The 72,089-nt window shown below is 40.4% G+C and overlaps 3 protein-coding genes across 4 annotated transcripts; 2 read left to right on the top strand and 1 right to left on the bottom strand.

The window, feature by feature from the left end:
* The first annotated feature begins 656 nt into the window (after positions 1-656).
* On the top strand, positions 657-5,039 carry pou3f1 (POU class 3 homeobox 1). The gene has a single exon (XM_085177541.1). It carries the CDS (start codon positions 872-874, stop codon positions 1,994-1,996), a length of 1,125 nt encoding a protein of 374 aa, XP_085033667.1. The 5' UTR covers positions 657-871; the 3' UTR covers positions 1,997-5,039.
* Positions 5,040-28,142: 23,103 nt separating this feature from the next.
* On the bottom strand, positions 28,143-31,404 carry utp11 (UTP11 small subunit processome component). Its single transcript, XM_085177542.1, has 8 exons — positions 31,184-31,404; positions 30,967-31,028; positions 30,772-30,874; positions 30,563-30,682; positions 28,997-29,090; positions 28,727-28,857; positions 28,482-28,592; positions 28,143-28,389 (listed from the first exon to the last, which is right to left on the bottom strand). The coding sequence occupies exons 1-8, from the start codon at positions 31,241-31,243 to the stop codon at positions 28,306-28,308; spliced, it is 765 nt and encodes a 254-aa protein (XP_085033668.1). The 5' UTR covers positions 31,244-31,404; the 3' UTR covers positions 28,143-28,305.
* A 6,408-nt stretch (positions 31,405-37,812) lies between these two features.
* On the top strand, positions 37,813-65,871 carry fhl3a (four and a half LIM domains 3a). Of its 2 annotated transcripts, none has more exons than XM_085176534.1 (6): positions 37,813-38,041; positions 58,834-58,998; positions 59,969-60,143; positions 63,258-63,427; positions 63,585-63,771; positions 64,380-65,871. In XM_085176534.1, the coding sequence occupies exons 2-6, from the start codon at positions 58,843-58,845 to the stop codon at positions 64,529-64,531; spliced, it is 840 nt and encodes a 279-aa protein (XP_085032660.1). In that variant the 5' UTR covers positions 37,813-38,041; positions 58,834-58,842; the 3' UTR covers positions 64,532-65,871. The 2 variants fall into 2 exon arrangements, with proteins under 2 accessions (XP_085032660.1, XP_085032661.1); XM_085176535.1 differs by lacking the exon at positions 37,813-38,041 and adding an exon at positions 41,132-44,207.
* The last annotated feature ends 6,218 nt before the right edge of the window (positions 65,872-72,089 follow it).

Genomic DNA, 72,089 nt, shown 5'->3' with positions numbered 1-72,089 from the left:
TGTACTCAACGTATGTGCAGGGAGGAGGACTAAGGAGCGAGAGAGCACGTTTTGGCCTTTCTGATCTAAGTGGGTGGTGATGATGAGATCACACAACATTGAAAATTACCGAGACAATACAAATAAATGACACACGCGGAGGCTTTGAAACAGAGCAAATGCTTTCGAATTTGTCACACATTTACGACAGCATCCACAGACACGTCGCATATTATTTACACGCCTCTCCTTGTGTGGGTGGCTGCAGAACTGGAGCAGCGCGCCTTATAATCTGTTTAAAACGAGGAGCGCTATAATCATCAGTGACCTATTATAAAGGTGCACGGGTGTGTGTCTGTAAGTGCATCTGTGTGTGTTAGAGGGAGGTGGGGGGTGGGGGGTATCCTTCAAAAAGATCTCTGTACTCCCCCACGTGGTTATTTGCAAAACAACCGATCTAAACCAGGGGAAACCTAATCAAACCCCGCTGCTGTAGCCATGCTCACCTTCCTTGGAGAAAACTGGATGAAATGAGAGAGAGAGAAAAAAAAGTTTAAAAAAATAATTAAAAGGCGCGCCTTGTGTGCAGGTTCGCCAAAACGAGCTGTAGAAACTACTGTTAAAAACTCAGATACATTTATTAAATAGAACATATGTTTTTCTATAACATATGTAAGATCGGAGCTCTGTGCTAAAAATGCGCTGCACCGTGCTCTGAACCCCTGCGCCTATTGAGTGTGTCCCTAGTGGGCTTGAATCGGAGAGGAGCCAATACAAGCGGAGAGGAGGCGTGTCTTCGCTCTTCCACAAGACCTCCCAGAGCAGGTTGTTGCGTTTTGGCTCTAAAGCCTGGAGACCTCCGAAGTGCTCGTCAGTTTTCGAAGTAGGAGCCATGGCGACAACAGCTCAGTATATTCCGAGGAATAACTCCTTACCGTCTAACCCGCTCATGCATCCGGATTCGGACAGGATGCACCAGGGGACGACCTACAGAGAGGTACAGAAAATGATGCACCACGAGTACTTGCAAGGGCTTGCGGCAACCAACACGGGACACCCGATGAGCCTGACGCACCATCAGTGGCTGCCAACCTCCAACACAGACTGGTCCAGCGGCACCCACATCGGACAGGAGCACAAAGCCAGCGTGCAGGCGAGCAGGGAGGACCTGAGCAACGGGTTCCACCACAGGTCTCACCTGGTGCACCAGCAGGCGCAGAGTGGCCACCATGGTTCGTGGGCGCCTGCCACAACGCACCACTTATCCCCGCTGTCCCCAGCATCTAACGGCCACCAGTCACTTGTCTACTCACAGCCTGGATACACAAACCTCAACGCAATGTTGAGTCCCCAGCCCGGCACGCTGCACCATGGCATGCGGGACCCACTCCACGATGATTCGGCCAGCCACGACAACCAGATGGAGTCGCCCCAGCAGGCTTTCAGCCACCACCAGGATCACTCGGACGAGGACGCGCCCAGCTCCGACGACCTGGAGCAGTTTGCCAAGCAGTTCAAGCAGCGGCGGATCAAACTTGGCTTTACGCAGGCGGACGTGGGGTTGGCCTTGGGCACCCTGTATGGAAACGTCTTTTCTCAGACCACTATCTGCAGGTTCGAGGCGCTGCAGCTCAGCTTCAAGAACATGTGCAAACTTAAGCCGCTCCTTAACAAGTGGCTGGAGGAGACAGACTCAAACACGGGCAGTCCCACCAATTTGGACAAGATTGCTGCGCAGGGCAGGAAACGAAAGAAGAGGACCTCCATCGAAGTGGCTGTGAAAGGGGCGCTGGAAAATCATTTCTTAAAATGCCCAAAGCCATCTGCTCATGAAATCAGCACTTTAGCCGGTACTCTGCAGTTGGATAAAGAGGTTGTCCGTGTTTGGTTTTGCAACAGAAGACAAAAAGAGAAAAGAATGACACCAGTGGGGGTCCCTCACCCGAATATGGAGGACGTATATTCCCAAGCAGAGACCCCTCCTCTACACCGCACACTACAGAGTCCTGTGCAGTGACTGTTTTCATGAACAATCCGAGCATTTCCGCGGGGGGATAGAAAAGGGAAAGGGGCTATGGAGTTTACAGTATTTAAGTTTGGCTTTTGTTTTCCTGAGAGAAAAGAGACGTGGAAAAGTTGAACAGATCAGTTTTGCCTTTAGTATTCGCGATTCGCGTGCTCATCAAATAGATGGCAAGAGGAAAAAAAACGTTAAGAAAAAAAGAATCATAAAAAAGAAAAAAAATATTCGCTATTACTGATTCCGTGCGCATTTAAAGTGAAACAAAGATCTTTATTTACCAAAATTTTACAGAGGAGACATGCATATAAAGTAAATTTGATATCCAATGACTGCCCCAAATAGGGGGTAATTAAATGTGGCAACTGAGTCCATCTCCTCCTGGTGTACCATGAACTGTAGGCGCTGACCCGAATGAGGTTGTTGCCTGAAAATGATCAACACTGGAGATGAAAAGCCTACACTGAATGAACATTTAGCTTTTTTCAGGCTTAAACTGGTTATCTGAATATTAGTGTATACTTTCTTTGTTATATTAAGTGTGATGTTTTGGTTCGGGAAATTCTTTAACTTCAGTGTCTTTCTTCCTGCAAAGTGTCTATGATTTTGTTCATTATTTGCTATGGGTACTGTATCTCATCAGAGCAACCGCTAATTTCTTTATTTTTTCTGTTTACTCAGTGGGAGTTGATGGTTGGAGGAGTGATGGAAATTGTGGCACCCGAAAACACAACACTTACAAATAACGCCAGACACGTTTTAGAAATTGTGCAGGTGCAACAGGACATCCAAGTTCTGACTGCATGCCTTAAAAAAATCGAGCTTTTTGCTGCTGACCACGCCGAAATTTGCAAAAAGCACCAAATTAGAAGCAAGCGTTTCTTTTCTTTTCTTTTCTTTTCTTTGCTTTTCTTAGCTTTTCTTTTCTTTTCTTTTCTTTTCTTTTCTTTTCTTTTCTTTTCTTTTCTTTTCTTTTCTTTTCTTTGCTTTTCTTTTCTTTTCTTTGCTTTTCGGGGGTTTTGATTGTTCTGAAATTATTGTTTTCTTTGCATGGAGCACTTATTCTTTCGTTAATATTAGTAATGCTATTTTATGTTTTTAATAAAAGTGTGAGTGTAGCTGATCTCATTAGGCTTAAACACAAAAGCCTAAAAATCCCATGTTTACAGGTTCCTGGTTATCACCACAGAGCGCTGTCAGCCCACACTGCTTACTGCCTGTTATCCTGTTGTATCCCAAACATTTTGAGAGATTGGTCAAATATGAAAAGTTATAATAACTCAGGTAACTTCAGTGCCCCATGTCGGAATATGACGCCTGTACATGATTTGTTTTCCTCTGAGTGTGTATTTTATTTTTATGTTATTTTTTAATATAATTCCGTTTTTTTTTTTGTTGTTTCACATTGTCATTGTATTATAGTTAAACGCTGGAATCGGAGAAAAGAAAATTACAATTCATTCATTGAGGGTAAGCGATGAAGGGATTTACTTTAGATATATTTATTTTTTCCCGATCTATAAGGAAATCTGAAAATCTCATGTGTCGTGTGTCATATCTCAGTGTTGGACCAGTCCAAAAGCCTACAGCAGTGCTATTCAATACAGATGAGGGAAACTTTTTTTCCAGGAAAAAAAAATAATGATAATAATAAAGATTTTAGAGAAAATGTTGCCAGGATTATTTCCGATATGTAAATATGTCTAATATGTAAACTTGTATTTGTTCCGAGATATTGTTTTGTTTTTTGTTTTTTCGTTTTTGTTTCTTTCCGGGCAGTTTTGTACACTTACTAATTCCAAGAAGATATTTTAATATGATTTCATTTATGAATCTGACCATTTATATATATATATATATTTATTTCTTAAAAGTGTTTGGAGCTTTTTTGTTCAGCTCTGTTAATGGTTACGTTGCAGTGGACTTCAGTATGTTTTTTTTTCCTTTTTGTTTACTACATTGGTTGTATGTTGATTGCTAAATGTAGACTGCAAAGTCACATTTATATTTATGTTATAGTAATATTTTATTACTTACATAAAACATATATACAAGAAATGGTCTTCTGTCTTCATTAAAATCCAAACTACTCGTCTTTTGTTGATGTCTGCTACAGAATCACCAGGCAAGAAAAAAATTAACCTGATCATCAAGTTGAATGCTTTTCACTGTGCTGAACATCGGGAAGAAGTGAGCACCCCATGTGTTCATTTTAAATAGCAGTGATTCGTTATGTAACAGGGGATCGTTTAAAATCAGAAGCTGTGTACATGTGCTGTTAAGGGGAATAGACAACAGTATTTTACCTCAGGCATTCCCTGCTAAGTTCACAGTCTGTGACGTTGTTCACATCTTTGTGTAAACGCAGTATTAAATTGTGCAATATAAATACGGAATTACTGTCTTTTCATTGAGTGATTATTACTATTATTATCATCATCATCATCATTATTATTATTTAACAGAGGCGTTTGTAGCTAAAATATGCTTTCTGGAATTATAATTTGAGCTGTATTCTTTATAAAAAGCATCGATCATCACTTGACGTGTTTTAGGCATTTAAAAGGCGAATTGTGATGAATCTTTGATCTCAGACAGAAGTGCCTGCAGGCAAACACCAGCCTCTTTTCCAAAAATAGAGAGAGGAAAAGGCACACAGGCCCATAGGATCGACATAAACGACGGGCCCTAAACTTTTATAAGGATAAAGACAAGCCTAATAAACAGGCAGCATATTTATGTGTTTCTAGCATTAAAAAAATCGACATCACTAAATAGTAAATTAAATACAGTCTCACCTCATGGAGCCTTCTGTCAATTACAACGGAACAAAGCGACAGAAAGCATTATTTTTACATTTGTATGTGTAGATAAAACCAACATATATGTAGTGAAATTTGTGCAGCCGCGGATATTTTAAGAAAATTTACTGTTCATTGATACATTACGAAAACCGAGAAAATTAAAAAAGATTTACTGCTGATTTCTCTTATTGAAGTAGCCACTACTAAATGGGATGATGGCTAAAATCTTTGCGTTTCTTGATGAATTTATACTTTTATTAGAGGATAGTAAATTCATATTATTAATAGTTGCACATTTATATTTACGCATTTCTTCATGTTTTTTGTGGTGATCATACAGGAACTCGCAATGCAAAGTTTTGTGTCCCGTTCAGTTTCTACTCAAGCCACTTTTTAATTTTTTTTTTTAACTTTCTTAATAAATAATGCCTTCGTCTGTTAGTATATAGATATGTGCACCAACGTTAAAATTTCTCTTCGTGAATTATTTCCTTCAATTTAGGATGTTCCGATTAATTTTAAACATGATTTTGTGAGCATCATTTGTTCATCCATGGCATGCCTTTGGAAAACTGCGATAAAATAACAAGAGAAACAACCCCAAAAAACAAAACAAAAAATCAGATTGTATTGGGGTTTTTTAGTCGGTCTTTGGTGCTTCTGTGATGGAAGTGTAGAAGTTTATATTTTTTTCATAGGCTGAGGTGGTCAAATTGTGGGAGAAGAGGCCACATTAGGAAGCAAAGCAATTGCCAGATAACAGCGAGTCGCAGGCGCCCCCTGCTGGCTAAACCGGGGTACTTCAACGTCAAATGAGCCTTAAAAGGAGGAACGTAATATTCCAATAATCATCAGGAACGAGATTATTTCTCTTCATTGTTTGTGGCTGTGTCAGAACCTTTAGCTGGCAAATCTTCAAACAGCTTTAGAAAAGTTAAACACAACACTGCGCTCTATTTCCTTTAGTCCGCTATCAAGCTAATACATAAATTCATTTGGGCTAAGGTTTATGACTCTGATAGACATTAAAAGGGTTTTTGCTGCATGTAGCATTTTTTTTGGCACCCCCTAGAGATATTTCACCCAGATGCAGTGAAAAAGCTTTAGTGTTTTAATGATAATAGCAATAATAGTAAAATAAATCACTATTATAATTTTTTTATTTACCCAAGTATAACACATATTTTTGTTTATGAAATGTTAGTTACATGAAAAATACATAGATTCCAGATAAATAAGGTTACAAAGACTCATTGCCTCTGCTATACCTGGATCAATCATGCTTACTGTCATGTTACCCGCCCCCCAAAGGCCCATACTGAGCTGAGGAACACCCTGATAAACTGTTGAGAATGACTTTTTATGCACAGCCTTGCATCCAGTTCATCTCTTCATAGTAAACAGCCTCTCAATGAGCCACTTGTTCTCATTATTAAATGTTTTATAGGTGAGTCAAACAGAGATCAAACAACAGGCCTGCCTGTGTTAGATCAGGCTCACAAACCACCTAAAGTGACCAGCAGAAATTGTGGCAAATGCACAGAGGCCTGCAGAGGGGACATAGAAGGCTAAACAGAAGACATCCACAGTTGACTAGACATGAGAGACTGTGGTGACTCACACCAACTGTTATTTTTTGATGATATGCAATTTTTATTCTGCACCGTATGGAGGGACACAACCTCCATTATGCCATTAAATCAATAATACATGAGGAGAACTCATCACAAAACAGCAAAACCCAGGTATTTGACCTAAGTATCACTGCAGTTCATTTTTTCCTCCCTTCCATCTCATTCACTCTCAGCAGTCTGCTTTCCTACTGAGCGGGCCCTCGGCAGCACTTGCAGTGGAGCTCCAGCCTCAGCACTGCCCGGGCGCCGATGAACACCAATGCCTCCTTCATCAGGGAAGTATCGTCACACACAGGAGATGTGGATTAGTGATGATTAGCAGGGATTATGGCTGGTTAATGGTGGGAAAATACATTAGGAACCATCGGCTCTAGGAGGAGGAGGGGATTTCACTCACACTAGCGGATTTGCATTGATCCACAGCAAATGAATGAGGATTAGTAGCATCAAGCTATCTGCCAACAGATAAATAACATTAAGCGTATTATACGCCAACGCCTGCTATTAATGACATTACAAACACCACTACAATGCTGGCAATTATGGAAATAATAGGAGCAGCTGAATAAGTTAGGCTGGGTTTCTTGGGATTCCAGCTCATTCTCATGGAGAGGTTTGGGGTGATGCTGGAAAGTCAAGCTACTTAGTGGCAAAGACGCATGTAGCTTTTGGGTACCACCTTCTACTGGGACATACTTTAAGGGGTTTATATATTGTTAATGTTCTGATTTTTACTAAATAATTTATCGCTGCTTTATAGGCTGGTAACAAGCCTTTCGTAATCCCGTGTTTTATGTTTCCAGGCTATGAAATTTCATTTTGGTTGTCATACAACCTTGTGCAGCAAAACATGTCTTTTTAACTGTTACCTTAATTTATACAAAAGAACCCTTTCAGAGATGAGCAGCATTTGTAGAAGAGATGAAGAGGACCTGGACCAGAAGGGATTCTGTAAGATCAAATAGTTAAACCTTTGGTAAATATTTACTCATAGTTTAGCGACTCTAACTTGCCAACTCAAAGGCAATATTTGCTTATTACTCATAAAAAACATTAATATATCCATTAAAAAAGTGAACTAAGACAAAGAAGCAATATTTAATACACAGTGGTGTGCTAAGGATTTTCTTTACTATTAGACGTTCTAAAAAATGTGAAAAGAAATGTGGTGAATAATTTAAACAGTGTTGATAAGTCGCAGTGGCTACCAAAGTATACTTTGTCCTTTGGTATGCCCATGTGTATCCATTTTCATTTTATTGCAGTTAATGGTGAAGTTCTGCTGGATCAATACTGACATCTTTATGCAATCAAAGTGCACGAGGATGGCATCGACAATATTTGTAACAAATTACATCTATCATATTGCTCTGTAGGTAGGAGTGCAGAGAAGGCGAAAGATCCTGTAGCTTCCTTATTCTCCATTGCTACCTCTTCCTCTGGCCGAGTTCTCCTCTCCTCTTCTCGCCGTTTATGTAATAAATACTCCTCTCCCACAGCGAGCGGTAGAGAAAGTGGGGTTGGAAACTGGAAAAAGAACAGAATAATGCATTTTTTCATCAAAAATTCCTTCTCTTCCCCTACCTCAAGGTTTCCTCCTCTGAGCCACTTGAAAGATGGGCAACAATGTGGCCACACAGTGAACACCTAGTTACCATATGAAACACTCCAGCAGTGAAGTGAAGGAGACGGAGAAGGGAGAGGAGAAGTCTTGTGTTATTTATGATACTGGACCTTGTAGCTATATGGGTTACCTCTTCATGTCTACTCCGAAGTATGGCCCCCATATGCGAAGGGGTATAAGTGCAGGTTTATAAAGTTACTCCCCCTCCTCACTGTATCTCTTTGCTCCTCACTGAGAGGTTTTGAAGAAGAGAAGTAGCCCGTCTCCCTCTGTCATGGCTTTGAGCGACATTTTATATCGCCTCAGGTGTCTGTCAGTGTGACTAACAGTTCTGAGAATGGAGAACTAATATCTCAGGAACTTGCCTTCAGGCAGCTGCACATAGATTTTACTGTTGGTGGCATACAATGAGACGAAAGTCATACTTTAGAAGCATTCAGTAGCAGTAATTACTAGTGATTCAGTGAGCTAGTAGGCATTAAACATTGCCTGTGACAACTTTAGCAGGTGATGAGAAAAGAGTGGGAAAGGCAAGATAAATACAATCATCTGTACTGCAAAAGCTGCCTTCATTTTGTGGGCTGTCAGGCAAAAGGGTTGAAAAGAACCAAAGGAAATGTATTAGGGATTGTTCTCTAACTAAGCAAAAGCAGTAATAATGATGGTTTTATTTTATTTTCAGAACCCCGTGGCACTTCTAAAAGTGCTGCTAAAGAGGCTTTTTAGACTACTGCACAAGGTTGCAAAATTAATTATTTTTGCATAAAAGGACATAGTAGTCATATGTTAAAGGTTGCCCCCTCTTTTCGCCTTTATGCCAGTCCTTTGTCAGCTGTAGTGAAGGCGTTGCAGTATCTCTTGACTTCAATTACAAGGTTTACTGAAGAGAAGAGGAGAGAAAAAAGAAAAGACAAGGCCTTGCAGTAAAGAGACACATACCAGAGTAGGAAGGTCATCTGAACCTCGAGCACACTGAGATGTTCAGGGCCTTTCTTCAGTCATGTGTATTCAAAAGAAAAAAAAATATGGCTAGTCAGTGTTCAAAAACATATAGGAACAGCTGAAAGATCATCTTTCTGCTTACCCTGAGCTGATCTATTGTTTGCTCTGCACTGTGTACAAGGCTTATAACCCAAACCTAAACAATATTCTTTGCCGTTGTCCTTTACATACGACTGATCGTTCCTGTTATGCATGATGGAACAGATATCACATTGTGAAGCCCTGCAAATTGGAGCCGGACAATAAATAGATCATCAAAGATGATCCTGCTGCCCCAGACAGTCGGCTTTGCCCTGCTACGCTGAGTTCAAAGGACGAAGATCTGTTGGCAAATGAGTGCGGTTGCTCAGCTCGCAGTCAATCGAAACAACAATAAAGATAAGGCTGATGGAAATAAATAAAAAAGGATGGAGGAATGAGGAGAGGAGAGGGGAAAAATAAGGCAAATGGGGGTGGGTGGGGGTGTGTGTGGGTAGGCAAAGCACAAAGATGAAATGGAGAACTGCCACTGTGCTCAAGGACACCGCATGCCACCATGTAATTAGAAATGTACACAGATGATTTGGATGCAGCGATATGATTAGGCAAAGCAGTCTCCAGTCTTAGGCCTAATCAGCTCACTTCTGAGAGATACTCCACCACTACTTGTGTGTGTGTGCGTGTGTGTGTGTGTAGGTGATGTAGAAAGGGGGGTGAATATTACTACTCCTGTCACTACAAGCTTTGGGAGGGTACAATGAAGAAAAGTTTCTGAGAAGATTTGTGAATAAGCAAGCAGAGAGAATAAGGAGGTTTGGAGAAGACCTCATGATATTGTTTTTCTTAAAGATAAATATGGGGACAATAATAATAATAATCATATGCAAGAATATTATGAACCAGAATATGTTTCTGTCTTCTACTCTGAGTCACTTTCTAGGTTCAACTTTAAACCAGACATTTTCGAGCAATGCATTTTGATATCAGCTGAAAAAGTACAAGAAAGAAAAAAAACACCCGATACATGTGTGACCAGGAGCTGAAGCCCAGGATGTGCACAAAATAATCGAGGATGTACAAAGACCCCCACTAATGAGCACAGGCCAATTAAAAGAGCTTCTGCTTCCACCTCCCTTTCTATCCCCTTCTGTCTGTCCTTCTGTCTCTGTGCCTTCAGTGGCTTGTTATTGATCACCTTTAACCTCGTCCCTCAGTGGTGTCAAAACTACCATTTAGGCTCATCCCTAGGGCTAAGCGTGTGTCGATAGCACCCTGCCTCATAAATCATTACTGGACGGAGGCCTTGGGAGGTTTTGCCTGCGCAAAACGCAGAGGGAAGGCCTGACTATCGTTGACACATTTCGGGACAGCTGACCCTTCGTGCCCCTAGGGGTCAAGGGTCATTGATGGCACCCAGACACCGCCGCCAACCCTGGTTTCTCCAGCCAACCCACCTCTAATCCCCAGCGGGCCTAGCAGTGGCACCCTTTTGATTTTTAAATAAGACAAAAGGTCAGTCGTCACCCTGCCCTGTCTTTACAGTGATCACCTTTGCTGTACGTGACAGTTCTTCTTTATTCATGATGGATCTCAGTGTCTGGATTGCTACAAACTGCATTAATGATTAGCTAGTACCTAGTTTTAGGTTCACAGAATTAAGTATTTGAAATTACTGACAGTGGCATGAGTGAATGGTGCTACAGGGCACTATTGTTATCACTGTCTGTCTTTTTGGCTATCTGTGTTAGCCTCACTCAAACTCCTCTTTACCTCCTCCTGGGCTGAAGGCGCTTCATCACATCAGTACACGCCTGCATATTTGCCAGATGCTGCATCTACCCACAGCACTCCTCTTCTTTTTCTCTCCTTTCTGACCTCCACTGTGCTCCCTATGATTTTCTCCCCATGTAAAGAGGCAAATAAAGAATTCAATCTGATCCTCTTTCGCAGCTAATCTGCCTCTCTCAGTCCGCCTGTCTACCTGCTGCTCTCCAAGCAGTGGTCAGACAAGCACAGTTACCCTTTGCAGTGGCAGTCATGGGGCCTGGGGATCAGGTGGTGATGGGTAAAGGTGACAGGTCCTTTGTTGGGGATAAAGACTCAGGGCGCATGGGTAAGTATAGAGTAAAGGGTGGGGGAATCAATGAGTGCTTTTCATTATGCTAACTAATGCTCCTTTGCATTCTCTCTATTACTGTGACCCGGAAATCATTCCTCTGCCAAGATGTAGGATCTTTCAATCATTTAATTGCAACTCAAGGAGCAAGGAGGCTTCTGGAGGAACTTAGGCAATACGGATCTATCCCTCACAGATGTCTTTTCAAGTGGGTGACTTATAATTGCTGCACCTCTACATGTCAGTAAGTAACTGATGTCACTTAAGACTGAGGCAGTGGAATCAATGATTTCTCACTCGGTAGCTTCGGCTCTTTCTTCTGTGCATGTCTTCCTGAAATATTTCTGACACATCTTTACCAGGAGAAGCTACAACGTGAGAAGGGGACCTAACTAAAGAAATCAGGGTGATTTTAGGATGAAAAATACTTTAAATACCAATGGGTCGTATGCAGTTGTATGTCATTTTTTCCTCATTTTGTGATCAGCGGTGCATTGAAGCCATTTACTCAAATATACTTAAGTACAATAGCCAAGCATTTTTACTTAGGATAGCCATTATACATACATTTCTTTTGCATGTGGTATGTTGCTTTCATTTATATAAAGAATCTGAATATTTTTACTTTTGCTGGCATTACGAACACATCTTTACATACTCGCATTAGTTAAAATAGTCGTTTTGTGTTGCATGCTTGAATAGATAGATGAAAAGGATCCATTGATGTAGAAGCGGGATGTTGGTGAAGCAGAGCATACGGTATAGATTTGGCGCACATTGTTGATTGTTGTTGGTCCCCATGAGCCTCTCCACCACTGCACCCCACCTCTACCCTGCGGGACGGCCCTGCCAGGGGGTGCAGGCATGGGACAGGACACTCTGCCACCAAGGGGATTAATTGGTGTGGCACCTCTTTGGTGCACATGGTCAAAGCAATTAAATGGTGGCCCTAGGCCCTCAGTTTGCTATTACTAAACCATTGACAAAGCTGCAAATTGGGTCTTTTCTCCTTGTGCCCGTAGTTCAGTGCATATGCGGATGAGATGAAACGAATTCTGCATGCGTCTGCAGAATTTGCTTTATGATGTGTGAATAAAGGCCAGAAGGATTGCAGGTGTGGCAACATCAAAGCTTCAACTGAGGTAATTTTGAAAATACATTATAATTTGTGCTCTGTGCATATATTAGTGAATATATATATTATATGTGTCTGGATGGACATTTGGACGTACGATGTGCTTAGTGTAAGCATGGTATGGTGGCTTTCACATCTCTCCCACTCCCTGCAGCCGTCAATTAGTGAGCCCGGGTGTTCGAAGGCCTTGTGCTCTTTCACATGAGCCTTTGTTGCTTCTGTCTCCTGTGCTCTGTCTCCCTTATGTTTGAAGATTGAGAAAAGACACAAGGCAGGTTACTGTAGCTTTTCTCTGGGGTGTTGGTTTCTAGCTGTCATCCCTCTGTTAGCCCGCATGGGTGTGAAGACCACAAAATCCTCAGAGCCTTCAAACACAAGAAGGAAACACATGAACACACAAATGACCATTGCCAACTAGATATATTCAGTAACAGATGATAGGACATATTTTTTACAGTAGTTTTTTTCTGGTCAGTTATCAGATTTTGTTTCTTATACAAATATATATAAAAATATAATATTTAATAAAAATTATTTGTATTGAATAACTGACAGAAGCATTAAGAAATTCAAGAGATTTGGCTAATACTTGTTGTCCTTCAGCCTATAAAGAATCAAAGCACTTGAATATGCTTTGTTTAGATTGCAGACATTTGTCTAACAAACCCAGCCATGTTAACCCCCATCCACCTAGCAGCCCAGCCGTTCCGCCCCAATCTCCAGACACTGGGCTAGAGAAAAGCGTGAAGAAGGGGGCCAGACTGCAAACCATCCATCACATCTATCTGACCTGCCCCGCAGTGTTGAAAAGACCACGGTTATCACTCACCCCTGACACTGTCATCGATGTCTGTCCTTAAGAGTGCACACGTGTACACACACAAAGACACTGAAGCAGCACGCATATAGACAAGCTACAACATCTTGGCAGTCAGTCCAAAATGTCCCGTCACCTCCTGTCCTTCGCTCGATTGCACTCTCATGACCATTCATCAGCACCCATCATTCACAAAAATGCCAACATGCTCAACAGATGGCTCCAACCCAATGAGATCACGATGAACGACAGGTAACTCCCAAAAGAGACCGGCCACATTTGTCTGCGCTGGAACCGTTCTGCAAAGCTGGTGTCAGCTTGGACCTCGACTGGTGGAGGCCTTTGTGCTGATGTGAGTTGGAGCTAGGCATTACAATACAATAGCTTGTATTGTCCCACTGCCTCTCAGCTTTATTACATATGTATGTGTTGATTGCTCCAAAACAACAATGCTGGTGGATGGCATTAAGCACCAACAATAACAGTGATGCTTGGCGCTCCTACTCAGCGTTGGATGTTTATCTAACAAACCTCTGTGTTGACGCCCAGCACGCAACAGTGTGAAATACCAACACAAGTGCCAGTTTGGGAATATCATGAATGGGGAGTTTATAGGCTTTTTTCTTTTTCCAGAACCTATTTCAGCAATTTTAACTTTGTGAGCAAGGAACAATGACAGATGAATGATTGTCATACTGGTGTTTCCTCTATTACAGGATACAGACAAAAAGAATAGCAAACTGCTGGCTGTATACAAAATTTAGATTAAGTCTGAGTTCTGGGCTTAGTGTAAGAAATTAATAAGAGCCACACTGCGTAGATTTGAGAAATTGATAAAGAGACCATGGCAAAATGGACACATGAGAGAGATCCATAGGCTCAAAGGTCATCTAGCCCACCCACGTCACTGTGGTGTAACAAGCCTGCAGGGAATGCTGGATCGTGCTGGTCGAAAACCTTGGGTTTGTCACCCGACCCAACCCTTCAAGCATCACAACACGCCCGATCAGGCCAAGCTATGTGCCACCCCTGCTGGTACCCCGTTGTATCAGAGACCTCCCCACCCTTGGGTCCCATTCACACTCAACCACACATGGGCGTTTGCGGACAACAGCCATCTCTGATGCCCTTCTGATTCGCTCTGCTGGCATTTAGCTGGTGAAGTTCAGTGTGTGCGTATGTGTGTGTGTTTGCTTCAGTGAGGCAGCAGGGAAAAGGGACTGAGGTGACAAGAGTTGTGGTGCAGATGTCTGCACAGCTAGCGGAGCCTCATGAATGGCAACTGTTGTGATGGTGACGGAGAAACGCGTTGGAGGCCTGGCCTACGCACTCCAGTCATCTGAATGGCCGGAATTCAACATGGTCGAAAGACAAGCTCATGCGTGCAGACTGGAAACAATGTGCCCTCTTTATCACTTTTTTTCCCCATGTTTCTCTGTTACTGTCACTCAATTTTTAATCATTCCTTTTATGTAGCTGCAAGTTTCATTGTGCCAGTACTGTCAGTGGCACATATAAAATATATACTATACACTGATAGATAATATGACCGATGCATTCCTAATAATACTTTAAACATAACTAGTAATTCTTTGGGAAAAAATCAATTGAAACAAAGGAACAAAGATGAATAGGAAGTCAGCATAATTGATTTGAAGTGGAAATGTTGTGATTGATCTATTGAGTAGCTGTCTGGTGCTTAAGCCCTTTTTAACAGCAGTCATATGTCTTTACTCAGGGGACCATGAACCCTGGCCTCACATGAACAAATATATGCCATGGGTTATGTTTTTCTTTTTTCTTCTTCTTCTTTTTTTTTTACCATGTTTTTATCAAGACTATGAGACAAAAGAAACTCATGATCTAATAAGGCAATGCTTGCAGCTGATGAGCATTTGACACAACACAAAAGGTGTGCACAATTACGCGTGTGCTGAAAACACGTGTTTCAGAAAAGTCTCCTGCAGTATCTGTTTACTGCACAAAGATGTCCACGGCCCTCATTTACTGTTATTATAAATGAGATTGGTATGTATTACCTCACCTCACACTTACTGCAGACAAAAAAAACCATCCTCATAAACAACTAGCCACAGCCAGCGAGGAACACAACCTCAAATATGATTGGATAACATTTACTGATAGATGGATGGTAAGCTATCTAAGATTGCAGTTTAGGCACAGCTTCACTGAGAAACAGCAGTGGCGCCTTAGCTGGACAGACGCTCTGGTATTAATGAGAGAAGGTGACAAACTGGGAGGCTGGGGTACAGAAAACACAAGAAAGAGGCACGTAGGGAAATAAGGCATTTAAACATGACTGTTCCTGAAATTTAGATGAGTTATCTACAATGTATGTGTAAAGGCATACATGCATAGTAGTGGAAACCTCGTGTTTATGTCTAAAAATGCGAACCACATTAAAGAAACAGCACATGCATGAGGGAAAAAAATAAAACACTAGATAATACTTAAAACATGCAAATCACCTGCCTTTGCCAACATTTACAGGAGACTAGAATTTGAACATTTTCAGTCCTGTCTTGCCCTTGTTTTCCCATCAACTTCTCCCTTATGTTTTTTTTTTTTTAAATTGACAGTCAGACTACAGTAAAATCTTTTATCCTGACTTACAACAGATAAATCCCTTACCCACCCACCTCACACAGTGAAGGGATAGACTGTAAAAGTCTAACAAGACTGACTAAGAAAAGGATTCTTGTTTGAAGCAGGAAGGGGTTATTGTTCACTAGATGGCTGGGCGTGGGCATCACGGCAGAGATTAGCTACAGAGAAACATTATCTCTCTGGGCCAGTTTACAAAACCCAATGAGGCCAGGACTGGCATAGTTTGGCTATCTAGGTACTTTATGTTCTAAGAGGCTCTTGTCCCCTATATGAACAAAGTTAGGGCTTGTTGTTGAAACCCAGAGGGGTGAGTCCCTGCTTTCCTCCCACCTCCTCTCCTCCCTGCTTCCCCTCCTCTCCTCCTCCCTGGCCCACGGACCAACTGCAAGGCTGCTGGAGTTCAAGTCTGGCCACGTGTTGGCCATTACACTCCCACAATGACCTTGTTGAGCTCAACATTTAGAGTCCCATAAAAACATTATTGTCCAGTTCCTGGGATCATTTGTCCACTACCACAAAGGCTCAGAGAAAACCAAAATGTTAACCACCCCCAGGGTTTTGCGGAGACACATTTTTCAGATTCTGCCCCTTCTCCTCTCTACCCATCCGCCTTCCTGGTACCACATTGCACCCACATTGACGCACTTCCCAGCAGTGCCCACGGGGTACTCCTACACCAGCACATTCAGATATAACGCGAGCTGCATGGTCAAAATGCTGCCCCATAAAATAGCCATTTTGTGTGTTGTACTACAAAAGAAGAAAGCCAACAATAATGTCCATTCTCCTCTGCATACATCACCATTTCTACTTCCCCCCTCTCATTTAATTGACTCCTGCCCTGACATTGTTCCTGTTTGTCATCTATCAATCTATGCGCCCATCTTGCCTTCCGTTTTCAGATGCATAACTATGGACCCATAACAGCTAAAAGTCCCTAATGGTCATTCAGTCTCTAAATATGTCCACTTCATAACGGCTCAGTGCATGTACCTGCTGAGTGAATAGGCAAGGTCGTGCCAGTCTATTAGCCATATTAAAAACCAACCCATTATGGTAATTGGTGAGGTCTAATGCATGTACAGGTTGCTTAGCGCCCATGTATTAGCTCTGATAGATGACTCAGTGATTAGCATTGAAAGCTACATTGTATTACAAGACTGCTTTTTGCCCCAGTGCTTGGCGTCCTCTGATCCTGTCTCTCAGTGTGGTGACCTCTACTGTGGACAGATACACATGCCCCTGACCAAATGTTTCATGCTGGGAAGCAGAATGTCTGCTATGGATGAGTTACTTACTGTGACAATCACAAAGACCTTTTTTAAAAAAAAATATATAATTACTTAATTTCCATTTGGTCGAGAAGATGAGAAAGGTTGGAAGGCACCCTTATTGTTATTTTATCTACCTTACTTTAATTTGCCTAAAATCCACATGTAAATACAGAAATGTAACAGTCTGGACCTAATGCACATGATTTTTTTTTATGCCAACAATTCTTAAAAGACAAATATCTTACCTCTGCCATTGTTAAGTATATTGCACAGACCAAAAACATTCAGGTTTTCTTAATTCCCTTTTTATTGGACAATCTCACAAGTCAAAAAGCAGTCAAAGACTTGAATTGAGAATGTGGGAAGGAAAAAAAAACAGCTTTTGACAGCAGCGTTAATGCTTCACTACAAGTTTTTAATTTAGAAAGCCATAAGGGAAATGCTTTGCCTTGAGTATCCAAATCACATTTCATTAAATTTTACCATCTGTCCTAAACCACCGGCACCCACCCCAATCCTTGTCTTATTCCCAATCCAAAGCTGGCATCCCCTGCTCTGTGAGCGGCCCTGACTGGGTCTCTCAGGGAAGGGAGTAGATTCTCCTTTCATCCTCTCTTAGAGGACAAACATCAGTCCCATCTCACTGCTCATCCATATTCATGAGCTGCTTATAAATATCTGATAGCCGCCTTGCTACAGCTGTTTAGCTGGGAAAGCAACATAAACTGTGTTGCATTGTATATATATAAATATATATGTGTGTGTGTATTTAAATAAAAAGCACTTTTACCGAATGGTCCAATCATATTAAGCACATAGGTGCTTAAACATGCATTGTATTTCTGTATTGTTCTCTCTTTCAAACATATGTGTCCACCGATTGGAGACGAGATCTCAGCTTCTACCTGCCGGGCCCCCTGATACCATCGCCTCATTGCAGGGCTATCGCTCTCTCTTTTCCCCTCTCTCTTGGTTTTAATTAAAGTTAAGTGTGACTAAGAGAGGAATCCTTAAGTGCTGTATTTACCTTCCCTCTGACAGGGCTCATGCTTATCAGTAAGGCTGAAGTACTGGAGCCACGAGACAGGGACTTCTCAAAGGTCTGAGTAATCGCTAGGGTCCCTCTCCCTCCCAACAAATAAACCCATGCATACACTTTTTCAATCTAAGCATACCTACCTTGTAGCACATCTCTCCCTGTTCGATGCAAATGGAATACAAATGCTTCACACTTTCACTCGTGAAAGGGGAAAATCTTATGCTCAGTTATATGGTTGCAGTGATTCATGGTAATTATTCTTTTAATCTCAAACAAACAGGATATTTTTTTTCTGTTGTTGAAGCATTTCACTTGCTGTTTAGCCTAACAATTGAAATTTTCTCTGGAAAAATGTAGATGACTTCTACATGTTTTAGAAAAGCTCAACTTTCATATTATCACTATTATAATGTGTTACATGAAATGACAAAAAGAATAAAAAACAAAAAAACAGAAAATAAAACCAAACAATGAAAATGTTGTAGAGTCTTTCCCAAACTGCTCCTCACTATGAATGCGTTTGGATAACAGGCTCTGAGGGACGACTGGAGGATAAAATCCAAATAAATAAAAAGTAACCTCAACTCTCTCCTGACATTCAGCTCATTTTTCCAGCTCTTGTGTTTTGATTTTACGACTAAAAAAAACTTACTTCAAGTGTGTGTCTCTAATTATCTAACATATTTTCATTAAAGATGATGTACGAGGTGCATTCACAAAGTTTTTAGCAAATTTCCATTTCAAGGTCACCTTCTTGTGTGCTTGTGGGCCCCTTTTTTCCACATTCACTGGTTTGTACATTAAGACTAGAGATGGCACGATACCACTTTTTTATGACCGATACCGATATCATAAATTTGGATATCTGCCGATACCGATATGAATCCGATATAGTGTGTTTTTTAATCAATCAAAATTTTTTTAATATCTTGCTGCATTTTGTATAAGTTTATACTCAAGTTTAAATAAATAACAACACTAAAGCTATTCTGTTATACCTGTATGTAAAAAATACACTGCCCCCAAAATATTTCATAGTTCAGCAATACTAATCTAATAAACTTAGCAGTATTTATACAGTATTTATACTTAATATTTCTGCTAAGCAGAGTACTTAGCAGAAATATTAAGCAACCTAACTAATAGGGTTGCAAACTCCCAGCAAAAAAAAAATAGGGAACCACCCCCACCCCCCACCTCATGATGCTTAATCGATGTAATCAAATTTAATTTGATGCAGGGAGGAGAATGCACAGAAATAAATTATTTTTCAAGAATAATTAAATAGATTCAACATCTTTCTTCAACAAAATTGCAGACTGCACAGATGGTATCTTCCCAAAGGAAAAAGTACTATAGCTTAGGGTATATTAGACTTAACAGTTACTATATACAGTAATGGACTTATATATATATATTACATCAGATTAAAACTTTGGGTGTAAGAGTCAGATAATTATTTATTAAAGGCTCGACATTTTAAATGAGAATAAGAAAGAAAAGTATGTCTTTGTGCCCCCTTTTCCCTGTTCATGCCCTATCGGCCCCCCTGGCTAAACTTTGCTAGATCCGCCCCTGCACAGTTACCAGCCGTCAGCTATGTAGAAAAAGATCCTGGTGTAGAAAGTAATATTAAATAAATTCTAACAACAGCTTATCAAGCTTAATAGTGCTGCTGTTGTTCAGCCGCTGGTTTCCTCTTTCTGGTGCAAAGTGGGCCAAAAACAAACAAGAGAGACGGACTGGCGACAGAAAAGCCGATCAGCTGATCATTGATCAGTTTCACGTTTGAAGTAGGAGCAGGAGAGAGAGAGAGAGAGAGAGGCAGTCGCTCCATATATCCGTTGTTAAGCTTAATGCTGGAATGTTTTACAAACATTCAGAGATGAACTTACACACTTGCTTTACTTCTCTCTGGGAAAACGTCCTCGGAGATGAAATGCTGGTTTGGTAGCACACAGCCGCTCTATCACGTGATGCACACTGCTGCAAAGTGCTACGGTTATGAGCCGGGTTACGCCGTGTAGCAAGTTTTGTGAGGTGCTTTTTTGATATTTAATGGATCGGATTACATTTTTTATTTCTCGCCAATATCCGATCCAGGAATTTGGGTCAGTATCGGACCGATACCGATACGTAATATCGGATCGGTCCATCTCTAATTAAGACCATGCAACAGGTGGTGGTATAACCCTAATGTACAGAAATATTGGCCATCCAAATGCAAGCAATAACACGATACACAGTCTGACATTTTAAAAAAGAAAAAGATGCACACCTTTGATGTTACAATACAACGCTAAAAAGGGTTTAAAATATTTTTTTTTAAAAGCAATCAAGATGGAAGCTGTGCAGCCAAAGGGGAGCTAAAAGAGAGTGTGGAAAAACTGATATCAGGTATGATTATTGTTTTTATAAGCAGGGATTTTTCACTGTACATCTAATGAATTTCTATTAACTCAAAGAATGGTTTGATATTTGGATTTGTTTGTATTTCTTACAGAGAGTTAGTTAATAGGGCTGATACTCTCCTCTCTGCTTTTCTGTTTGGTAGATATGAAGCTAGAGACAAGAGAAATATTGCATAAGAATAAAGAATGACTAGCGTGGCTTTGTGGAGGGTTGGATTCGACCAGCATCAGTGACTTCCTGAAGCCAGTGATCCAGTAGTAAGCAAATACTTCATTGCCGTGGCTGAGGCGGTAGAGTGGGTTGTCTACCAATCTGAAGGTTAGTGGTTTGACCCTTATCTGCCCCAGTCTGTGTGCTGAAGTGTCCTTGGGCAACATACTGAACCTCATATTTCCCTTGATACATTCATCTGACTGTGTGTGAGATTGTTAGAAAGCACTTTGTTGAATAAAGTGCTGAGTGAATGTTGTGTGTAATAAAAAAAAAAGTTGGAGCTAGACTAGAAACGCTTAGATATTCCTTTAACATTTAGTTTTTACATGGCTTAAATAAATAAAGTACATGTTCTGTTGTACAGACCTTTTACTAGCTGCTTCTACTTGTTTCTAGTGTTAAATTTAAGCTGCTTTTTTTCATACATGAAAGTGATATTGTCACACTGATCTGATTCTATGCAAAATAATGCATTTTACCAAGATATCAAAGTGTCTCTTTCAATGTAACATTTTCTTTTCCCTGTCTTTAATATTTTTGAACTTTCATTGTTCATGAATTATTCTTCTAAGTGCTGTTTTCAAGTATGAGCAGGTACCTTACAGAGATTTACATTGCAGAATTTTGGGGGGGAGGAATTTTTTCCCTAGTGCTCCAGATTAGACTGGTGATAAGAGCACCTTCCTATCACTCTCTCCTAGTGGCTTCCGAATCACATCTCTGCAACTGATACTGAGGCCGAAACACTGAATGTGAGAGTAAGAGTGAGCAAGAAGAAGAGCGATAGGATGAGCAGCAGAGAGAGAGAGGGGCAGTTGAAGACACAGTCTTGAAAATCAAACGCCACAATCCACCGTGAGCTTAGCACAGCACGTATACAGCAGCAGCAGCAGCATTCAGAGGTGACATTGCAATCGATGGTGAATACGGTAGCATGTTTACTGGACGGTTAGGAAGGTGGAAGCCACAAACTGCACTTATGAGGAACTCTTACAGTGTTTCTCTTCTTTACTTGTGATTTTATTTTATTTTTTTTAATTTACCGATACCTAAACCACTTCCACTCGCTCCACTTCTCTGCCAACTCATTAGAAACATTAGAATTGCTGATGCCGGCAAGAAAACACATTTTGCTTCAGTCTGAAGAATATCTTTGTTCTGCTTCCAATACAAATAGAAGGAGATTTAAATATTGCTCCTCTGGAGTGTGCCTGGGTGGCTCTGTGAGAGTGAGGCAGAGAGTCTGTGCATCTGAAGTTGAGCCGCTATTGGTTGTGTATACCAAAGGATGAGCTATTATGTGAGCTTGTATGTGTGCGTGTGACTGTATGTGTGTTCCCACAGGGTATTTCTGTTCCTTGTGGGGAGTACAGTTAAAGTGAACAATAGGCAGTGCTGCACTGCACCCTATGCTGCACGATACTACAGACGATCAACAAAAGGAAGGCTTCGGCTTTGTACGTGAATCTGGAATCCTGCTCGGTCAAATAAATGGTCAAAAATATTGTGAGTTTTTGGCCCCTAAGGTCATGCGTGACTCGTACAAAACAACTCAGGAGCTGATAAAAAGGGAAAGAATTGCACTTGCAGATAAGAGAGGTGAAATATAATGACTGAAAACAGCAAAAACAACAACGACAAAAAATGTAAGTAAACAGAAGGTGGAGACATGAAAACAGAAAAGGGTGGGATGGTTAAAGCTTGCTAGCTTTCCTCATTAGCCATGCAGAGCATCTTGGCTGCTCTCCCCCACCTCCCGGCTCATCATCGCCTGAGCCGTGGCTGCCAGCGCACCCCCACTTCCATGAACCATCCCTCTCTGCCTCATCCCTCCATCCCTTTCCCCCTCCCCTCCCGGCCCCTATAATCACACCCGCAATCACAGCCCCTAATTAGGTTAATTAATTTGTATCAGCCCTTGTAGGGACTTGGCTGATGAGGCTGCCATAATAGCGTCATCACCCCCTCCTTTAAAAAAAAAAAAAAAAGGAAGAAAAAGATCTGATGCAAGCCTGTCTGTGGCAAGACAGTACTATAAACCATGGGGTCACATTTACATCCCCACCCCCAAACCTTTCTTTCAGCTGCATCTTTTCTCTTCTCCCCTCCAACTCCAACACATCCCTTCCCCCTGCTCTTTTTATTCAATAGGGGTGACGCTGACACCAAAATAGTGATATATAACCTGTCGTGTCACAGTGCATCATTGTGTTTACTAGAATGCAAACATCTCGTGTAATAATAATAACAATAATAACAGAGTCTGCATCTTTACAATGACACACTTCCCCACATATTGAAGTGTGCTGTTTTGCTTGTTTGTTTACACTTTGTTTGCTGCAGCGTTCCAAGAGCGGAGGGGGAAAAAAAACTGTACGCTATGATAATGATTCTCTTGGCGGTTTGTCTCTGTAGTCGTCAGAGACCGATCGAAGCATCACATTACAATCAGCGGCCCTCATCGCCCCTCATCAGGCCACTGACGAACAAACTCTGATTAACACCCCCATCTGATTACTGCAATCACCCGAGATAACCACGCACAAGCACTGTCCCCCACCGGCGCACACACGCTCACACATACTGATTCTCACACCTCACCGTTAGTAGTAGTAGATAGAAGGCAAACGTGTGCACACAAAGTAGCTCTGATCAGGCATTGTCACATAGTTACCATTAAAGGAAAGCATTAGAGAAGCAAAACACTAACAAATTTTGAGAGGCAAAAAAAAAAAGTGCACGGAGGAGAGCGTGATTGTGTAGAAGATGGAGGTAGATTAAGATATTGAGATTATAATTAAGTCATAATGAGCATGCTTGTAGGTGTATAAATATAATGAATGGCTTTTAAAAACTCACAAGCACAATATCAAACTCAAACGTGGGTCTCTAGAATAGTTCTTAATTTTAAGTAACCAAGTAACTCCCCCCCCCCCCCCCCCCCCCCAGTACACTTGAATTGGGTGCATTCAATTGTGATGCAAGCAGACACTTGCATAAATATACATACACACAATCTCAAGTCGACAATGACACAGGGAGACTGCGAGACAAGGACAGATCCGGTAGTTAAAGCGTAATGAACACGTCCCCAAGGCACGCGGCTGGCATTCCCCTGAATGATGGACTGACAGTAATGCCGGGGCAGATGGGTGCGCTCCACGCCCCGTTCAACACCACACATACACACACATACACACACCCACACCCTCCCCCTGGTCTATTCTGGCCTTCTTTCCTGAAGAGAGATACCCCCTGTAGGTCTGATATGGAGGTGGGGGAATAGCAGGGGTGCTGTGTATGTGTGTGCGCAACTAGAGGTGGGGTGCGCAAGTATGAGGCCTCTGTCATGATTTAGGCTCCCATGCAAATTTAATCAATTCGAGTACCTCTCGCCAGCCAGGGCTCATTAGCGGCAATTTAAAAAGGAGGCTCTGTGATCCCACCTCATTGCATGAGCCAGACATTCGGCTCAGGCACACGTTCATAGTATATACACACAATCATGCTAGAATACACACAGATATCCAAATACTCACACACAAATACACAAAAATGAATGCACATCAGGGGGACTGTCATGGTTGTAAAGATTTTCCTTCAGATACCTTCCCCCTGGCATGGAGAGAGACCCTGCCTGAACATCCCCCATGCTCCCCCTCTTTGGTCTCTCCTCTCTTTCGACAACTTCAAAAGGTCCCTGACACCCAGCTTCAAGTTAAAGGATTGAGGGTATCCATGGATAAAGACTAGCTCTCACCCCCACCCCTCGCATTTGGAGATGCCCTCCCAAAAACTCAAACCTCAGGCTACTTCTCACCACCTCTCAGTAATTGGGGGATCAATAAGTACTGTCCCCAAATCACACTTTACTGTGGCACTGAACACTGGCTTTGCAGAGGAAAAGTGGTACTGGTAAATGAAGTGGGTGAAGTGCAGCAGGTTGTAAGGATCAAGCACCTGTTTAAGGGAGGTGACAGCAGCACGTGTCTAATTAGAACCCTGTATAAATAAGAATAAAATTTCACCACTTTCCAGAATAATAAGCCATCACATCAATGCCACTGAAGATTTGTAATGTTTAAATGAAAACTGCTCACAGTGTGGTCTTTAGATCTCTCTCAAGAAGAGTTGTGTATCGTTTTGAATGACAAATATCAACACTGCAAGCAGTAAATATGAGGTTTTGTTCACTCTGCCTGTACTGGTTGAACTCATTAGGTGACCACTTTGACAAAATTTCCCAGAAGAATGCAACAATCTGAAGAAAACTGACCAGATATCAGACATCAGTTTAGGTTAAATCTTGAATATATTAGGCCACTAATAATCACATGAGGGGTATGACTGTTCAAAAGATTTTAACAAAAAAAATAGATGTTGGTATGATTTTATTCTGCTGTTTTTTATCTCTTGAAAAAAAAAGAAAATTGATTCCATGCTGCCTGTTCTACTAGTTGTTCTTCACCCATTTAGCAATTACTAATATGAGGCATAAATCACTGGTAGTCCAGGCTGATTTGTTAGTCCTGTAGTTTGTATAAAGTAATTAGCAAAATAAGATGGATTACCTGATTCCAGATAGCACACACTGGGAACTCCTAATTCAGATCACTCTAACCCAGATTAAGTGTTGTTAACAAATGAGCCCTTGAACAATTCAAGTTTATTTAAAATGTGCAGTATTCAGTAGAACAACAACCCAAAAGTGTGCTATTTTTTCATATTTTTTCATATGTTTCATATGTTTCATATGTTTAACAACTAAAGTTAAAGAACAAAGGCCTGTTGTATTCCATTTTAACCAGGCTACACTTTCACTCTCAGTGAACAGTTACTATATCTCAGGGTCAATGTCATACCCTGCAGCTGTGTGACTACCCCACAGTACTCCACTTCCACCACCCCCCCCCCCCCCCCCCCAATTCCAAAAGTGACTATCCGTTAACAAACCTCTAGGGTCATTAACTTTAGAGATGGCTTATGGGGGACAGGATGGCCTGTGAGAGTAGTCAAATGAATTATGAGCCTTTTGACAAAAGAGGAATGCCTGTCTATATCTTTAAAATCAGAAGGTCACCCACTGCCCACCCCTGAGCCCTGCCTCTGCACCCCTGCATAAGAGTCCCGTTACTGGGGAGAATGAAAGGAGAGCTTGAGGAGGAACAGTGGCTGGTCTGTGCTTGGGTCGCATAGTCGGACTGGGGTCCCAGAACTGCGCACACAGTGTTTTGACCCCCGGGCTTTCCTCAACGACCTCCACCCCCTCCGCTTATGGACAGTGAGCCTCAGGGTCCCGGTACACACACGCCCTCATAGGAGTGTGACGCAGTAACAGAGGGCAGAGAGGGTGAGAGGAAGGCGTAAGGAAGGAGGAGGGAGAGCTGGCTGAGGATGTAAATCACTCGTACTGGGTACAACAGAATTCTGACATAAATCGTCAGACATATAAGAGCCTTGTTTATGCTTTGATTAAAGTGAAATACATCTAAATCCTGATTAAAGTGAAATACATCAATCTGTGCACTATATACTCGAGATGTTTATTATATAGGTGTACTTGTAGAGGTATTTGAACTTACATTAACAGAACATTTTGTAGTGCTAGACTTGTCAAGCTGTTCTTCTAGATGAGTGCAACTGAAGCAAGCAGGAGTCCTGCTATCACTCTTTGCCTCTTTTGGCGCACCTTTCCTCTGGTCAGCAGAGTTTGGGCCAAGACCTGTGGTCCCTATCCTGCAGCCTCTATGCCTCTCACTTTTCCTGATGACACATTCACTAGGTTCCCTGCCTGCCCTCTTACCCCCCCAGTGGCTCCCAGGAGAAACTGATGGATGGGCCCCATTTATGAAGCTGCTGCAACCAGCAAGGATCAATCAAGACCGGGTCACTGAACTGTTGCTGGGCATCAGGTACTCAATTTGTTTCAAACTACTGGAAGTAAGCAAATATATTTTTACCTGCTTTATGTGCAGACAAGACAACATAAAAGATTAGTGGAGATCGTGAGACAAGGAGCAAGAAAGTCCAACCTTTATTTTCTTTTTTTGAAAGTGTGCTTGCTTTACCCTAAATCATGATGCTTTCCTACATTTCAGGGAGTAGAGCAACTGCTGTTGCCCACCCAGGAATGGGAGATCAACGGCTAACTGGAAAGGATTTGACAGACAAGTTTCATCATCAGCATATTGTACAATTGAATGCGAGTACTCATTTGGTTAATTAAAATTTCATTTTTAGCACCTTGATGTCCAGTAAGATTCTTAGGAAGCCTCAAATCAGTTCCCTGAAAGAGAACTACCTGCTGAAAATGAGCTAGCTGCAACAATTTATCTCTCAAGGGGGCCTTTTAACAGAGATGTTATTGCATAAGCACAGCTGCAGCTAATAAAATTAATAATGGGTAATTTTGATTAAAGTGAGCTAATGAGCAAGCATTGGCAATAGTGTTATTGTTATCGATGCTTGCTAACTGACACCTAAATCATTTTTAATTGTATTAGCTGCAGCTGTGTCTACCCTGCTGCGACATGTGAAAAGGGCCTGTTAGAGGTGTGCTGCATCCCAAGTTGAGGGCTGCAAACAAAGACGTGTCCTTCAGAGGCTCTGAAGGCTAAGCCAAGCCTGTGCCTCCACCACAGAAAGCAGTCCAGCACTTCAGCACGCAAACAATGTCCTCAGTTGATGTTAAAAATATATAAATGTGACTTCATTTTTTTTAGATAATGTATCAGAGCTTCCAAAATATTTAACCTCGGTATACAAGTGTTATTCAGGACTAACTAACACATTATTAACACATCGTGGGTATCTCAACATTCAACAAAGCATTACATGTGTAATATGGAGAACTTCCAAAGTTGTCCTCAAACTTGGATAAAGAGAATGTATTTCTTGATGTTGTTGTGTAAATGGGACAGTTACTAAATTAGAGACAACAACACATGAGTGAGAAATGTTATAACCTCAATCTGACACAAAAAGGAAATGGTAGGTCGTACTTGTAACTCAAACTGTGGGACAAGGATGACCTGGAATACAGTGCAGAGCCAACTTTAAGTGAATATGGCATTTATTTAACTACAGTTCAGCTTGGATCTTAACATTATTATTATTACTACTAATAATACTACTTTTACTACTACCGGTCAGAAAAGAGTGAGGTGTGGGATGCAAGTCTTCTTCATCCTCTTAAAAAGAGTATGCTAAAAACAAGTTTAAGAACCACTATAGTAACTTCTGGGAACAAATGCACTTATGGCTCTCTTCTAGTTGCCTTAGCTTGGAACACTCATGAAGAACACTAATGCCCCCTAGTGGTAAACAAAAAGAAAATATATATATTTCTTAGCTAACCAGATCGTACAGCACCCCTCGAGTCATAGAGCCTGAGAGCTCTCCACTTCTTCACGGGCAAAGAAATCCTTAAAATATAAGTTGTCTCCAAATCAAGAAATTAACTCCAATTACAAGTTCTTTTGATATTTATTTGAAACAAATTAAGCATAGTTGATAAATATATACAAAACTGAATTTTTATCCTTTGCCTCTGCTGTGCAGACCCATAGGAGAGAAGTTCATTATTTCCAAGTATCACCTCCCGACAGTGATTTTCTTTCCCTCCTCTTGTCAACGTTTCCTCTTAGCTTCAAACTTGTAAATTGCTGCAGAACTGGTGGTCTCCTTCTTTACCTTCACTTTCTTGAACTTATCCTGGAGCAAAGGCAAAACATAAAAAAAAAACTGAAATGAAGACAGTCATAGCACACCAGCACCAAAACTTTTAAGAACCATGTCCTCCTCACCTGCAGGTCCTTACGGGTCTGAATTTTCTGGCTGATGACAAACATTTTCTTTTCTCTGTCAATTCGCTGGGAAAGTATCTTGTATTGATGTTTCCTTTGTTTTGCCAGTTTCTACAGGTACAAATCACATAGACCCATCAGTGGAATGAAATGCCAAATCTTAAACTTTATTACCAATGAACAATTCCGAGGAGCTAAATTTCAAAGAAATATTCAAAAAATGAATAAATATCATCTCCACAGACCCCCAGAGCACGCGGGTCTACAGCTCCCTGTATTCTCTTGGTTTTCAGTGTCCCCAGACTTGGTCTGTTGTACACTCTGTCCACCAGCTCCGGAGCTGTGTTGAGGTGGTCCGCCAGGTTAAATGACTGCACTGAGGGAGAATAAAAACAACTTCTCAGGCAAGCTCAAGACTGAAAGCACAAGAGGAAAAGGATAGTTTGTGTGCACAGCACTTACACATTTCGAAGCACTCACTAAATTTATTAAATCTACCAAATGCTTATATTTACCTTCTTTTTTGGAGTCCACAAAAAATGTGTGCTTATTTTTTGGTTTGCTCTCTGCATCCAGAAGATGGAGCTCTCCTTTCAGCCTCTCAATTTTCTGGAAGTACATGATATACCCAGAAAGATTAACCGAGGCACCACCACAGATATAAATGATGGTGATAATATCTATGCTCATGCTGCTGGCACTGCTCTTAAACTACTAGACACATGTACCACCACAGAGCCCTCTCATTTGTTACTGCAGATAGCTACTGGAAATTTGCCTTTTCAGGAACAGAAACCCTTCATCCCCCTTTATATTCCAGTACTAGGCCTACTCTGTGGAGCCTTTGGAAACTGAGCAGTTTTCAGAGGGGAACAACTTTTACCATTTGGTTTAACATTTAATTGTGATGTGATGCAATGATTTGTATGTTGAGAAGTTATTTCTTTGTTGTTTTAGGTTTTCTTTATGTTTCCAAATTGCAAACTCATGCTGTTGGAAAGAGTAATGCACAATATGCATGTTAAAAATATTAGTGCAAGGATAATATGTAGCCTGGGTACACTGCCCTGCAAAGTAACCACTTCCAAAATGGTATCGTGAGCAGTAACTAGTATTTAAAAATTACACTGCAGTAGCATTGCTTTTAACATTTAAGGGGTATAATTTAAATTAACAAGATCTTCAACACGACTGGCTGAAATGCTGCCTCACACCATGACAGAGGCTCAGTGTTCTCCAGATGGCCGTAGACACTCACTGTCGTACTTCTCTCCTGACCTGCGCCGTACATATTTATGACAATTTGAAGCAAAAATTTCAATTTGGATTCACCACTCCATAAGACGTGTTGCCACTGATTGTCAGCTGAGTTGTTATTTAATTTGGGATACCTCAGCCTGTTCCCGTTGCTTAAGAATGGCTTGCGTCAGGCCATATTTATTCCTATTTTTTAAGCACATGACTTTTTTAGTTATTGTTCATCTGCTGCAGATACTTTTTAAGCCCCGCCACTTCTGTTGTCCTCCCTTTGGTTTTCAGCTAATAGCACTTTGCCAAATTGTCTTCTATGTGTAGACAGACTAGTAGTTAATAAATTGAGGAGCATTTTTAATGCTTGGATGATTGGCAGATCAGTATTAAATACCATTTTAAATAATTACAAGAAAGACTGGCTCGTTTGAAGCAGTATATAAAGAAATGAAGGGTGAGTCAAGACTTTTGCACATTACTTTACCACAGTAGTTACTGGTTCAAAGACGTTATGATGTCACCAACCAACTAATTATCTATCAGTCAGATGCCTGGTGTAATCCAGTAAGATGATTTGTAGTAATGAATCTCATAACTGGTCAACAAGCATTTCCAAAAAACCCAAAACAACAACAACAAAAACAAAACCCAACAACATCACACTAATTGAACAGAGCAGAAAAATGCAAATTTGGTTAAAAGGCAATGAGATAAGCTGTGGCCACTGAGCCTACTTTCAGTGAAAAGTGAGCCTATTAACAAGTCAGTTTTGCCACAGTGGTGGCATTTTTTTCTTCTGCATGATTTATTACATGGAAATTAAAGGTTACCTTAACTTCTGCAACCCTTTTCATCTCCACGTAGTTGATATCCTGCGTCCTCATCATTTTCTTCTGTTCCTCGGTCACCTCCTCCTGCTCTTTTGGTTTTTTAATTACGTGAACTCCATCCTGTCAACAGGTCACAAAAAAACGCTCAGGCAAAACTCATATATGACCGAATCTATGAAGCAAGGAGGTGCTTCTTGTTGCTTTAATACCTGCAGTGTAGAGCTGATCATCTTGAAGTAAAATTCATCCGGGTTCTTCTCCAGAGCTTTCTTTCGCAGAGCAGCGAGTGTGTTCTGTTTCTTATGATAGTCACTATACCAGCAGACAAGGCAAACTTAAACATCTTATCTTCAAAATGTAAACACAACTATAAAGTGTGGCAAAAAACTTGCACTTTTCCTTACTCTGCACGGAGTTTGTAGTCCTTCTTCTTCTCCAGCAATCCCAGTTGTTTCCTGAAGCCGGGCTATACACGCACACACACACAGACAGGACAGATCCAACATTAGTATCTATTACTGTAAGTGTGTGTGTCAGAAAAACAACCAAACACACGAGAAGTGTGTTGTTTTGCCTTGGCTAATAGGCTAACGAGCTAGCCAACAACATTGAAACGCTCACCTGAGATCTTTCATGGTGGTTTCTCTGTCGAGATTTCAGTGCCTTTCTGAACGAGGACATATTTGTGAAATGACCCCTACCGTATACACGCAAAAATAAGTTAAAACATATGAATATAAGGCTTATTATGGCTTATTAAGCACACACACACCGATATCTAAAGACTCCTTGCTTCCTCTGGTTTCTAGTGCTTCCCTGTGAGAGGGACACGTGGGTTCCTGCCTGATTCAGAGCGTGACGTTTTTCATTTCGCTGTCGCAGATTCGCAACTCAAAATCCGCTGAAAATGTCGTCATATTTTTAAAATCTGGAGCTCAGCAACAAGTTGTATAACTATTTAAAATTATATATCATTTTCATTTACATTTTAAATAAAATTAAACATGTTTTAGACAAATTAGAATAGTCGGTATTTTGGTGTTGCCTATTGTACATTCGGGTAGTGACACTAGGGGGCACTGTTGAATATGAAATGTTGATAAGATAACCTGTACGTGCGCTTCAGTGTATTATACAGAGGAGAGAAGAAAATATTAAGCAAAGCATTTTTAGATATATTTAAATAGTAAACCCAGCTAAAACATCATTATTATATTTTTCTGTGCATTTGTAATCTTTATCCAAAACATACATTAAATATATAGGCTATTTTTTAATACTTACAAGGGCTTTCTGGTGAAAATACTACTTAAAATCTGTTTTATTAAAACCCAGCATTTTTCTGATTCTGACTATAGACGATTGAAAGGTAACTAAGTATTGTGATTATTAAACTTTTTTTATTGATACTTTTAATATATTTTAAATCAGTAATATTAAATTATGAAGTTATTTTGATATTATTAGTCTACATAGATGGGAAAAAACAGTGACATATTAACCAGTTATTTAATACATTTTCTAATAAATGTTATGTTTAAAAAAATCAACTAATGTAATATCATTGAAATCCGAAGCCCTGTAATTTGGTTGTCTTTTGGTTTTAAATGTTGGGTCTATAATACTATAGTTGTCTTGCTGTAAGGCTTACTGGCAAAGACAAACTGAATTAATCTTATTTATCTAACAAGTACTCTCAGGCTATATACAAGCCAGGCTTGGCACAGGAAAAAAGAACCCAAAACAATTGAGGGTCATCATAGTACAGCTAACGTAATATGTGTTTGGCTGCACTACTCATACACCAAATTGCTTTGGTTATTATAATAACAGCCAGCATTTGCCAGAGAGCACAGTTAACACTAATTGGTAATACGTTTCTGTTTTTTCAACATGAGCATTCACTGAGTGTTTCTTTTGGGATTCCAGACCCCTATTTTGATTAATGCCCAGTCCAACAGGCCTAAAAAGGATTACACAGAAATCCTGTAATATGCCTTAAAACAATCACATGCTCTCAAACAGAAAACAAACTCAATTACACTTAAAACATTTATATGTGCTTTTCTTATGGCTATAGAACTAAGACACTGTGACTTTAGCTCACATGCTTGAAATGAAATATATACATGAGGAATTTCTGTGTTTTTCTTTCTTTCCACTCTGTGAGAAAAGATTCTCCACTTCCTGACATTTCGGGGAGACAAAGACAAAGCCACAACGGCACCAGTCCCTAATCTCACCCAGGTTCTCAACTCTCTGTGGGACAAAGCCAGCGAGACAGAGAGTGATATTCCATTTAACGGCCATTTTCTCCGATGGAAGCTCACTATCTCCTCACCAACCGCAAGGAATTTGTTTTATATGTGCGAGATTTGCCTGGCATGCAGAATGTCTTGCGGGTGATGAGACCTCTGAATGGGATCAGTTTTTCCACATTATGTCACGGGCTTGTTTATCAGTGTGATGGCTAATCACCCCGATTCCTGTGAAGGTTTCAGCCCAAGGCCCCACTGATCCACTCACCCACTAACATGTATTTAACTAGGCAAACACAGACTGCAGCCAGGATTTACGGGTTAATGTCTGCCTTCTGACTTACTAGGCTCCGTGCTGTTTAATTCATGTGAGTATTTATCATTACAAGTAAAATGCCTGGTGAGCCACGGCAGGGGTAAATGCTACTTTGGAAATCAGGGACTTGTAACGAGCTGACACAAGAACAGGAGCACAACAGCTTGTGGGTTTGTTCATGGTCAGCAATGGAGGAATGCCCTTGCAGGGCAGATGCAGAGCCATTGGGTTTTCCAATATGACCTCGTAAAAATAACACTGCTGACATATTGTGAGGCTGCTGCACTCGGGGTGAGCTCAGGACTTTGGTATGTCTCCCCTGGCCGTGGTTGGTCTTCATCTGCATCGGGCCATTTGACCAACCCAGTCGAAAAATGGACGGGCTACAAATTTCTCCTGTGTGATTATTTAGTTGTATCTCCTAAGAGATTGAATAAGTTGTTGCTGTCAGCGGTAGAAAGTAGTGTTCGGGAAATTCTATTTACATCATTTCTATTTTCTAGTACATTGTATAAATAACCTTTATTCTTAGATGGAAATATCAAACTTTTTACAACATCTGGCAGCTACACTTCAAACTGACTTAAGAATTCATTGGAGTGAACCCATTATGCCTACTTCTATATCCACAATGCCTTTTTCTTGGCACACAATTTAACATAATCCTTATTTACGTCATACCAGGACTCCATGCAGTTGCTCAGTCATCTACTTTCAAGATGCTGTAGTTCTTCCCCCTTTAAGGAAGCCTTTAGGCCAACTTTCTCCTGATTGGCTGCCTATTGCAAACAGAAGATGAAGATGTTTTCATGTAGTTAGCAATTCTGTCAAGCATCTTTCCTCTTATGAATTCCTCATATGGTTTAGTTTAGATAACTAAGAAGGTAAAATGACCCAACATTAAGAAAAGAATGAAGTCAAAGAGCATTAATAAACAAAACAAGAAGAAACACTCAGTATTATATTATATAATAGCAGACGTCATTTTACCCCAGAAGGATCCATTGAGCACCCCAGATTTATCTTGTGACTGATATACTAGATAGTTTAAAAGTATTTATATTGATTCAGTCTAATGGTGTAACATATAGTAATGTGATGCATAGCTTTTTCTTTGTAATAGAACAGTGTTACATTGTGCTTCTTTATGCCCAGTTCCCAGTAAATTACAACATAGGGGCACTACTGGGTGGGATTCTCACAATAGTAAATTAACCACAAACTCTTGTAAAACAAAATTGTCTACTATTAAGTGTTGATATGGTGCTTATTTTCTCTGCTTGAGTTTTGAGAGTGTATATTGTGCCATAACTGGTTTTATACTCCAAGTAATCATGGCTGCAAAGTGTAGAAAAAAGGGTTTTTAGATCAGACCTGATGTGCTCTGTAAATAAGCTCTAATTGCTGATATCATCAAAAGCCTTTATTTTGAAATTGATAGTCTTGTGATAGGTTATTTTGAGTTTATCTTTGATAGATGATAGATAGTGTGCTCCATGTGCTTCTCTATCTAAAGCTACAAAGATATTGTAAATTCAATTTAAGTATCCAAACACCCTTTGAGTTCATGCTATTTCGTGCCTCTCACCACAGAATTTGTCGATATTTTTATTACATTATAGCGGGACGTCACGATGTCCACTTGCCATTATGTATCTGGTGAAAACACACACAAATTGTACAGGACACATTTAGATATCACTCAAGTGGGGCATTTAGCAATTTAATAACACCATTGGTCTTGTGCTCAGGGTTATGAAATTTCCCTTGTGGGACTAATAAAGGTATATCATATCATATCATATGTTGTTCATTTGAGCTAATTTGCCTCAGATGTTTCAAAACCACACATCCAAGAAAAGAGCGTGTTGTGTGTAGTGTAGCACATAATAATCAAAAACATTCATTGCATAGCATTCACTTTAGACATTATGATCCATTTCTGTTCATGATCAAGTCACATTCAGTTGACTCATATTAAACCTTTAACTTGTTTTGCAAAACTAAAATATAAATGTTTAAGGTAAAGGTCACAGTTAACTTGGTTACAAAGTAAGAAACTCATCGGACTATCTCGACCACGATGAATTGACAGGCCTGTAATCCTGTAATGTTTCACACAGCCTGATGGGACCACGCCTCAGAGTGTAAAATTAGAATTCATAATTAGGGGGTTGCGTGGAAGTGAGGGGTCAAACGAGTGTGGATCACACTCTTTCAGTTTTCAAAGAACCATGAAAAACAACATGCCACATGATCGGAGGGTTTTGTTTTGAACTTTAATTTAATATGGGATATCCTCTGTTGCTCGTCCATAAACAATCAAGAAACAACGATGCCATATTAAGTGACTCAAATTAGCAGGAATTTATATTGTAGTGTTTAGTACTTCTGAGCACTGGCATTTCTTGTGAAAGTCTTATTTGAATGAGAAGTGTATTGACTGATCGCTGTTCTTATTTACTGATGGTGGTGCAGTTGTTACACAAAGTATGTGCACAATGTAATACAAACATCTAGTCGGTTATTTATCATAGAGTGAAGAGATCTTTGCATCTCTCTGCAATAAATTTACATGAAACTTGCTTTAAATAGTGAGTTGAATCCCAGTGATAACAAATAGCTAACAGATAGCTGAGGATGGACACTTTTTCTTGATCAGAGAGTTTTAAGTTAGTATGTTAGTGCTTTACAGCCAGAGGGCTTTTAAGATGGCTAAAACAGTGTCTGAAACCTTTTAGCCCTTTACACTGGCACATTTCTGAAACTGTCACTCCGCACACATCACCCAGAGACTAATCCTGTTTTGTTAGGTGGAAGTGATAAAGGTTTGAAATTCTCTTGCATGGTCTGTTTTTGTTGTTTGCAAAGCTGTTTGTGACACTTTTGATTGAAATGCAGTGTAACGTGAATAATGTCTTCCAGGAGAAAGCGCGCACCACGGTTCACATCTGCGTGGCGTTGTGATGTTTTTTACTTGACCTTTATGTGGCCTTGCTTTGATTGAAGCCATCCTAAAATAAGAGTATCAAATAGCTTCCCTTGCAAGAAGCATATAAACCACAGAGAAGGTTTGAAAATTGAGATCATCAAACTGTGAGAAGATTAATTACTGGTTCAAATCACAGATACAGTCAGATGGTGCGGTGGCTATTATGGTCTTATCTCCACCTTACTGAAAACTTGCAGCACCCTTAAAAGGAAAATCTATGAGAGGGCCTTCAGTATAGCTGCAAACAGCAGCATGTAATAATAACAATACTGACATCCTTGAAATGAAGTCTTGCTATGAGCTTAAACAGTGGTTAAAAACAGCTTTTTTTGGCCACAGGATGATCTTAGGGGCCGCATCAAAGCAGCATAGGTCAGTATGAGGTCGCCAAGGCTTGCTTTGAACTGTGAACTGCAATACAAAGCTATACTAGCAGACTAAAAATATGGAGTTGAAAATTAGCACCACAGTTGTTTAATTACACATATTGAACTGTTAAATGTTGAGGTTTTTTCACCAATTCACAAACAGTTATTTTTTGAAAACTTTTCCTACAAAGAGTGTGGTCTTTGTGGTCTTTGCTATGTTTGAGCTGCTGCTGTGTATATGGTTGAATCCCTAACCACAGAAAGTGTATGGTGACTGCCGACCTGAACGTGACGTACTGTTTATCATGCATGGAGGCAATTGTGCCAACGATACTGTGTTTAATGGGTTGGGAACATACTGATTCACTGTAATGACTCAAATGGAGATCTCAGGATCATTCACTGTATGACAAAACAGCAGCCAGCTGCATCCAGGGGAAAATGTCACTCCCACTTGTTGAGTCATGACAAAAAATGAAACATGGGGTGTGGAGAAATGACCCACACTTTAAAATAGGGAAGTGTAATTTAACAACTGGATTTGCTCTTTACCCTTTTTGGTAATGTAACTGCATGAAAAGGTCAACAAATGTCACTTAAAAAGCAAGAGATTTGTGTGTTTTAGAAAAGCAAGAATGTCTTAATACATATCTAGGCTGCTTGCTGCTGTTCACTTTCATCAGTTAATATTTATACTTACACATTATTTAGACTATAGGAAATATAAAGTCTCTATTTGAACCCAAGTCATTAATATCTGGAATTGATCTGAGACCAAAATGTCAGAGCATTTTAACCCTATTATATGCATCCATTCATGCTTTATTTTATTTTTTTAAATGTTTTTATCGTAATGTATTTTATTTTTTTTACCCGCTTCTCCAGTTGAGGGTGCTGGCCTGGTTGGAGTCTACCCCAGCTCTCATAGAGCGGTCCCATCCGTCACGTCTCATGTGTATTAACTCTAAACATTGCCTGGGAGGTTCACAGATAATTTCACATTCATCTGTCAGACCTTTTACTTCTGCTTGATTTATTTACTAACCGGCTGATTGCTTGTCAGAATTAATTAAGGAAGCAGTATCGCCTTCTCCACCATACTTATTGTAAGTCGGTGTTTCCTGTTAAGGATATTAACTCGGCTATAATATGTAATTCTACTAAAACTGACAGCAGCACGGAAAAAATAAGGCCCGGTTGGGATGTACCCTCCACTGCCTAGACTACTCTCAGGTCTCGTTTGAAGTCGCTTCAGGGAGGGAGGAAGGGAGGAATGTTTTTTGGGGGGGCGGGATCTTGTGACTCACCAGCAACTTCCTCAGTAGTAGGACAAAAGTAGCCGGCAAGCTGCATCCCTCTCTGCCGCAGAGGTTTATCAACAGTCAGAGGAAACACAAAAAGTTGCACAGTTGCGGGCGACACGTCGGAGGAGCGATCTGCGAACTGATCCCAGTCCTGATCTGAGCGAGTGCCTGCTGACACAGAGGAGGAGGCGGGTTACCACTTTGAAGTTCCAAAGGTGCCTCCAGACTTCAGAGACTCCTGGTAGGATTCAACTTTCTTTTAAAAAAATATATATATAGAGAGAGATACAGACTTTCCCTCTCCTTATTATCACGGTATTCCTTTTTACTAAACAATGAATTTACCTTTCAAACAGGAAATTACTTCGCAAAAGATGGATCATGGCAAAATAAAATAACTTATACATACTGATTCTTGGTGAGGTATTCAGCTGAAAATACATTTCACATTTCAAAGAATCTCGAGTTTAAAGAACTTAAAGTGTTGTAATTACTAGTTGTGTCATTACTATTTTACATTCAGTAAATGGATAATAAATAACAGCCTCTGATTGTGTCTCGTGGCAAAAGTTGACTCTTTGTGAAATGTATTTTCAGCTGAATAGTGATCAGCTTACTGAAATACTGATTATTATTAGTTGTCTTTCATGTGGTTGAACTGGTAGCACTGCACTTAGCTGCACAGTATGAGCTTCATGTATAATTTAACATCTTAAGATCACATTTACTCTGTACTTTTCATGTTGGGAATTGCAAGAAAAGAGCAGGCTTGGGCTTGACATTATGACAAGTATTAATCCTTCACACCTTAGTCAAACACAGGGCCCGTGGATAAGCCTGCAAAGTAAAACCCAGAGACATTTCAGGGGGTCTAGATCTTTTCTGTCTGTCTGTATGTTTTCTCCTTTCTTTTCTCCTTTCCTTTTCCTTATTATTGTAAAACAGTATATGCAAACATGCAAATGAGGCATAAAACAAATAATGGAGAAACAGAGTGTGTTAGTTTGTGTGACCCACTGAACTGTGTCGAGGAAGGATTAAGGAGGAACTTTTGTGCCACTGAAGCAACGTGTGAAGGCCTCACGGAGCAAAGTCCCTTGGGCTTAACTTGTCATTTCTCCAGCGGAACAAAGTGGGGTATGGCAGTGTGCGTCTGGGATGGGTGTGTCCGTACTGCAGCTTTGAGGTTTGTGTTGGGCGTGTATCGTGACATCATAATGCATAGTAGCAGTGTCATCCTTGTGGTGATTGTTTGGTGTTTCATCTGTTGTGTCATGCGGGTGCAGTGGGCATGCGGTGAGAGTAACGTGTTCACAATGGGATAAAGTTTAATCCAAGGATTGAAGATGGAAAGGGTGTTTATTTTTATTTCTACAGCGTAAGCAGATTACAGACACAAAGTATTGTGTTTTTTCTTGGGTATAGTTGGAAGGGCTTTCAGGGACATAACGACTGCTGTTGTGCTGACACTACATGTGATGCCAAGTTACAGACTGAAGATGCAAATTCAGTTTTTCCATTGTGTTAGGAGGATTTTTATTACATTGCAGTGCCTGTAACAGATCATTAACATACAAAGATTTGGTCAAGTTAAATTCTAACCATGCTTTGAATCACTAGGGATCTCAGAAACACAGAAACTGTTATGCAGCACTGACATACGGTATTGTCACCATATAAAGTTGATATGGCACTTACAGTCGCATATTTGCATATCCAGCAGATAAGGAACAACACAGGCTTTTGTTTAGAGCTCTGGGATATTGACTTTCTTTTCTTAGTTTTGCCAAACAGTGAGCATAGCTGGGATATTGACTTTCTTTTCTTAGTTTTGTTCTCTCAACTAGTTCCTGTTTGTTAGCTTTGTCTGTCTGGAACTCAGCATGTAGTATACAGTCACACTTTCCAGCTTTAGCTGGGAATAGGGTTTAATGAGAGCAGAGATACGCAGTGAGCACAATAAAGTTAGGATGAGGACACGAGAAATGAGAAAATAATGAGGCAAAAATGCTGATACTCTTTGCAAATGAAGGAACCTGCGGATCTGGGTGATGTCTTTGTGATGAGCGAATGCTTATGCATAGTCTCTTGATCCATTGTTAAAATTAAAATATTATTAGATTTAAAGTAAGGGCTTGACTCCTGAAACCCAGTAGTTCCTTTGTGTAGCAGCTGAGGCCTAGGAGCCAGAGGCAGTCCTCTACTAATTAGAAGGTCACTGGTTCAATCCCTGACTACTGTAATCTGTATGCTGAAGTATCCTTGGGCAGGTTTTTGAGCCCTGAGTTTACCCCAGTGCATTCATTGGTGTGTGAGTGTTGCTCATGATGGTTAGGCAAGGTGCTTATACATAAAGTAACGCGATGAAGGCTTGTAGTAGAAAGTGCTGTGAGTCCCCATTTAATGCAGAAAAATGCTAAATGAATTATTAAATAAGGTGTGTTTAAATGCAAAGACAACAACTGTTTAAATCAGCATTAGATTCAGCACCCTTGTTTTCTTTGTGTCACTACAGAATTGAAGAGATGTGTTCTTTCTGAACTCTCGTTGTGCTTTCGCCATTGACAGGTTATGTTTATTATTTTTACACAAATGCTTTGCCACAGTGACAAGCAGAAGTAATACCCTAGCAACCAAAAGACAGTCATTCTGTCCCATTTAGCATCTGGGGAGCTTGCCTTGACAGAGCCCACGGGCTGTATAATGTATTTGTTTGCTTTTTTCCCTCTTCCTCTCTCCCTCTCTGTTTCATTGACCATGGTCACATTCTTCAGAGGTCTCAGTGTTTTCTAAAGGTTTCTCCCTGCATGGTGGTTGGACCATGGCCAGCTCTAAACTGTAGTGGGGCTGCAGCTAAATGACTTGAATTGGCTGTAGCTAGTTTTATGTGTTGGCACCATTTGAAATAAGGCCAAGGATAATGATGGAGGAACTGGTGGTCAAGTGTTTGCAGGTGGTTTGAGAGCAGAATATAGATTTGTAAAGAAGTGGTTCTCCCCTGACATTTCGCATTGTATTTTTCCTGTCCCTGTCTTCCTAACCCTCACTTGCATGCCCCCACGCTTTGGTCCTTGTTGTGTCTTGTTTTTCTTTTCAGTTAAAAATCTGAAAATTTGATTATCCCAGTACAGATATGAGACTGCATAACTTGTTTCCAGAATTTTAGACCATATAAGACAAAATGTAGTCCTTTCTGCTTCATATCTATCTATCTATCTATCTATCTATCTATCTATCTATCTATCTATCTATCTATCTATCTATCTGTATGTGTATATATATATATATATATATATATATATATATATATATATATATATATATATATATATATATATATAAATACCATTTTTCTTGAATGTGTCTCCTCCACCGTTACTCACTTCCTTCTTCATTAGGATATGGGGGCACGTGGCTGGCAGCATGAGTGTGTCTGCATTCCGTGAAAGGGGGGAAATGACCTCAGGTTTCCTGTGTGGGGAAGGCCCAGGTGCTGTGCTGTTATTGTGAGGGTCGCAAGACTTCCTCCATGGACGCTTTGTTGGTAAACGTCTGAAACATGATCCCTTGAGCCAGGGCCCCTGTGGGAGGTAGTGCCCCCCTCGCCCCACCACCACCTCACAATTCATTCATCTTGCCTAACACGTGTAACTGCTCTTATTTCTCACTGCCACAGTGTTCAGTCCATATGAGATTTTATGTAAGGAGAACTCAAACTTAATATAGACTGCAAAGGCGTGTTAAAGGTAACTGACTCTGCGCTAATGGGGTAATTATGCTCTTTTAGGAGTGTAATTAGGGGTCTGTACCTAGCACTTACAATACAGTACCTGCTATCCTTAAAGGAAATACTGTTTTCAGAAGAAATACCAAATTGTGAGGACGGAATAATAGGTAACTTATAACTACACACCTGCGAGTTTAATACAAGCTAATTATATGGCATGAAAGAGTACATCACTCTGCCTTTCACCTTATCCATTCAAGTTTTCCACACGTGTCCTATAAATTTATTACACATTGAATTTATGGAAACCATTCGTAGCTTATCAGTGTTTCCTTTGCAGCCTCTCACATGAAACAGATGTTGTTTGGGTGCAGAAATCCTGTCGATTCAATGCTTCGTCATCACATTCAGTTGTGCGCTGAAGAAATGTGTTAGTCACTCATGACTCTTTCCCTGCGCCCTCACCTAAAGGGAAGAGAGTAGGGTCATGTGCCAACAGATGTACGGGACCTGATAAAAGGAATGTCATGTAAAACCTACGGCCGTTACAAAGCCTTCCATCATCTGTGTAACCTGACTTGTTCCTGAGAGCAGGATCCCAGAAAAAAACTTTCGTTAGTTTCTTGGAACTCCTTCAAGTCCGCTGTGTGTTGACTGAAACTTTGCCAAAAGGTGTGAAGATCTTTGAATTGCATAATGTAATTGGTTGCTTAAAAAGTTGGCACCCATAAATGATGCTGTCCTGGGAATGTAGAAGATTTCGACAAAGAGGAAGAATAGTTGCAAGTCCCATCAAGAAAAGGGAGAAGGGAGGACTGAGAAGAAAGCTCAAATTCAAAGTCTGTGGACAAATTGCAGGGCTTTTATATAACTGGTAATAAGATGTGTGTTATAAATTCATATAACTAATGGTTATGTTGGGCTGTGGCTAAATCATAGGATAACCTATGGTTAATGGAAGTACTTGAGGAGAGGAATGTTGAGTGAGGAGAATTTCTCCAAGATCCAAGGTAATAAGATGTTATTCCATCCTCATATGTCTGCTAGGGAAGATGAAAAAAAATAAAGAACCAGTGCTTACACTTCAGATTGTAACACCACACTTTTTGCATGTGGAATAACAGAGAGAGATTCTTCTGGATAATATAATGAGGGACTCACTGAGTTGAAATGATCATGACTTCTGTCACAAGTAGATGACTCTCAAGTTGGTGTGTCTGTTACTTATAGATCCCTGATCCTGATCCTACCTGCTAAAATGCTTTGTAGGTTACTACATGTACATTAATCTAACAGCAATCATCAACTGTATCATCATTTCCATTGGATGGTCTTGTACATTGGCTTAATTAGGTAATAATTTGAGAGCATGTGGCAAACAGTCCTTAACCACGCAGTGATGCAAAGCAGGCAACAAACACAGCAACAGTGCTTGCAGCTTAAAATGGCACCTTTCAAAACACTGCAACCCCCAGAAAGAATGGGCTGTTAGCAAAGAATTTCTCCTAAACAACATACTAGCAGACCTCTGTTCTCATAACAGATGTCTTGGAAAGGTAATTAAAGCTTGGCTCTGTATACCTGCACTGTTTGTTCCACCACGGCACTACTGTATCTCACCTTTACCCCATGCTGCAGTGGTAGTTGTGTCTTTATTTGGCTGTAACTTCAGTTTGCCGCAATGCCAACTGCGCTGGTGTTGATTGCTTCCCAAATACTTTATAGGGTCGGCTCTCACATCTGCACAGAATGAACCCAGACTGTGACATCACAACAGAGGAAGTGCCGTCAATCGAGTTTGGGTGTAAAGCAAGCTGTTTAGCATGTGCACATTTTTATTTGAATGCTCACAAATGTTTGCTGTGTTGCACAACTGTCTCCAAGGAATGAACCCCAGGGAGTTTACACGATGTCCTGTGTGAAAAGCTGGTACATGTTCAGAAGTGAATTATCTTGTCTCTGATGAATACAACTCTGTTTATTTGGAGTGAAGCTGTAAGAGAGCGTGTTCCCCTTGCTTAACATAAACACTGTAAAAATGCCTGCTCTGCATGATGAAACTAGTAAATGATGAAGAATGTGATTCTTTAGCCAGAATATCTTGCTCCATCTTCGTAGTTGTTTTTTGCCTTTTGCGCGCACGTATCGCAGGCACACATGCATACTTTTCTACCATCTCACTTTCATCTTCACGGGTCTGTGGCAGAGACAATAGTCTCTACAGAGAAAACAAGCTGAGACAAGCCAGACTCGCTGCATACACAGAGGTGTGGATTTATGTCAGTCAATAAATTGTGCTGTATATGACAGTTGTGCCCTTTTCGAAATACACAGAGGAGAGCGCGTTCACTACTGCTTGGGTAGCATTTGGCACTAATTGTAAACCTGTCAAAGTTACATAGAATAGGTGTACGAAGAGGGCAGGATATTTTTTAGCCTCCCTTGCTTCCCTGTCTTCTCTCACCTTTACTGGATACTGACTGGCCCTCATTCGGTGCCTTGGAGGAGCCATAAATGGCAGAAAGTGGCCGTTGTCTGGCTATAAAAGGACGTTAGCTTCTCTGTGAGAAGACGACGGTGATGTACGACTAAAACGACTAACAGAGAACTGGGAAGGGATTTTGTGGCTTCTTTGGTTGAAGTGAAAAGCGAGAATGAAAGGGTGAGATGGCTAGGAGAGGTGAGCGCACGCATTTATCAAAGGACTGTTACAGAAAGGTGTAATCAAAGGCAAATGTACATCCCTACTGTTTATAGTACACTCTGTGCACCACCTCTCTGTCTTAGAGAAATTTCTATTCATTTGCAATAATTTCAACAACTATTTACTTTTATTTCAAAAATGCAAACAAGCAAAAGAACACGTTGTGCATCCAGCGATGCATCTGGCATCATCTCTCCACTATGAAACTCCTTAAAAGTGATGCAGTGTAATCTTAACAATGAAATACTGCCTTGTTTGAAAGTGTGTTCACAACCAGCCAATCACATTTAGCTCAGGATGTTTTTAGTACTTTCAGCACAATTCCTAATGATTCAAACTTTTCCAGCACCCCAGAATTGTGTAGGCGTTGTTTTACTTTTGTTTTAGCGTAATCACCTGGCATTGAAAACCATCATTGGCTCTGTAGTAATACTCTGTAGCAATTCCAAACCTTTTTGTCTTTTACCAAGGACAGAAAGTCCACGCATTCAACACTGAGCGTGGAGCCTTTCACTGTTTTTGAATATGAAGGGAAACTATATATTTGCTGAAAGTTTACAGACAATGTCAGACACTTAAACTTAAATATTGCGTACGTTTACATGCATTTCATATATAATTTTTGATTATTTGTTTATTGTTACGTATCGGATAAATGTTGGGCTGTGATGCAATTATCCTTGGATATAGTTGTCTGCACAGTTCAAAAAATTATATTTAAAAAAAAAATCTAAAGCCAAGATGTCATCATATGATGACTATGTCTCTGCCACAGCTGGAAAAACATAAAAGGGCACACAAAATAGGCCTTTTTGCAGAACATGTGGTACATCAATACACATATGGCTAAATGAATTTGAAAAATAGTACCTTGGAGTGCTTTTGCAGCAATTCAGTTTCATTTGATGGGGAAAATTTATGAATGTCTGGACCTCATTGTTGCAGCCTCAATGAAATGTATTTTTGTGTCTTTGGAAATGTCTTCTTTTTGTTCACTTCTTGCAGCTAACCGTATAGTGTCTATGTTGTCTTATCTGAGCATTATAAGAGTCACTGTGTAGTTTTCTGCCCTTATGCATAGAAATAAAGCTGTCTCTGTGATGTTGTAGAAATTATGTGACAGATACAGACCCCCCATTACAACTAGCAGCTTGATGTATTGTATATGGCCTGGGCAGCGAGTCAAACTACCAACAGAGATGGTTTTTGTCCGCATTAGTAGCAGCACAGTACAAATATAACATTTCTCCAACACAATACATCATCCGGGTTTAAAAAAAATTTTTTTTTAAAGTTAGGATGCTGATGTGCAATAATTTGCAAATCATTTAAACCCCATATTTAACTGAAAATAGAATATAGGCAAGTCAGATTTTGAAGGTGAGATATTCTACTGTGTGTTTAAAATTATATTTGATAATAACTACCAGCAACACATTTGAACATAAAGATTCTACATAAATGGATATAAGCTTTTCTGACGCTGTGCTCAAATATGATGCACAAGAAATAATTTGGTTTTATTTATATAAAGCCATTACACCACAACAATTATCTCAAGGCATCTTTATATAGTAAAGTAAAGACGCTAGAAGGTAACGTTAAGGTCTCGCCTTCTTCCATCCTACTAAACGCCCCTCAGAACGAGACAGTCTTCCTTATTCATACTATATTCTCCAGTCTTTTCAGAAGCCTGGCAAAAAACACTAAGTTGTTTTCCTACTTGTCCTAAGGTCCACCATACGTTTGCAATTCTGTCAGTACTTTAATGGACCTAAACATTCAGCTTCAAACAGAACCACATCCAGTGTTGGCAATGGAAATTAGATCAATGGGTAAAATGCAGGCCAGACGGTGAGCAAAGCAAAGCAGAGGGCCAATGACACAAGCGCCATGACTTCACCGTGGAAGTATTCAACCCCCCTTAAAAAACCCCATCCCTCATCGCATCGCACGCTTTCTCAACACTGGTGAGTGGAAACTGTTTAAGGTTTAATGATTGCTGAAGAAAAAAGAAGGAAAAAGTGTCCTATAGTATGAGAAGACTTGCATGATCAAGCTCATTTGAGACTCTGCGTGTTTCTTGAGAAGATCAGGCATTGGATTATCTCAGTGTCTCTGCACAGCATTTTGTGCCATGTAACTTTTAACCTTTATCTGCTGCTAGTCTAATAGTGAAGGTGGATCCATCTATCCTGATAATTTACACTTAGCATGACTTACATTTACACTTTACTTGATCGATGAAGAGGCTGTGAAACCAGGATGCTATCCTTGTGGCTTTAGCTAAGTCCTCAACTTGTGTCTGTTTTGTGTTCAGCACAGTTCCCAAATCATTCTTCTATATAGGAAAGAGAAGCAGGACAAAAGCTGAATAAGGTCAGACAAGAGTCGAGTAGGAGCTCTGGTTAATAGATTGAAAGAGATAGACAGGTCTTCTTCGGAAGCAACATAATTCAGCAATGCTATCAGTGTTTACCAAAGCACCTGTTTTCACATCTCGCCTCTCCATTTAACAACTGCTGCTGGGTCTTTGCATTTTATCACCGATAATGAATTAGGTGGGGAAGATGAATGGTGTTTTGCATGGCTGCATGATAAAGAGATCCCAGTGTGTGACACTCTAAGATAAGGACCTGACGGATTGCAGCTCTCTTTCGGCAAAGTCAAGAAACAAGCTTGGATTTCTGAACTTGCGGCTCATCTCGGGGACTTAAAACAATCTCAGATAAATCTACTGGGATGTATTGTGTATCACAGGGACTGCTGTTTTTTGATACTAGTGCTAATCACTTTTAGGTGACTACACGCTTACATCTACTACTATCACTCCACCTCTCCCTGGTTTTTCTGCTATGTTTTTTTTTCTACTCCTACGGCTTTGCCTAGGTCACTACACAAATAAATGAATGCACTTGTGCGATTGTGGCCTTGTGAGTGGATGCAAGAGCTCAAAACATAAATGATCAGAACTAGTAAGGGACAAAAGACATATAGTCTGAAGCTTTGTTCGATGGCGGCAGAGAAAAGTGGAAATCGGTAGGTGTAGGAGCAACTGAGGGGCGTGGGGAGGTAAGGGTGGATGCATGTCAGTGTGATTTATGGACACCTTTTGAAGTGAGCTCATTGCAGCCACAGAGCCTACCTGCTGCATTTCAGAGCCGAGACATTCTCCTAGCAGTCAGGCGAGGGGGATGTCTGACCTCTAGGTCACTAACCTCCACTAGTGCACCGCTCACATATACACATCCTGGTTTTGTAGCCAATCATCATGTGTTTTGTTGGGGGGGTTCCAGAAAGCATACATGCACTACCAAGGCATCAGGACTTGGCCCAGAGTAACCTATTTAAAGGTTAAAGCAAACAGGGAGACTGACAAAGAGGAAAAAGAGGCGGCTGATCTCCGGATCATAAAAAGTGGGTCACAGGAGATATGTTCCTACACAGTCCTTTCTTCTTTTTTTGCATCAGTATGCAGAAATATAAATGGAAATTTATACAATCTCAAGTTGAGTCTGAATGGAAACTGATTTTTATCGTCCCTTGCACTTTAAATCTCACTCTACGGTAGTCTCACCAACAATGACATCATTGTTTGACTAAGTAAGGCTTCCATCTTCCAATTTGCTGATGAGGGTTCGAGTGTAAGGGGGCGCCTGATCGTCAGCCTGGTGTGAATTCATCAACTACTCATCATGTTTAGATTGTTGTTACCAAGATCTTCCCACTGTGTTTGAAACTCATTTCCTTAATGCATTAGACTGCTTGACCCTATCAGCTTCATTTATGTGAGCAGAAAAGCTGGGGATCATAAATATGAGAGATAATTACACCCAACAGGAAGTCCCCACAAAGAAAGTTAAACAAATGGTGTGTGTGTGTGTGTATGCAGCTGCTCATTGCACTCTTCGTGCCACTTATTGCCCCCTGTTTTGGTTGCAGTGTTTATTTTTTGTTTGATCTCTCTACGCTCTACCCTCAGCTTTGTGTGTGCTTGCATTAGGTGTGTGCAAAAACGTCCACAAATTGCTGCAGGTGTATCTGTGACTTTGCCCTTCCGCGGGACTGTTTCACTGTGTTTAGACATAATACATCTGTTTTTCATTGTGACTGTGTGTTTGCAAAATATATGTGAACATCTTTCTGAGAAGTCCCAGAGATGTCTGTGTTTGGGGTAACAGGAAGAAGCAGTGTGTGTGTGCATACTGTCTTGGACTTCTCATTGTTATCCACCGCATGCGGGTGAAAGCGGTCATCGGCCAGTAGGAAATGAACCTGGGTATGTTTCTCAGACTGATTAGCAGAGTAAAGGAAGTGGACATCATGTCTTTTTTTTTTCTTTTTTTATGACTGGGGAACACGACGCTTGCATTACAGGCTTCACTCTTGAAATAGTGAGGAAGTCCAGAATCGCCTTTTCGGGATGGCATAACACATCAGTTTTCACATTGCACCAGCATTCCTAATAAAACGTTGGGTTGTGCCCTCAGGCAGAAGTGAGCAGGATGAAATGAGAGCTAAACATCACTGCCAAGAGGTTTATGGTGCTAGGGAATGAGGGCACTGTTTACTTGTTGCCATGGAAATGTGTCTGAGAAGGGAAAGAATGGCAACATGTACTGGAAATGACTTCTAAGCTAATCAACCCAGCCAGTTCACAAGTGGCATGTTACCCTTATTTTCTTATCCAGTGAATTGCTTTTTTGTTGTTGTTGTTTAAATAAACCTGTCTTTTCAGGGAAACAGTGTCAAAGGGGGAGAGAGGTGAGTGTTTTGGTCTGCTATGGTTATGAAGCACAATTTGTGCAGCTGTTGTCAGGAACGTAGATTTCTCTCACCCATTATAATGCATAAAACCCATAAAATCCCTGGCGCTCAGTGAATGAAAACATCCACCTGCTTATTACAAAATGCTGAATATTCATGTCTGGGGATATTTGGATGAATGTCTAAACAGAGAAATAATAAAAAGCTCCCTTGCCTTGATATTAACCTCAGGGTCAGGTGCCATCACTGCACCCACGAGCCGCAAGTCTAAATGAGTTAAAAATAATTGCTTGCACTTGTGAGTGTATACTCAACAGTTGTGTGTGGCATGCTCAGATTGCTGAGTGTGCGGGCTGTGAAACTCTAGCCTGGTTCCTTGATGTCCTGGCTAGTTATGCTGACTCAGCAACATTAGGAGACCACCTGGGAATGACCAAGAGTCTGAAGGAGCCATTTGGTGTCTTTTGGTTCACAGTTAGCCTCAGGGCTGGTTTCCCAGCCATGAAGTAAGTATAGTCCTAGACTACAAACTTTTATCGATGGAGATGTTCATGGATTTATTTGCTTTTTGCTCTGTTTTGTGTTGTTTTTTTAGTCTGGGACTAGGCTTAATCCTCGTCTGGGAAACTGCCTATAAATTTCAGTGCCCCCGTGTGACTAATAGCCACAAAATCAGTGTCTAAGGAGCAGAGGTCTGAACATGTTTAAGTTTCCCACCTCTGTGGCCATGCTTATCAAGTATACTTTAAGTTTAGACATAAAATACAAGTGCATAGTTAATTAATTATGTTACCAGGTATGTGAAACATTGCTGACTCACATTATAGGCAGGATTAAGTGGATTTGTGCATGTGTGTGAGTTACCCCCAAACATTACAGTTTTTCTCGATTGCAAAAACACTAAACCCTATTGTCTGAACCAAAGTCTCAGTTGCCTGAACCCACTTATTGAATCAATCACTCTTTTGGCAAAACCATAAGCACTTTTCTCTTGTTTAGAGCTTGTCAACACATTGTCATTGTGATGCACCTGTGTTGCATAATGGTGAGCACACGTGGCAAAAGTCAAACACAAGTAAAGCTCAGGTGTCTCTGGTTGAACACAACAACTCAAAATTTATCACACTTGTGGCTAATGATGTGAGGGTACATATAAGCCAGAGCACTGGTTTGTGAGGCACTACAATGGATAGACATCCAAAAAAAGGAGTTCATGTGAGAGGAGGTCAAGCAGGTCAAGGTGGTCGAGGTGGTCAGCGAGGACAAAGAACAGTAATTTCAGATGAAATCAGAGCTACTGTGATTGATCATGTCCTTGTCCATGGAATGACAATGAAGGAGGTCGGACTAAGGGTACAACCAAACATCAGTAGATTCCACCATACTCCCCTTTCCTGAACCCCATTGAAGAATTCTTCTCCTTATGGCGGTGGAAGGTATATGAATGCCAAACTTACACCAGGGTAAATCTCCTGCAAGCCATTGAACTGGCCTGTGGTGACATGGGTGTGGAGGCATGTCAAGCCTGGATACGGCATGCCAGGGGTTTTTCACCCCATTGCCTGGCCAGAGAAAATGTGGCCTGTGATGTAGATGAAGTCCTGTGGCCTGACCCGGTATGGAGAAATGATGCTGTGGCAGAGTAATGCACTTCTTTTCTTTGTACTTCATTTTTATATTTGTGTGCTTTATTTCTACGTACAAGTGCTACATGTAAATGCACAGGATTTCTGTTTTTTGGCAAATTCTCCTTTCTATGTACAAGTATTAGAAGAGATGCCCAGGTATTTTGGTTTGCAACATGCATTTAGCCTAAATAAACATTTGTTTGTACCGCTTCATGTCCTGAGCATTGTGTTTTCCTTTTTTCTACGTAGTGTTTAGTGACTACTCAGTAGAGTATTTAATTTAGATTGACTTGAGGCATGATTTGATGGCATAGTTCAGTTTTGAGCACAGATTGAACTGTTTTGGGGTGAAAGTTTGGATTTGCAAGAAGAGTCAGACGTTTTGTGAATGTAGCTTGAAAACTGGGTTTTGTGTTCACAGTTTCGGGAAAAGGAGAGTAGCTTCCCAGGAATGAGTCTTAGCAATCGAGAAAAGCTGTAAGACTTGATTTTAGGATTGATGTTAGAATGACATAACAGTTTGACTGGGCAGTGTCCTCTCAGAGACAGAGAAGTTAACACACAAACACACAAATGCATGTGTGTTTGTGTGTTAACTAATGACAGATTCAGTCACTGTGCTACATTACAATGCATCAATCTGTGGCCCTTTCAGACAGGTCTCTAAAGGAACTCTAAAAATGACTGCTCCTCTTGTTTTCACTCAGAGTGAAAACAGCCATTCCTAACAAGGTCAAAAGTTGTATAACACAGATTTAAGTACAACAATAAAGGCATAGCCATAGCAAATAGAAAAGAAAAGGAGAAATGTCCATGACTCCATCGCAATTTTTATTATATCACAAAGCATGGATAACAAAGTCAAAGCATTTCCAAACCACTGTGTAATTAGATTTAATTTCCCAAAATGCCACAAACAGATCAAAAGTGCCTGCCTCAAATACAAAGTAGGAGCTGTGTAAAACAAGGGGGGAAAAGGACTTTGACCTAATTTATTAAGGTTAAAACTCATGCACGGAGTATGATACTCTGAACTTTATTAAGGGATTAATGGGGAAAATTCAGAAATGTTGTGCAATTGGTTTAGTTAACAGGTCATTACTAAATCTGACTGTTCATGAAACAAAGGCACAAAGGGACAGACACAAATATATATCGTTTGATTTGCCATTGAAGATATTGTATCAAAAGCCCCCCACCCCCCCACCCCCACCCCGGATCTTGGTCTTCTGAAAACATCCTCTCCTGGGGCTTGCAAACCAGTAAATGAATCCCCCAGCTTGCAAGTGGAAGTACCCTGACCTCACTAAGCATACTTCTGTCCTTAGATCTGAATGTAGACTAGGGTGGCCACACTGAATGCATGAGTAAAGAAGGGCTCTTAAAAATGGGAATACATTTATTCAAATGTTATGCAAAGCATTACAAAGCAGGTGACTGAAAAGGTTCTCCACTAAACTGTGAAGGATTCAGATTTCAAAGGGATTCCCTATCCTGTGGATCATAGGGTTGGGGATGACGGGGAGGATGTGAAGATAGCAGGACAGTGACTTTCCATGCTTGTGCACAAATCTGCCATGGGAAACTTTGGAGAAACAGGTTCTTGGTATTAAACTCTGTGTTTCTTTAAAGAGAGACACGGTCGTGGTAAATCCTCTCTGAAAGCTATATAGAAGGCTTAGAACAACTCTGTTCATTTTAACTATTCAAAGCAGGAGTAAGACTTTGAGAAAACTGAACTTTTGTCTTGAGATCTTTCAGCACCTCTATTGGCTTCCCTTTGTTGTTTGCCTTTGTTTTCTGCAGGAATCAACTATTTGAATCGTTTGTTGTGAATTGGCTGTTTTCAGTGCCATTGTTTCTGAATTCCTTACTTTCCTCTCCTCACTCCACACTGTTTTCCACCTTTAAATATATTCAAAGATTAACTACAGAGCAGACTGTCAAGTTTTAGGTTTTTTTTTTAACCTTTCTTGCCAGCTTTTACATTTTTTTTTGTCTTTGTCCTCACTCCCATTCTAGTTTTCCCCATGCCATCTAAATACCAGCACAGAGAAATAAAAAAAAAAAAAGTAAAAACGGTGCTTTTCCTGCATTCTCAAGGCATTGATTCTCCAAAATCTCCACTGGCACACAGGAGTTAACTGCATAGTTCCTCCAATGCAAACCAGATGTGAGGCACTAATGTATGGCAGCATTTTTTTTTTCTTCAAAGGAAGACAAATGTAGGCCAAAAATGTAGCCTTTTGACCATCTGCACACAGTGGTACAAAAATACATTCAGATTCAGTTCACTTCCAAGCTTTCCCTCATGGTGGTTGGGACAGCACTGTATGATTTAAAGTAATTGTAATGTTATTGTTTGGTGTTGGTGGAGTATTGTGGAACACTCGGATTGAGATTGGCTTCTGGAAACGGAGCGGTGACGTGTGACAATTGCATTTTCAGCTGGGTTCTTCTTCACGGAGTTTTGTGATCCATGCACACATGGAGGCCCTCTAGCTAACACGTCCTCAACTGTCAGTTGGGCCAAGTAACTGTCAGACTGTGAAAAATTTATGTTTTAAGTATAGCTAAATTAAGTGCAGTATGTACTGGGCTTTTGTTTATCTTTTGTACACACATAAATCATTGTGTCAGATCCTTTTAATGAAGGACTCCAGAAGGTTTGAGATACAGTTCTTTCAAGCCAGCTGATATTCACTTGTAGCTTTTCCCTAATACCGCTGTGTGCACAACACAACAGACTGAAGGCTAATATTAAAAGACATTAAGTCATATCCCCACACTGGTCATTAAAAGCTGCCAAGAATGGACAAATTACAAAGGCCATGGTGACATTTGCTGTTGCAGGTACTCATTTTCTTCCTTTATGTTTATGATGTTGGCTTTAACTTGAGCCTTCTGTCGCCTCCCACTCCACACCAGGCGGTGTTTAAATGCTCAGAGGCAATAACAGGTTAGCCTTCCAGTGTCTGGTCCTGCAGCCTGTGCTCTGTTGTCAAGTCTGACCTATGCTTCCACAGAAGAGCAGTCTCAGGTGACCTCACGCCAGACCATATCTACGTCTCTCTGCCCTGCCACATCTTTCTCAACCATGTTGTTGAAAGAAACTCAGCAGAAGAAAGTGTCTCTGTGTACCTTTATATTCAGATGCTCCTCTAATGTACTGAGAATGTGGGTGGCCCAAGATTTCCTCTAATGAAAGACGGAGAGTGCAAAAATGACAACAGATCTAGTGGAGCCACTGGTTATCTACCAATAGCATCTTAACAGTGGCTGGGTGCCGACCCCATCAAATAAACTCTGATGACTTTTTTTTTAGTTTATTGCAGAGATTGCAGTTTGGATTTCTTGCTAAGAGTCTGTATAACAGCTACACTAAACAGCGGCCTATTTGACTAAACTGTCAATTCATTGTGGAGGATTTTCTTTGCTACTTTTAAGTAAGCAAAGTTGTTGCTTAATACTAGAATTAAAGTGGGGGTTTTTTTTGTATTTCCCAAACCAGCACTTGTATGCTTGTTTAAATAAGCACATCTGTCTTTGAATAGAGCAGCAGCATTATCTCTCATTCATGAGCAATTTCCTTCTCTGCCTGTGATAAGACTCAGTGTGTCCTTTTGATTGCTGGACTTTATTTATCTGATCTAGTGAAAGCCAACAGGAACAGCGCACCAAACAACTGACTAATTTAGCAAATACATAGCAATGTCCAACCCTGTTTTTGTTTTATTACGACCTAAATATTTCTGACCACTTTCAATGATCCTCACAAAAACAGCCATACTGATGGGATTTAGTTTGTTGAGTGACTTGTGGATTTGGAACATTTTCCCAGAAGGTCTAGTTGCGAGTCACTTGAAAAGAAAACATGAACGCAGTTCTTGTGACATTGTGTCATAAACTTAAGCTCTGAACCATTAAAAGAAATCTTCATTGTGCAATTCATGCTTTGACTGCATTAGTCACCATAATGAAATTCTTCCTTGGTTATGAGGAACTGGAATGAATGAACTCATCTCCATCAGGCTCTTTTCATATAGCCACTGGATGGAGACACAATTGTTTTCACAAGTGTTTTTCTTGCTAATGTGCTTTATTTTTCATATGCTCAAGTAGGCTCTAAAACGATATACTGAAATTACTCCTATCTCAAAGCCAGAAAAAGCTCACTGTGTTTGGAAGATGTCCAGGCAGCAGACAGGACACAATGTGATCATATGTGTTTATCCAAATGCAGCTGTTTCAGTTTTTCTCTAATATATTGTAAGACTTTTGTAAGACAACATGCATTTTGCTTTTTATCTCACATTCTTTGCTCATTATCCGTTTGGGCTTCAATTCATTTCTACTTCATCACTGTCTCTGGAACCTTTATAGATGGAACCTGTGGTGTACTACTTGAAGGTGACCCGCACAAAACACACTCCTTCATTGAGTTTGTGAGTCTTTTTACTGCCGAAAGATTCAGTCAGTTAAAGTGATTGAGTGGCTTTTGTTGCTACTACTTTTTCAAAGTAAATCAGGCTTTACTCTTCACAGTAAAATCCACACGTTTCAAGTATCCACTTGGATTTAAAAGCACACATGTCACAAAGGACGTATAAACACAGACCTACAATAACAAACAGCAGTTGCTCTTATGCTTAAATGGCTTCTTCTTAACTACTTTATCGCATGCATGCCTCATATTACAATGCAACCACAACTTTTGTGTAATTTCCACCTTAAAATTAAACAGAACAATTTTAAAATATGCTCCTAAAGTGTCACTGCTGTGCCACGGCCGTGATGCTATTTCCTCCAGTTGTCATGCTGGCTAACCTTGGTCCAACCAGTCGCACTGTTTCCGCACTGGCACTATTATTAATCTTTGATTTGTGACATTTCCCCATTAACTGTTTAATAAAATAGTCATAAAATGTGTTTTTCTCATTCTTATTGCTGAAAATTGATTCAGTAGTTTCTCTGTTAATGTGGAGTATATGTATATATCTTTACATATATAAATAACTGTAGGAGTGTTTATTACAGCTCATACACAGCTATCTGCTTTCTGTGGTCAAGATGATCTCTTTCCCCAGTTGGTGTAGCATGATGTCAGGAGATATTTTACAAACATGTTCTCCAGATAAGCTGCAGAGGACAAGGGACAGATTTCGCACATTTGTTCCCAGCAGGCTGTGTGACTGTTCATTTGGAATTAACCAGAGCGTATGCAAAGTTTGGGCTGGGGATTAACAGGCCTGCCTGTGGGACTGGACAGGGTGTTTGCTAGCTCTTCAGTGACCAACCATGACTATGTTGCTCAGCAACAGGATACAGTCTGCATGCTCTGGTTGGTCTGTTGCTTTGTGGTGTCTCACAACTGACCCTGAACATGACCTCCTGATGCCAATCATTGATGGCTGTAATGACTATTAGAATGTGGCCTTGGCATTCTTCTGCTATCTTATAGCCTGATATACGAAAACAAGTCTGAAGGTCTGTTTGTAGCAAGTTTAAACCCAACTATAATTCTATAGTTGCGTTTTGACATGTGGTTGGAGCAAGAGCAATTATTGCAAAATTTGCAAAATTTGCAAAATAAAAAAGTTTATTCTAAATATGACTGTGACATTCCTGCAGAATCAACTTCACCGACCCCGCTGCTGAAACGAATGTTGCTTTGAAAATCTAGAGAATGGAATGCATCATTGTCTGCATTGTCTGCATCACTTTCCTTCTTCAGAAAGTGTCTTTCTGAAGAAGCACTATATTTGAACTTTCTGCAGTAATTTTGGGCCTATGTCGATTCAGTGGCGATTTTCCTGAAAAGCCCACACTTTTCCCAGGGGAATGAATTCAGTCACACTTCTGGTATTTTTGAACATTAGTAACCCAGAGTGGGGCTTTTAGTCACTTGGTACTGTACACAAAGGCAATGGAACTCTGCCAGAAAGCTAGTATATACAGTAGTAGATACACAGCCCTCTCCCTGTGAGAACTGACTTTCAGAGTAGAGTTCACTGCGGCTGTCTCACCATCTTCTCTTCTCTTCTCTTCTCTTCTCTTCTCTTCTCTTCTCTTCTCTTCTCTTCTCTTCTCTTCTCTTCTCTTCTCTTCTCTTCTCTTCTCTTCTCTTTTGATTAGTGGCCAACAATTTCTGCATGCAGTCACGTCCTAAGCCATCACTGCAGGGTCAGTGCACTGACGTCATGCCCCTCTCTGTGAGAGTCTGTGCTGTTAGAACTTCATTTTAGGCTTTGGATTGGTATTTGAAGTAAATCACTTCACTGTAACACTACAAGTCCTGGGAGTAAAAAAACAGCCTTTGTTCTGATTCTTGAAGTATTACATGCAATATATTTGTACTTGGTTCTGGAAAATTTTGCAATTACTTCTAATGTTCATCTGTGCTCCACTGAGTTCTTTGGATACTTTACCCTAACCTAGTTTTTAGACAAGGAAACTAGACAAACCTAAAAAAAAAAAAAAGGCAGACTGTTTAGTACTCTTTAAGGAATCGAAGTGTAAACATCTCACTTCTCTACTTTAACAACTTCTATATACTTATTATTATAATGGACAGATTATGTATGAATATGAAACAGGCAATAAACACGTGTGTGATTTGCTGTGGAAATTTAATCTTATATCAGACGTCATAGCACTGACTCTCTGGCTTTGTGAGTCATGCCTCATCCCGTACCTTTGCCTGGAAGGCAGTGCCAGGTATGTTAACATGACGTGCAGATAATATTAAGGTCGCAGTGCTGCTTTTGAGCTTTATACTTTGCTGATCTAATCCTGACGTTGTAGTTATGTGGGCCAATGGCAGCAGTTTCTTAGATGGATGGTGTATCAAATGTACATAAATGTAGTGTTAAAACACAACAGAACCACAGCTGCTTATTCTGATCTTTTCGCATAAGCCCCAGAATTTAAGACATTCAGTCATTAAATTAGAGTGACATGGCAGTGTAGTGATGTGCGCCCGTTCATACACATGTCCAAAGCGGCAGAGACGGTTGAAACTTGAGAGGCTGAGACTATTTTTTTCTTTGATGGTGGATCCTGTGTGACTTGGCTTTGTTCTTTTTTTCCCCCTTTGGTACAAAAAATGTCAGTATGTGTATTTACATGCCTCCTTTGGGATTTGTGTGTAATATGCTTGTGTGCCTGCAGCCGTGGGTGTTTTTCTAAGGGTGTGGGTGTAAGACAGGCAGCAATGGACCAGTTTAAAGTTTGATTGATTGTCTTATCAACGATGATTGTTGTTACTGGGTGGTGGGAATGAATAGCCAGCACTAGAGCCAGCCAGAGGGCGGTATAACTTATCACTGGGCTTTTCTCCAGCCATGTTGTAATGTTTTGGCAACCTGATACTGTTACCATAATGCCCACACAATGTTGTTCTGTCACTTTGTTGTTCACTCAGTCATGATCAAGGGTGCTTTTGTACAACGGAAACCATGTTCATAGACAGTTACTGCCTATTATCTATAAGGCACACACTGTAGCTGCATCTTGTCCTGCAAGGAAGCCACTTGCTGAGCAGTCGTGTTCAGACATACACACACAAACACACTTTCAAACGCTTCACCAGATTTCTGTATCTGTTGGTGGTCCATGCTATGTACAAAAATAAATCCTTGCATCATAAATATTTACACGCACGTGGATTTCATGTGATGTGCGCAGATATACTACGTCTTTTTGTCATAATGGCAGCTGAGGTTGTTCAGTTTGGCATTTTACTCGTTAGCTTGCGCTTCATGGAAACAGGAATGTGTTTTACTCAAAGACAGCAAGTGACAGCTCCCTCTTTTGCCCCCTTCCCTTTGCACCTACCACACACTTTCATCACACAGTAATAAAACGTTAATAGGCATTTTGAACTGCTCTAACTCCCTCCCTCACTCCTTTCCCTGCGTCTCTTTCCACTTGCTCCCACTTGCGCTGTGTGTTTTGTTTGAGCTCAGCTCCATTGCTGGTACAAGCTGAAGTATTTACAGCATAAATATTGGCAGTGAAAGTCTACACTGATGTTCGGCTGCTGTGATGGAAAAGGTGATTGAATCATTCTTGAGCACACTCCCTCCTTTTCGTCCACTGTTCATTGTTCTGTTCTCTTGTGCTTTTATTGTTTGTTCTCCCTTTTGCTTTTTAGCATTTTATTTTAGAATAATTGATGACCTGAATGCATCTTTTCTCTATTTTAGGAAATTACGATGACTGACCGATTTGACTGTGACAATTGCAAAGAATCGCTGTATGGCCGCAAGTACATCCAGTCTGATGACAGCCCCTACTGCATTCCCTGCTATGACACCTTGTTCTCGAACACATGTGACGAGTGCAAAGAACTGATTGGCCATGACGCAAGGGTAAGGCATCCATTTCAACGTGACCCAACATGTAATCAGCTATGTGCTCGACAACAAGAGTAACAAGTGGAATATTTTTTTAGATTTGCAGTTGAAAAGCATTCGATAGTTGTTATAAAAAGATAAAAACATGATTGTATATATAGGATTTCCTTATGTAATAAACTACTAATAATGATCTACCTCTTGCCACAGTGTGGACTTTGTATTAAACAAAGATAAATCACACAAAAGAACTACTCCAATGAGCTTTATGCCATTTTTACAGTGTTTGGACATGGCTTTGAATGGCTAAAACAGAAGTTATGTCATGTTAATGATGCATAATTCATAGTAAATGAGGCGTGATCTATATATTTTGCATAGCAAGACATTGTAGAGGCTAATTTAACAAGCAATTATGCAGGTAATTTCCACAGAAGTCCATAAATGCCAACTAACTCATTTTGAGATAGTAAAAATGCAGCATTAGGCAATGTCTATTTCTTCCCCACAATCAAGTTAAAATGTAATCCTCCCTCAGTGGAAAACATTAATATGAAGTGGATCAGCTAAAGCCAATATGGTCCATAATGGAGTCAAATAAGTGGAGATATGACACAGTGCTTGATAGTTTACTTAGCTAAAACATTCCATTCAGTTATCAACACCCTTAAGAGGGGTAAATGAAAAATAAAGCCAGCATTTTCCTGGCTTAAAGCCCTGTATACAATGAATTCACTCCACATGCCTGACCAATAAAATCACAGTCATGCACATGTGCAACCTACTTGTCACTGCATATACAGACATTTGACCTAGCCCAGGACTAAACTCCTCAATGCTCATGCTATAAACACAAATTAATTTTTAGTATTTTTGTTATCCCCTTAGTTTATATGCCTGGAAATGTCACTTCATTTCTTGGACACATTTGTAAGTGTATGAAATGACTTTCAGTGTCCTTGCCTTTTCTTTGCTCTGCTGCCAGGAACTCTTTTATGAAGACCGGCATTACCATGAGCACTGCTTCCGTTGCTTCCGCTGCGATCGCTCTCTGGCAGATGAACCCTTCACTAGCCAGGATGATGCACTGCTCTGCAATGACTGCTACTGTAATGAATTCTCCTCCAAGTGTGTAGCCTGTGACAAGATTGTCATGCCAGGTATGTGTGGATGCTGCAATGTTTCTGTGCAGAGGCAGTTTGAAGATGAAATGTGCATGATAGTCTTTTTTCTGGTCTAAATTTTGTTTGTAACAGTTTAGAGTTTTTCTTTTTTGTGTCTGTATGAAGTATGCTTCCAGTGGCATTTAGAAAAGTAAAGTTGTGGGGCATTTTGAAACATGAGCCGAGCCATAAGATGAAATTCAATAAAATAGAAAAACGTTGTCATAAAATATAATACCTTACTAAGCTCCTACTAAGTTAAAATATAGGCACATCATTTTAAAAGAACTGTAAGATGGTAAACTCCAGAAAGCAGGGTCAAATCAAAAGTGTAAAGTCAAAATTATAGAAAAAGGCGAAACAGGATGGATTTAGAAAAAAGGATGAGCAATGAGAAAGAGGCAAAGACAAGGCTTGAATAGTCTGCTTGAATTGACATGTTTAAACTAGATCCCAATGGCTGACAGGCTGGAAGTAAACTGATCATATCAGTAGAGAAATCTGCAAATTCCAGTCCCCGGTACTATCTTTATCAGCCCTCATAATCTACAAATAATTCAAGGAAGACTTTGGCTTCCCCCAATTACTCCTCTTTTTTATTCAGTATTATGTAAGACAAATTTACAGGGACACTTACTTCATCCTGTTTCATTTTTGTGCGTCCAGTTGCCATCATTTGTCATCAAATAACATAAACACCCGTAAAAAACAGAAGCATACTTATCATTGTGTAATAGCTGAATGATAGCCTTAGTGCTAGCGGCTTGAGGAGAAAAGCAAGTTTACACTGAATCAGTATAAAGATTCCACAGAAACTGTTTTGGTTATCAAGATTGTTCTGATAAAAGTACTGAAATTATTCCATTGCCAAAGATCATCAACCAGATGTTGTTGTGCAGTAGCAGACAATGGTCCTCTTCTTCACTTCTGAAAATCATTTAGCGTTTCTGTTGTTGTGGCGACTGAAGTCTTGCATAAGTTCTTTTCTATTTTTCAAACAGACAAAACATACAAGATATGTTCTGCTTCACCTAAAAGAACACCAAAAAGTTTAAGTGATTTAACTTTTACCTAAGCTAACTGATATCATTTTGAGTTTTTGGTCTCTGGCTATAAACTCAGACACCAAATAGTAGTTCCAGTAGACGAGCTTGGAGTTTTCAAGCCTGAAGAGCAGTGCATCAGGTCAGGCACACTGGGAAATTTTCCCATAGGATCAGACTGTCAGTGCCCAGTTCTACTGTCTTAAAATGGGATTCATGGTACTGTATTTGTGCTCATTTGCGTGAGTATTCGGTTATCTCTACAGAGATGCGCTGATGTGCAGTCCTCAAAACAACAACAGTGCATGGCTCAGCAAAGATGATGCTGTGTGTAGATCGAATGCTGATTGGTTGAAAAGTGGAGCTGGGCAGGAAAGGGAGCATTCACTGCAAAGGGGAGACAGAAGCATGAAAAAAAACCAAAATAATACCAAAGATCAAAACAGTAGCGTGAAAAAGCCCAGACGCTGGCTGCAGTTGTTTTGTTTTGAATGCTTGGTTTCACTTTAACTCTTTGCATGTTATAACATCAATCTTCTCCATGGCTGGCTGAAGGATCAACAGCATCACAAGAACAGCCCACAGACTGGTTCTTCCACACATTTTTGACTCTGCCACCTGGTGACAGTAATCAGTTACAGCATATAGGTGACAGTCTGCAAAATCGTGCAAAGGCTCTGCACAGCCATGCCAGTCCTTTGAGACGTCTGAGCAAGGATGTTATGTGCAAATGAACTACAGCACACACAATTGTCCTACAAGGGCACCTCTCACCCTACTCACCACTTTTAGTTACTTGCAACTTGAAGGGTCGCTGTTTTGACAGGCTGGAGGAAATCCAGTGTGTATCACAAATCTACGCCTGCGACTAGTCAAAACAGAACTTCAAGCGAGTGATCAAAACGTAGCAGTGTATGGCTCAAGGACACGACCTTGAATGAAACGTTAACCAAATTGAAATCCTTTTATCCCTGTGCTGTAGTGAAAGTTTTTGATGGCATCTTACATATATCGCCTCTGTCAGTGCGCCCCAGGGCAGTTGTGGCTACAATGTAGCTTGCCATTGCCAGTGTGTGAATGTGTGTGTGAATGGGTGAATGACTGAATGTAGTGTAAAGCTCTTTGGGGTCCTTAGTGACTGAGTAAAGCGCTATACAAATGCAGGCCATTTACCATTTACCATATATGGGAAATCCATTTATGGAAGTGTACTGTAAGCGTGTACTGTAATAAGCAGAGTACACAGTAGTTTTGTGGTGTAAGATCAAGAGGGCCTGTAGAGTCAAGAGACCATTTAAAGAATACTGACTTTAGACTACATGCAGAAAGCATTCTTTAGAAATTCGGCTTTCTGTGCAGAGATTTCGTGCTTTGTTATAAACTTACGGTCTGTTTATAAAGTTTTTAAAGCTTATTGCAATTCTTTTGAAATGCTTTCTCTTCTAAAGAAAAAAGAAGGAAAAACAGAATTCTATTTTAGCATGTTCACTTTTATTGTATTTGTCAAATAGGCATGTCTAACAGTTAATATTATCCTTCTTGAGCCACAGTTATTAATGTCAGTTTCTAATCTGGAAAGATTTTGCTGGGGATTTCAGTGTTTTTGATTAGAGATCACAACAGCACATATACCCTAAGGCGGGGAAACGTTAGCAGTAATGCAAGATGTCAGCCCAACACAAACCACTGCGTCACTGTAGAATAAACCAACCAGTATAATAAAAAACTCAACAGCTGTGGAATACAAGATGGATTGGTTGAGGACACAGAGGGGGAAATGGCATTATCCCTTTTCTTTTAAGGCCTGCCACCAGTTTCCAGTTGTAGGAGAGAAGTATGGGGGCTGTGGTATTATGATGAAAAATAAATCTTAGTGAAACAAAATGGATTTATATGTCTTCATGCAATTCAACTGTTTTATTTCCTATTTTAATAAAACCACAAAAAATACCAAAATGATCATAACTACCTTATAAAGACCTGTAAATGATGCAAACTTAGCACTTTTATATTCATTCTTTCCATCATTAATTTTCAGTCTCTTGTTTCCATTCTTCTGTTACTGTAGGCACAAGAAAACTCGAGTATGCAGGTTCTACTTGGCATGAGGGCTGTTTCATCTGTCACAGCTGTTCACAGCCAATTGGCTCAAAGTCCTTCATTCCTGACAAGGATGAGCACTACTGTGTGCCCTGCTACGAGGACAAGTTTGCGCCACGTTGCACACGCTGTAAAAAGGTCAGCAAAGCTGCCACATTGTTATAAAGACTTATTATTTTTAAAGTTTGAGAAACTGGTAAACTGCCACACTTCAAAAACTGAGTTAAAAATTTGTTGTATTAAATCTCTGCAGTAGTGTGACAGATTTCCACATGACCCTTGATCTTTTTTTAAGACTCTGACCAAAGGTGGAGTGACCTATCGTGATGAGCCGTGGCATAAGGAGTGTTTTGTGTGCACCAGCTGTAAGACCCAGCTGGCAGGTCAGCACTTCACCTCCCGGGATGACAGCCCTTACTGCCTCAAGTGCTTTGGAAACCTGTACGCCAAGAAGTGTGAGGCCTGCAGCAAACCCATCACAGGCAAGAATTCATCACGGTGTATACATCACTATCTTGATTTGTGAATATACTTGTAGTGCTACCTTTATACACTACATACATTGAATTTCAGTATGGTATGGAAGACTGCTTAGGCCACAGAGGGTAGATACAGAGAATGTATGGCAAAAAAAAAAGTGTTGAATGCATTGAAGACCTGAAACTAATCACTATTTATTCCCTCAGATATGCGAAAAAATACCATTTCAAATATTAAAAAAATATATATTTATATAAATTTATATAGTAAATAATAGCGAAAAACATGAACTTTTCTGTCATGTAATTTTTTTTATCTATTACCTAACGACCCTGCTATAGTATAAATGACCACTGGTCTAGTGATGAAACTTTTGAAAACACAGTAAAAAATTCAAAATGTATCCACTCGTTGTTAACATTTCTGAAAGCCTTCCTAACCCTGGGCCAGATTGGAGTCCTTGCCTGGCTGATGATGTCCACCGGACCTTATGTTTGACACCCCTGTTATAGACAAAAAAAATGTCAGGATAATTTAGTGTCAAAAAAACTGATATTTTATTTTCAAGTATCAACTTTCAGCAGTCAATTTGTTTTTCCTTGCTCTTCAGGCTTTGGAGGAGGAAAGTACATCTCATTTGAAGATCGTCAGTGGCATCAGCCGTGTTTCACCTGCTCGCAGTGCTCTGTTTCGCTTGTTGGTGCTGGGTTTTTCCCTGATGGCGACAGAATCTTATGCCGTGACTGCCACACCAGCCTATAGAGCATTCATTTCCTAAAATCCCACTTTTCCCTCAACTTACTCTTTATTATGGCTTTTCAAGAACCCGGAGTAATTACCAAGACAGGAAACACAGGCTAACACATACTGCCTCAGGTCAATTTCTTTATATAAGTGATCAGTTACTCGATGTCCCGTCTATGTCAGATTTTAATCTAAAAGCTGGTGTCCAAAATCCTGTTTTGATGCTGCATTGTTTGCATGAACCCTCACAAAAATGTCCAAAAAAAGTTTAAAAAAAAATTTCAAATAGATTTTGTTCATGCTGTGCCTTATTATTATAAATGCAAATTGCTTGTAACTGTGTAAAACATTTTTTTTCCATCAATAATGTAACTTCAGGTAGAAATCATACTCTGAAGAAAAGACACCAAACACTGATACAGTATATTAGATGAAACTTGCAGTCTATATTTTAAAAGTGTAATGGAGTTACTGTTTTAATGCTCTTATAACTGCAGTTTTATGCATTTTGAATGTTTCATTTCCTCACGTGTCAGTTGCCTTTCTCTATTGTATGTCTTTCTTTGTTCAACTAAACAATTTACTGTATATAATGATCCAGAAAGAGGTGGGACATTTTAAAGAATTAGACATTTCTTTGTAAATGGAAAAATACGAATGAGAAGAACATGAAAAGCTGAACATATGTTTATTATTGTAGTCAGTTCTTATTATTCACTCCAAATTATTTGCACTTTGGGTAAGATATGTACGTGCACATAAAAACATTCACTTTGCCTCCCTGTAGCTGTTACTTGCTGTTATGAGGACAAGGCACAAGAAATACAGAGCATTTTTTGTCATGTATCTGCTTATATTGAGCTTTGCAATGACACTTTTTACATAACATTTTATCTTATTTCCTTTTTTAGTTGTTTTAATAATTCTTTATACATATATATCTATATATATCTATATATCTATATATAGATATATAATCATTCTACAAAGAGCCAGCATTAATAACCTAAAAGAAGCTGAAACATCAACATTACTGTTGTGTGTGGCAGGAATACACACCGCCTGCCGTGATTGGCCACACTAATTATTTTGTTTCTGTTGAAGCTGTTATTGTTTGTTTTTTTAATTGTAAGTTTGTATGATACACTTGTGAAAATTCTATTAAAAAATACCTTAATAATTTCATTATTTCAGCTTTGATGCTGGTGAGTCAGAGTTGGCAAATATACATTTTAAGATGGAGAATAGGCCATCAGGATTAAAACTATGAACATACCTGTAACTCAGATGAAAATTGATATGGCTGAATGCTTAGTTTTATTTTGAAGACTTGTTAAATAAATTCACACTGACTTTGATGTTTCTTAGCAGTTTTTATATTTTCTATGTTTATATTCTGTGCATCATTGTGGTCATTATGTATGAAGATTTCTGTGAACTTGTGTTTACTCTGTAAACCAGAAACCTCCCCACTTTGGCAAATGTCTTTCTAGGAAAAAAAATATCTCTGTGTATGTGTGTGTGTAAAGTCAGAGGAATGAGTAGCCGAGCATGAAAGTGTGAGTGTGAGAAAATGGTAGAGACAAACCAGGCATAGGTAATAAAAAAGTGAAAAGTGTATGCCTTTAATTTTCTGATATTTTTAAGATATTTGTGTGTATGTGTGTGTGTGTAGGTGTGTGAATGTGTGTGTGCTCGCATGTGCATGTGAAAAATGGAGCACAGGCGCAAATTTGTGTGTATGTCCCTGAATGGATATACATGCACCAGTGTTTATGCTGAGTCGACTGTTTCATTGCCTTGATGAAGCACAAATACACAGACCTCCAGATACACTCTCCTGTCGGCGTTGGTGAAATGTCCTCCTCCCTGCCTCTGTTCCAGATTTTTTCACCAAAAAAGGAAATGGAAAACTCGTAGCTGCATGGGGGAGGGCGGGTGCACTGGTGGTGGAAGTGGGAGAGTGTGGGAGACAGAGAGGAGGAGAGAAAGAGAGGGAAGATGTTCACATCTGGAGTTGCTCTATGGCACTTTCACTAGGGGGGTCAGCTCCACTCACAGCCCCCTTTGAATTTATTAGAAGAAGGAGGCAGGCGGGGAGGTGATGGCTAACAGGAAGGGTCAGAGGCAGACAGTTAACTGTATCATATGGCACACGATCCCAACAAGCAGTTTAATCATTCACAGTTATTGCTTGCAACAGAAGAAAAATGTGCTTATTCATATGAAAACCTGACTATAACTGCCCTTTACTGGGGGTCATTCTCTTTCTGGTTTTCAGCAACAGAATGTTTTTTCCTTTCCTTTGACTCTGCCAGACGTGTTTGTGGCCACTGTCATTCAAAATTAAGTTTACCGCACAAACAAGTTCCTGAAAATCAGGACAGCTCAAAGAAGGCATGTCCTTGTTTGCCTAGAAGTCTGTAGACAGCAGCATTATTTGGGTTCCTACGTGATCAGTCACATAAAAATGATTATAATCACTATTTTGCTGTTAAACGTGTTTCAGTAAAACATCAACCCTTAAATAAACAGTTTGACTTGTAGGACCAGAATGCAGAAACTATACAAACAGGCAACAGTGATTACAGAAAGATGCCATGTTACAGGATTTGTGGATTTAAGGTCATATGTAATATAAACAGTTATCTATTTTAGCGCTTCATGCTTAAAGACGAAAATAACATTCAAGTTCCCAGTGCAGAAATGTAATTTTTTACAGTAGGAATTAGAAAACATGACTATAAATACTTAATGCTATACAAACACTTTATCCATTATCAAGACATTCAAACAGACAGTGTTTAAAAAATCCAGCATAGCATTCACAAGTTCTGCTGAAGGTTGCATGTAAAGGCTGTATGTATGTAGGTATGGCCTATAAAACACCAGTAAAAGGAGTGAGACTGGTAGAATCATATGGGCTAAGAACCCAAAAGTTTACAGAAAGTGAATGAAAAAGTCAAATAGGACTATCAACATTTTTAAATTACTGTTTTTAACTTCTTTTAAGGCCAAGGCACTTGTTTAAGATGCATTTTCTTAAATTCTCCTAGCTATTTGGTGTTGGCTGAGCCTGATACAAAATAAAAAACAGAAAAAACTGAACATCATCTCTGAACAGAAAGCATGTCTTCATGGGAACAGTGAGTTTATTTTACAGCACAATAAAGTCCCTTTAATTTAACCAAAGTTTAAAAAACTTTAATGAGCAGAACAAAGCAGAAAAGCCCAAATGTAATGTCCCCATATGAGGACTCATGGTCTCCTGAGGATAAACGGACATCCTGCCTTAAAAACCAAATACGATTTGTGGCACTCTCAAAGGCTTTGATGTTTAAATGTTTGGATTAAATTAAACTGAGTTTAGATTATTACATTATGATCAGTTTATAATGACACAAAGTTTTCTGTGAAACCAAAACTAATTTGATTTCTTTGATCATCAAACTCCAGTGGGTGGGCGAAGTGTAATTAGACTGATGCCTTATGTGATAGTAAAAAATTGTTTAATAAGTTCATGTCACATTTTCCTGATTACATGATTTAATTCATTTGACTGAGTCAGTGTGTATGTGGTCAATTCCTACAGAGCAGACTGGGTTAGCCACTTTCAAAGCTGGGGTTACCATGAACAGCCTTTCTTAGTCTGGTAAATGTGTATAGGTATAATAGAAAATGACACTTTAAACAGCAAAGATTTGATAGGGTTAACTGAGTAATAGTAAAAAGTATTAAGATGTTATGGTTTGCTTTCCTGTCTTTGAAAGTTGCTTTCTTTTTTTCTTCACTTGCCTGAAAGTTTTATTTCTTCTGATTAGAATTGGCAGCTTCCTGTACACCATCTATACAGCTTTACAACCATATTAAATCTGAGCAGTTCTAAACCTGTGGACCCTGGTCCCTCACCCAAGACCAGTTTGCCTTGGATGACCCTACGAGAAGCAAATGCCCCCAACAACATAGCTCCTGGGATCACTGGGCCACACAAACTTTTACATCATGATAAGATAGCAATTCAAAGAGGGGACCAGACAAAGAGTAATTCATACCCCAAGACCAATAGCTGTAGGTCTTGGACACATGAATATAAAAAGGGGCGATGGTGGTGAGTTGGATCAGGTGATGAGGATGGATGTTAGACAGGGCTGGAGTACCCAAATGTATAGGGAGGATTCACTTTGAATATCTAGCAGAGGCCCTGTTCTGCAGGATCTTAAATTCCCACCTTTGGAGGAACTTCAATACATATCCTGAGGGATGCTGGGGACACTGAGTCTGAATGGCCCATGTCCCATACCTCCATTGCCAGAGTAGCTGTACAGATCTGTCATTGCAAGGTAATTGGTGCTTGTCATGGCAGTAATTCTCAAATCAAATGGTGGACACTGGAGGTGAGGAGAGTCACCAAGTTGGAAGAGTACTACCAGGTTTGGTTAGCTTTTGGGACTCCTAAGGTCTGTGCCAGCGTACTGGAGAAGAGAGTCCACCTGCTGGTCGAATCTCCAATTCATGAGGAGAAACTGTTTTTGTCTTCATCGTGGAACACTAAACCAGCTTTTTTTTTTTTACCTCTCAAGGATATTTGAGATTTCATGGGAGTTTGCCCAACCACTCAACACATGTTTGGTGAAATTGGGGAAGGTAATCAACCACATCCCATGGGGAATTCTGTTACATGTGCTACTGGTGTATGGGGTATTTTACTGTTGCTATGGGCCAGTCAGTCCCTGTTCAGCCACATTGAGAGCTTGGTCCATATTGCTGGCAGTCAGAGCCAGGTCAGGTCCATTCCAGGACTACACCAAGTGTAACAGTTGCTATTGTAATGTAGTGTATCACCACATGGTGGCGCCTCCTGTCTCATGACTGGTGTGTCATCCCCTTTTTGTTTCTTCTTCGCACTCCTCCTGTAATGGATGCTCCCGTGTGTACGCGGACTAGTGTGCTCTTTAGTAATGTGTGGTAGAGGTAGCACTTTTATTTTTGATATTTTAAATAAATGAGTACTTTTTGGAAAGTCAGAAGCTGTTGCTCATTCGCTATCCACCTGCACACCTCCGCGGCTGGCTTCACCTCCACCGCACGTTACAACTGGCGCCCGAACTTTTTCCCCTTGGACTTCAGACGATTTTTGTATCCCGCCGAGGATTCTTCTCTTCTTGCACGTGAACTGTCTCGGAAATCCCCCCACTTTTGCGGACGCTCGGACGTTTTCCCCAGCCATGGCCGCAGCCTCAGCTCAGGTGGGACCCGACTAATTTCTGGATACCGCGGCGTGCCGCTGCTCCGCTTGGGAGAAAGAAAAAGAAGGAGCTGACTCCCCGCGATTTCAACGATATTTGCAGGCGTGGAAGACCACCGACCCATCGCTTGACACGCTCGCCTACCGAGGGAGAGTACTCCGTGAGTAACTGTACGGTCCGTCGGACCGCCAACTCAGTGCTGTTGGACCGTTACGACATCGGCGGCGCTAAAGCTAAGGCTAATGCTGCAGTGACTTTGACTCAGTGTTTATTCAGAGGGTCGTGTTGTTTTGTGTAAAGCATTGAAGCATCAGAGTGTGCATGGACGCTCTCGGTCTGACTGATATATGCGCTTAGGTACTGTGTGTGAACGCTCTTTTCACTTCGCCATAACTTTTGTGGGAGCGAGTTGTTTCCACACTTTTAAAATGGCGTCCCACGCAGACACGAGGAGTGAGGAGGATGGCTACGACCCGGATGCTGAGGCGCCTGGCCTGACAAGGTACATCATCCCTCACTCTACACCTCTTGGCCTCAACCTTGAAGTTGTAAACTTGGAAGGGGAGGTCGAGAAGCCACGAGTTTGCTTACAGGCTTCGCTGGAGCTGCAGAAGAGCCTGCTGAAGTGTCTGGATCATGGAGCTACGGGAGAGCCGGGAGAGCGGCCATCTCCCCAACGAACCCCGCCGGTTCCCCGTAATGACCGCTGGTTGGACGGGTACCAGGTGGACTAACCGTTATCATATGGACGAACTTGAGGTTGACTGAGGGTTGGTTTCATGCAAGATGTATGTGATGTAATTATTCTGTTCGTAAGGGATGATTACCTGTTCTGTTCCACTGAACCCTCGTCACCACAGCCCGTGAGAGGCTTTTGGTTTGGTTTTCTGTTGTACTGATTTAAACAACGGGATGTGTTGTATTTTTGACTGTTTTTCCCTTGTCTAGGACAATCTCAAGAGGATGAGTAGCCAGTAACACTGACTGTTCTGTATTGTTTGCTTGAGTCACTAATTTTGTTTATTGATTGTATTGACTGTACCGATGCTGTATAACAATTCCTCCACAGCCTGCTTACTACCTAAAGTAGCTATGTATAGTGAAAGGGGGTAGCGGGAGGAGGGTTACCTGTGTACGGCTGAGGACAGCCTTTTTCTCACCAGGCTTGATCTGAAGTGAAATGTTTTGGTTAAACCTCTTTGATGCTGTCTTGTTGCATTGCTATTTTGAGTCATGATATGTAGATGTTTCTGTTTGCTCTACTTAATCCAGTTTTATGGCTCTTTATTGCGTTAAGGTTCATTCTTGGCATTTACTTTAAAAAAAGAAAAAAAAAGTGAAAAACTAAGAAAACTGATTTTCCACTGTACATATTCGTCATATTTTCACCAATTTCATTTTTAAATGGTCTTTTGCCCTGTGTGTGTGCACCAATCTTAGCTGTAACCTCTATGTATAGGGTACTGTTAGGTGTGGTGTGTGCTTTTTCAGCTGTGTACGGCTGAGGACAGCCTTTTTCTCACCAGGGGGGACTATGTAACAGTTGCTATTGTAATGTAGTGTATCACCACATGGTGGCGCCTCCTGTCTCATGACTGGTGTGTCATCCCCTTTTTGTTTCTTCTTCGCACTCCTCCTGTAATGGATGCTCCCGTGTGTACGCGGACTAGTGTGCTCTTTAGTAATGTGTGGTAGAGGTAGCACTTTTATTTTTGATATTTTAAATAAATGAGTACTTTTTGGAAAGTCAGAAGCTGTTGCTCATTCGCTATCCACCTGCACACCTCCGCGGCTGGCTTCACCTCCACCGCACGTTACACAAGCCTGCCTTTGTCACTGATTCTGTTCATAACTTTTATCATGAGAACTTTGGTGGCAGCAGGATCTCTTCTCTGCTTTTTGCAGATGATGTGGTTTTGTTTGCTTTATCAGTTGGAGACCTCCAGCTCACTCTTGGGATGTTTGCAGCCACATGTGAAGTAATGGAAATGAGATTAGCTGTAAAAGGGTGTAGTGCCTACTCAGTTTCAGGGATGGGTTGTTGCCCCAAGTGGGGGAGTTCAGATATCTCTATGTATTGTTCACAAGTGAGAGGAAAGGGGAGCGGGAGATTGACAGACAGATTGGTGCTACTTCTGCAGTATGTACCAGTCCGTCGTGGTAAAGTGAGCTAAGCGTGAAAGCGAAGCTGTCCATTTACTGGTCGATTTATGTCCTCACTCTCAACTTCGGTCTTCAGCTCTAGGCAGTGACCAAAAGAATCCCACTGCAGATGAAAGCAGCAGAAATTTCTTCCAAAGGGTGGCTGGGATCTCACTTACAGATGGGGT

This window comes from Neolamprologus multifasciatus, chromosome 11 (assembly GCF_963576455.1).
Source record: "Neolamprologus multifasciatus chromosome 11, fNeoMul1.2, whole genome shotgun sequence".
NCBI classification, from domain to species: domain Eukaryota; kingdom Metazoa; phylum Chordata; class Actinopteri; order Cichliformes; family Cichlidae; genus Neolamprologus; species Neolamprologus multifasciatus.
This window is presented reverse-complemented; position numbering and strand designations above follow the sequence as displayed.

Coding starts and splice junctions, on each gene's coding strand:
- pou3f1 (XM_085177541.1), top strand. CDS start 872: ATGGCGACAACAGCTCAGTATATTCCGAGGAATAACTCCTTACCGTCT.
- utp11 (XM_085177542.1), bottom strand. CDS start 31,243: ATGTCCTCGTTCAGAAAGGCACTGAAATCTCGACAGAGAAACCACCAT. Junction 30,683..30,771: donor TGATCAGCTCTACACTGCAG/GTATTAAAGCAA, acceptor ACCTGTTGACAG/GATGGAGTTCACGTAATTAA. Junction 28,593..28,726: donor TAGACCCGCGTGCTCTGGGG/GTCTGTGGAGAT, acceptor TTGTACCTGTAG/AAACTGGCAAAACAAAGGAA.
- fhl3a (XM_085176534.1), top strand. CDS start 58,843: ATGACTGACCGATTTGACTGTGACAATTGCAAAGAATCGCTGTATGGC. Junction 58,999..59,968: donor TGATTGGCCATGACGCAAGG/GTAAGGCATCCA, acceptor CTCTGCTGCCAG/GAACTCTTTTATGAAGACCG. Junction 60,144..63,257: donor TGACAAGATTGTCATGCCAG/GTATGTGTGGAT, acceptor CTGTTACTGTAG/GCACAAGAAAACTCGAGTAT.